Source organism: Helianthus annuus, chromosome 4 (genome assembly GCF_002127325.2).
Source record: "Helianthus annuus cultivar XRQ/B chromosome 4, HanXRQr2.0-SUNRISE, whole genome shotgun sequence".
Taxonomy (NCBI): Eukaryota; Viridiplantae; Streptophyta; class Magnoliopsida; order Asterales; family Asteraceae; genus Helianthus; species Helianthus annuus.
The window spans coordinates 117,583,511-117,655,599 of NC_035436.2; positions in this window are offsets into that span (position 1 = coordinate 117,583,511).

Genomic DNA, 72,089 nt, shown 5'->3' on the forward strand with positions numbered 1-72,089 from the left:
TGGTTGCACTTTTCTTAAACAACTGGGGATACTTGAGTTTCATTTGGTCTTCTCGTTCCCAGGTATACTCTGGGCCATGACGGGAATTCCAACGAACTCGAACAAGAGGTATTCTAGTACGCATGAGAATCTTAACATCTCGATCAGTGATCTCTACTGGTTCCTCGACGAATCACAGCTGGTCGTCGATAGTGAGCTCCTTGAGAGTAACTATGAGGGTCTCATCTGACAGACACTTCTTCAGATTCGACACATGGAAAACATTGTGAACTCCGCTGAGTTCTGCCGGTAGATTCAGCTTGTAGGCCACCTTGCCAATCTTCTCAATGATTTCGAAGGGTCCAACATATCGTGGGTTGAGTTTGCCTCGTTTGCCAAAACGAACTACACCTTTCCAAGGTGAGACTTTAGGTAGCACTCGATCCCCAACCTGGAACTCGAGTGGTTCCCTTCGCTTATCAGCATATCTTTTCTGACGGTCACGAGCTGCCGCCATTCGTTGTCGTATCTGAGCAATCCTTTCAGTTGTATCTACTACGAGTTCTGGGCCTGTGATTTGACTGTCGCCAACCTCTGCCCAACAAAGAGGTGATCGGCACTTCCGTCCGTACAATGCCTTGAACGGAGCGGCCTGGATACTGGTGTGGTAACTGTTGTTATACGAAAACTCCACTAACAGGAGGTGTTTTTCCCAGCCATTACCAAAGTCGATTACACATGCCCTAAGCATGTTTTCAAGGGTTTGGATGGTGCGTTCAGATTGCCCATCCGTCTGTGGATGATATGCCGTGCTCATGTGTAATCGAGAACCAAAGGACTTGTGCATAGCTCGCCACAACTAAGATGTAAAACGTGAGTCACGATCAGAAATGATGGAGGTTGGCACTCCGTGCCTTGATACTACTTCCTTTAGGTAGATGTCTGCTAGAGTGGAAAACTTATCTGTTTCCTTGATGGCCAAAAAATGTGCAGACTTGGTCAGTCGATCCACTATCACCCAAATGGTATCATTTCCGCATTGAGATCTAGGCTGACCAGTAACGAAATCCATGGAAATTTGCTCCCATTTCCATTTAGGTATCTCTTGTTGTTGAAGTGGGCCAGATGGTTTCTGGTATTCGACCTTAACCCTAGCACAAGTCAAGCATTTACTGACGTAGGTTGCTATGTTGGCTTTCATACCAGGCCACCAGTATGTAGTCTTTAGGTCGTGGTACATCTTATCCGAACCAGGATGTATTAAGTAACGAGACTTGTGCGCTTCATCCATCACAAGTTCACGTAAGTTTCCGTAAAGTGGGACCCAGATGCGCCCTGTTACATAGTAGGCGCCGTCTTCCTTTTGTTCTAGCCGCTGTCTCGATCCTCGTAAGGACTCAACCCTGATGTTCTCTGCTTTCAACGCTTCAACCTGAGCATCTCGTATTTGAGCGGGAAGGCTAGAGTGAATGGTAAGCTGTAACGCACGTACACGCTTAGGTGTAGAATCCTTTCGACTGAGGGCGTCAGCCACAACATTGGCCTTGCCCGGATGATATTTGATAGCGCATTCATAATCGTTCAAGAGCTCGACCCATCGGTGTTGTCGCATGTTTAACTCCTTTTGCTTGAAGATATGCTCGAGATTCCTGTGACCGGTGTAAATAGTGCACTTGGTACCGTACAGGTAATGTCTCCATGTCTTAAGTGCGAAAACAACTGCTCCCAATTCCAAGTCGTGTGTAGTGTAGTTCCTTTCGTGAACCTTAAGTTGGCGTGATGCGTAGGCAATGACCTTGTCACGTTGCATCAACACGCTACCAAGTCCTTGGATAGAAGCGTCGCAATAAACCACAAAATCATCTGTGCCTTCAGGCAATGAGAGGATAGGCGCGCTACAAAGTCTATCTTTGAAGTGCTGAAATGCGGACTCCTGTACATCACCCCAACGATAGGTGACACCCTTCTGAGTCAGTGAAGTGAGAGGTTGCGCAATCTTTGAGAAATCCTTGATAAACCTTCTGTAATATCCTGCCAACCCAAGAATTGGCGGATTTCTGTTGGTGTACGGGGTGCAGGCCAGTTCTTGATCGAGTCGACCTTGGATGGATCCACATGAATCCCATCCTTGTTTACCACATGGCCTAGAAAGTGGACTTCACGAAGCCAGAAGTCACATTTTAAAAATTTAGCATATAACTGCCCTGTTCGAAGGAGTTCCAAAATAAGTTTCAGGTGTCGCTCGTGCTCCTCCTGACTCTTAGAATAGATCAGGATGTCGTCCATGAATACAATAACAAACTTATCCAGGTAAGGCTTGCACACTCTGTTCATGAGATCCATGAAGACCGCAGGTGCATTCGTTAATCCAAAAGGCATAACCAGAAACTCGTAATGCCCATAACAAGTCTTGAATGTTGTTTTAGAAATATCCTCGTCTCGGACTCTCAGTTGATGGTAACCTGACCTTAGGTCAATCTTGGAATAGAAACTCGACCCTTGCAACTGGTCGAATAGGTCATCAATGCGTGGAAGAGGATAACGATTCTTCACGGTCACCTTGTTGAGTTCGCGGTAGTCGATACACATTCTGAAGGTACCGTCTTTCTTCTTCATGAATAACACTGGAGCTCCCCAAGGCGAAGAGCTAGGACGTATGAAACCCTTTTCCAAGAGTTCTTGTAGTTGCGTGGACAGTTCTTCAAGTTCTGATGGAGCTAGATGATAAGGTGCTCGAGCTATGGGCGCTGCTCCAGGAGCTAGCTCGATTTGAAACTCAACTTGACGATGAGGCGGAAGACCAGGTAATTCCTCAGGAAATACCTCAGGAAAATCACGTACAATAGGAATGTCTTCTATCTTCCTTTCTTCCGAGGATGTATCAGAAACGAGGGCTAGAATAGCAGTGTGGCCCTTTCGCAACCACTTCTGGGCCTTTAGGAAAGAGATGATGCCCACAACAGCACCACTCTTGTCGCCATGAATTACGAGGGGTTCTTTACCAGAACAAGGGATGCGGACAATCTTCTTGTTGCAAAGAATTTCTGCTTGCTGATGAGATAACCAATCCATCCCAATAACAACGTCGAAACTACCCAGAACGATAGGAATAAGATCGATAGAGAAGGTCTGGCCAGCTAGGACGAGGTTATAGCCCTTAACTATGTGTGTGGCTTCAAGACTTTTACCGTTTGCTAGTTCTACCGTGTGTTTGGTGTTCAGAAGTGTTGGAGTGCGCTTAAGCATTTGGCTAACTTTTAAGGACATATAACTAGTATCAGCACCCGAATCAAATAAAACAGTAACAAAGAAGTTGTCCAGAAGAAACTTACCCATCACAACGTTGGGATCATTCCTTGCATCACCCTCAAGGTTTCAAGGAGTGATCACCAAGGATCAAGAGTCGAGCCTTCCAAACTCTCTATGCTAGAGGGTGTTCGTTTCAGTGTCCTTGCATGGAGAAGCGAGAACGAAATGTCACTGTGGTAAGAGAATGACGGTTTGGTCTAAGCAAATGGTAGAAATTAGACATAACATAAATTAACAATCATGGGTCGGTACAAAAGCTAGTGTAAAGATTCCTCGTATTTAAGAAGACTATCATGGAATAATACAATTTCTTGTAGTGTAAGGTGGGTCAGGTAAGCGTATAGATTATCGTGTTCGCCTATAGGTTGAGTGATCCATATCTCCGTCCTTGAACGTCCTGAAGGCTATCCCATCAATAAGGGCATCCATTCGCTAGGTTGGGTTTACGAAGGAGTAAATCAAGTGGAAGAAGCATTAACCACCTAATAAGGTAATGGGGTAATCTTGTGATTGGTGGAAATCGTGGTATGCTTATTAGCGTTTCGTTATATCGGTTGCGGATCGAAGAAACAGAAGGTTGGTGATGTTCATACGAAGAATTGAGTGAAAACAAAATCCAACAAATAAACGAAGAATCCCGTAAACTATTATGTTCTCCAGGGGCAGTTTCAATGTTGGTAGATGGCAGCTGTGACAACTCGAGTTTCTGACTTTCGCTTTCGCATTAAATGCGCGTTGACTTTGACTGCTTAGTTGTTTGGATTATGGACTTGTAATTGTACACGTTGTGTTTTGATGAAATGAATTGTCGTGTTGCACATATGTGATTACTTGCTGTGGTATTAAAGTTATTATTGGAATATTATTAAAACACTTAGTTTAGATCGAAACATGTTATGCCAATCGAAGGACCCCGAAAGATATCCTTCGATTCGAAGGATCAACTGCCGGTTCGAAGGATCTCGAAACATATCCTTCGAACCAAGACCATATCCTTCGACTGGAACCCAGATCCTTCGGCCCAGTCTTTCAGATGGGCTTGGCCCATTTCTGTAATACGTATAAATACGTATCAACATGTACCGGCTGTCATTTTCTATCATATTCCCAACCCTAGAGCTCTCCAAACTGTGACGGCAAGCTAGTAACCACAGGAGACCCTTTCGACCAAACCCTCATTTCGGTTAGTAAAATCTATTTGATTCGATCGTTCGTTTATATGCGTATGTGTTCACGTGTAGTGTGTTCTTGATTGTTGATGTAACCTGAACTGATACATGCCTGAATATCATGATTTTGGATACGATTGAATATCGATATAGATTTCACATAGGGTTTGATGATGTGTTAATGTGCGTTAACCGGTTTCGTGATACGTTTAAACTAGGTTCATGCTAGACAATGATTTCTGGATGATTGCGTTATGATTAGATGTGCTAAATGATTCTGATGATTTGGTAATGATGATGACGGCTGTACAGATGATTAGGGTTGCTGTTCCTGTGAAAACGTAACTGATTGTGAAAACGTAACTGTTGATTGATCGAAAGATACTGTTTGTCGAAACATAGGTAGTGTCGAAAGATGCTGGTAGTCGAAACATAGCATTGACCGAAGGATAGATATGACCGAAACATAATTAAGTTGACCGAAAGATACCTTAGGTCGAAAGATGACTGATGGTACGAAACATACCAACTAGTCCGAAAGATAACTGTGAAAACTTGTAAGTGTCGAAAGATCACTAATGTGTCGAAAGATAAGGTTGGATTCGAAGGATGGTAGGTTATAAACATCTTTCGAAAGATAGTGGAATGTATGTTTGATTTACTTGACATGCCATGCTTGATGATGAATGTTTACATTTGCAATTGTGTGACACTCGATTTGCATACGTATCATTGCGAACATGAACTGATTTGTTATACATGCATACAATAGGACGTGATTAATTACTTGTGAGTACATAACCTAGCATACCGAGCAAACCAAGGTGAGTTCACACTCTTACTAAGGCATGGGATTCCCGGGTTGTGGGAATGGGTTAAAGGCTTGATGATAAACTAATAACGTACATACACTACGCTTTTCCTAGACTATCACCTATCATAGTCCTCGGATGTCAGGACGGTTCCGTAGGTTGGAAAACACCTACGTGGTTCCGTAGGTTGGGATAACACCTACGTGGTCAGATGCCAATTACTATCCTTGATACAAAGGATACGCACGTAAGACATACGTGTACGCATTACTTACTTCTTCCGTAGGTTGGGATAACACCTACGTGGTCATATGCAAATTACTATCCTCGATACAAAGGATACGCACGTAAGACATACGTGTACGCATTACTTACTTCTTCCGTAGGTTGGGATAACACCTACGTGGTCATAATACGAATAGTCTAGTGGTCACTTAACATGGGAAGCCCCCACCTGTATAACTTACTATTGGCCCGGTAGAGCCACCCGTTACTTACTATTACGCATTTACGTACTGTGAACTCGCTCAACTATTTTGTTGATCCTTTCCTTTACATGCCTCGCAGATCGTTAGGTACTGGGAGCTTGCACTGGAGGCGCGGTCGTTGTGGACTTGGATCGTGAACATCATATGGAACCCATATGATACTTGATACACTTTTACATTGGATATTTTTATATATACGCTTCCGCTAAACATTGATAACTGGCTTATGTTTTGGAAACACCTTTCATATGGATTTGTTCTGAATTATACTGCAATTACTTTTACTTTATACAATGTTCTATATGATTGGTGGCTTGGTCCTGGTCAGTCACGCTCCCAAGCGGTGATACTCCGCGTGTGGATTTTGGGGGTGTGACAGATTGGTATCAGAGCCATTGGTTATAGAGAACTTGGTTTTAATATGGAAAAACGTTTTTATTAAAACCAGACTATAACCAGAACAGTGCTCTCAACGATCCACAACGACGCTTCGCTCCACGTGCAAGACTCAACTTCCTAGGTAATAAGGTTTATGTTTATTGCCTACATGCTAGAATTTGCATAGAACTTTGCTCGTAGTATGCTTACATTACCTTGCTCACAACTTGTTATTGCTTGAGAACACTTACGTGCCTACACTCTTCTGTCATCGCACTACTCGCGAACCCTTTTTCTTACTTACGTTGCCTTTGATTTGAAGATCAATGGCCGCACGAATTACCATGACTCAAGCCCAGCTAGAGGCTCTCGTTGCTGCGGCAGTTGCAGCCGCCCAAGCAGGTAGTATACCCTGCAGTATAGGCACTAGGATCTTTAGATCCTACATTAATTCTCGTATTTAACTTTGCCCTATTCGTACACAATAGGTCAACCCGCTCAGCAACAACCTGCCTGCACATTCAAGAACTTTATGGAATGCCGTCCCAGCACGTTTAGCGGCACAGAAGGAGCAGTTGGACTCCTTCACTGGTTCGAGAAGCTAGAATCAGTATTCGAAATGTGTGAATGCCCTGAGGAACGCAGGGTGAAATACGCTACCGGTACCCTAGAGGGAATCGCGTTAACTTGGTGGAACGCGCAAGTGCAGATATTCGGGTTGGCAGCTGCTAACGCCACACCCTGGAACGAATTCAAAGAACTTATCAAGAGAGAGTATTGTACACGTGAAGATATTCACAAGTTGGAAGACGAGCTGTATAATCTGAAAATGGTTGGATCAGAGATTGAAGCGTATACTAAACGGTCAAATGAGCTGGCCGTGCTGTGTCCAACTATGGTGGACCCTCCATACAAGCGTATCGAGTTGTATCTCAAAGGTTTGGCTCCAGAAATTCAGAGCCATGTTACCTCAGCTAACCTCGACAACATCCAGGAGATCCAGCGTCTCGCTCATCGCATCACAGATCAGGCCGTGGATCAGAATCGCCTGCCTAAGCGCATCAGCGCTACTGCTACTGCTACTACGTCTGCTACTACTGCTACTCCCAGTGACAATAAGCGAAAATGGGAGGGGGATTCAAGTAAAGCATCAGCGTCAGTCCAGTCCCAGGCTCAGCAACGAAAGACTGAAGGTTATCAAAGCCCCAGTCAGCACTCTTCGGGTAGTCACAAACAGGGAGGATATCGGGGAAATCTTCCGAAATGTAACAACTGCAACAGGCACCACAGCGGCCAGTGTAACAGAGGTCGTTGTCAAAGATGCCTCAAGATGGGTCATGAGGCCAAAGACTGCAGGAGCCCTCGTCCTGCGAACCAGAACCAGGGTCAGCAGCAGCCACACGCTCAGCAGAATCAGCAACAGGGCAACAAGGGGTGCTATAATTGTGGTGCTGAAGGTCACATCAAGAGACACTGCCCGCAGCTAAACAGGAACCAGAACAACAACAACAACAATCAGGGCAACGGGAACAATAACAACAACAACGGGGGAAACAACAATAACAATGGCAACGAGGCAAGAGGTCGAGTTTTCATGTTAGGAGGAGGAGACGCAATGAACGCTAATTGAACTCATAACTTGTCTTGGATTTTTATTATTATGTTTACGCTACTCAAACAAAGTTTGGTTTGAACATTAATCATGTTGGGTTTTATGAATTATTTTAACTGCTATACTTCATGTTTGATATGATGAATGGTTTGATATTATTGAGCGCACCTGCCGTATTTATGGACCTTATGAACAGGGTGTGCAAACCCTACCTGGACAAATTGTCCTTGTCTCCATCAACGACATTCTGATCTACTCCAAGAGTCAGGAAGAACATGAGCAACACTTACGTCTTATCTTGGAACTTTTCGGAAGGAGCAAACGTACGCCAAGTTTTCTAAATGCGACTTCTGGATACGTGAAGTCCACTCCTTAGGCCATGTAGTGAACAGGGATGCGATCCATGTCGATCCATCCAAGATAGATTCGATCAGGAACAGACCAGCACCGCGTACACCAACAGAGATACGCCAATTCTTGGGTTTGGCGGGTTACTACAGGTGATTTATCAAAGACTTCTTCAAGATCGCGCAGCCGCTTACAATGCTGACACAGGAAGGTGTCACCTACCGTTGGGGAGATTCTCAGGAAACCGCTTTTCAGTACTTAAAGGATAGGCTCTGCAGCGCACCTATTCTCTCATTGCCAGAGGGCACAGATGACTTCGTGGTATACTGTGATGCATCCATCCAGGGTCTTGGATGTGTGTTGATGCAACGTGATAAAGTGATAGCCTACGCTTCTCGGCAACTCAAGGTTCATGAACGGAACTATACGACGCACGGTTTAGAGCTGGGAGCTGTTGTTTTCGCGTTTAAGATATGGCGACACTACCTGTACGGTACCAAGTGCACGATTTACACCGATCACAGGAGTCTCGAGCATATCCTTAAGCAGAAGGATTTGAACATGCGTCAACGAAGATGGGTTGAACTACTTAGCGACTACGAATACGCCATCATGTACCATCCAGACAAAGTCAATGTTGTGGCAGACGCCCTCAGTCGGAAGGACACTCTACCTAAGCGCGTGCGAGCGCTACAGCTTACGATTCAGTCTAGTCCTCCAGCACAGATACGAGCTGCTCAGATAGAAGCACTGAAGCCTGAAAACGTCAAGGCTGAAGCCTTACGCGACTCACGACAACAGATGGAACAGAAGGCAGACGGCGCCTACCATCTAACGGGGCGTATTTGGGTCCCACTTTACGACGGTCTACGCGAACTTGTAACGGATGAAGCTCACAAGTCTCGCTACTCGGTACATCTAGGGTCGGACAAGATGTATCACTACATCAGAACTACTTATTGCTGGCCTAGCATGAAGGCCCACATCGCTACGTACGTGGAAAATGCTTGACCGGTGCGAGAGTCAAGGTTGAATATCAGAAACCAGCTGGCTTACTTCAGCAGCCTAAGATACCTCAATGGAAATGGGAAGAAATTTCCATGGATTTCGTCACGGGTTTACCCAGATCTCAGCATGGAAACGATACAATATGGGTCATAGTTGATCGACTCACAAAGTCTGCTCACTTCTTGGCAATCAAAGAAACGGATAAGTTTTCTACCCTAGCAGACATCTACATGAAAGAAGTTGTTTCAAGGCACGGAGTGTCAAATTCTATCATTTCGGATCGCGATGCACGATTCACGTCGGAACTATGGCAAGCAATGCATAAATCTTTTGGCTCACGGCTAGACATGAGCACAACCTATCACCCTCAGACGGATGGACAGTCTGAGCGTACGATCCAAACACTTGAAGACATGCTTAGGGCGTGTGTTATCGATTTCGGCAACGGCTGGGAAAAGCATCTCCCTTTGGTGGAGTTCTCGTACAATAACAGTTACCATACCAGCATTCAAGCCGCTCCATTTGAGGCATTGTACGGACGTAAATGCCGGTCACCTCTCTGTTGGGCAGAGGTGGGGGATAGTCAAATTACGGGTCCAGAGATTGTAGTGGACGCCACAGAAAAGATTGCACAGATACGACAACGCATGGCGGCAGCACGCGACCGTCAGAAAGCCTACGCGGACAAGCGTAGAAAGCCATTGGAATTTGAGGTCGGGGACCGGGTTTTATTGAAAGTTTCACCCTGGAAGGGTGTGGTACGTTTTGGCAAACGGGGCAAACTAAATCCGCGGTACGTCGGACCATTCGAAATTACAGAAAAGATTGGCAAGGTAGCCTACAAGTTGAACCTACCAGCTGAACTCGGTGCAGTTCACAACGTATTCCACGTGTCGAATCTGAAGAAGTGTCTGTCAGATGAGACCCTCATAGTTCCTTTTAAGGAACTCACTATCGACGAGCGGTTGCAGTTCGTCGAGGAACCAGTTGAAATCACGGACCGGGATGTGAAGGTCCTCAAACACAAGAGAATCCCTCTTGTTCGAGTTCGTTGGAACTCCCGACGTGGCCCAGAGTACACCTGGGAACGCGAGGATTAGATGACAGAAAAGTACCCCAGTTATTCGAAACCAATACAACCACTACTGAGGCTGAAGCTACTACTACTGAATTTCGGGACGAGATTCCAAATCAACGGGGGGATGATGTGACACCCCAGGAAAACCAGTAAACGATACAGCTTACCTAGCTTCCTCAGTGAGTGCATACCAAATTTCGGGACGAAATTTTCAATTAGTTGGGGATAATGTGACAACTCGAGTTTCTGACTTTCGCTTTCGCATTAAATGCGCGTTGACTTTGACTGCTTAGTTGTTTGGATTATGGACTTGTAATTGTACACGTTGTGTTTTGATGAAATGAATTGTCGTGTTGCACATATGTGATTACTTGCTGTGGTATTAAAGTTATTATTGGAATATTATTAAAACACTTAGTTTAGATCGAAACATGTTATGCCAATCGAAGGACCCCGAAAGATATCCTTCGATTCGAAGGATCAACTGCCGGTTCGAAGGATCTCGAAACATATCCTTCGAACCAAGACCATATCCTTCGACTGGAACCCAGATCCTTCGGCCCAGTCTTTCAGATGGGCTTGGCCCATTTCTGTAATACGTATAAATACGTATCAACATGTACCGGCTGTCATTTTCTATCATATTCCCAACCCTAGAGCTCTCCAAACTGTGACGGCAAGCTAGTAACCACAGGAGACCCTTTCGACCAAACCCTCATTTCGGTTAGTAAAATCTATTTGATTCGATCGTTCGTTTATATGCGTATGTGTTCACGTGTAGTGTGTTCTTGATTGTTGATGTAACCTGAACTGATACATGCCTGAATATCATGATTTTGGATACGATTGAATATCGATATAGATTTCACATAGGGTTTGATGATGTGTTAATGTGCGTTAACCGGTTTCGTGATACGTTTAAACTAGGTTCATGCTAGACAATGATTTCTGGATGATTGCGTTATGATTAGATGTGCTAAATGATTCTGATGATTTGGTAATGATGATGACGGCTGTACAGATGATTAGGGTTGCTGTTCCTGTGAAAACGTAACTGATTGTGAAAACGTAACTGTTGATTGATCGAAAGATACTGTTTGTCGAAACATAGGTAGTGTCGAAAGATGCTGGTAGTCGAAACATAGCATTGACCGAAGGATAGATATGACCGAAACATAATTAAGTTGACCGAAAGATACCTTAGGTCGAAAGATGACTGATGGTACGAAACATACCAACTAGTCCGAAAGATAACTGTGAAAACTTGTAAGTGTCGAAAGATCACTAATGTGTCGAAAGATAAGGTTGGATTCGAAGGATGGTAGGTTATAAACATCTTTCGAAAGATAGTGGAATGTATGTTTGATTTACTTGACATGCCATGCTTGATGATGAATGTTTACATTTGCAATTGTGTGACACTCGATTTGCATACGTATCATTGCGAACATGAACTGATTTGTTATACATGCATACAATAGGACGTGATTAATTACTTGTGAGTACATAACCTAGCATACCGAGCAAACCAAGGTGAGTTCACACTCTTACTAAGGCATGGGATTCCCGGGTTGTGGGAATGGGTTAAAGGCTTGATGATAAACTAATAACGTACATACACTACGCTTTTCCTAGACTATCACCTATCATAGTCCTCGGATGTCAGGACGGTTCCGTAGGTTGGAAAACACCTACGTGGTTCCGTAGGTTGGGATAACACCTACGTGGTCAGATGCCAATTACTATCCTTGATACAAAGGATACGCACGTAAGACATACGTGTACGCATTACTTACTTCTTCCGTAGGTTGGGATAACACCTACGTGGTCATATGCAAATTACTATCCTCGATACAAAGGATACGCACGTAAGACATACGTGTACGCATTACTTACTTCTTCCGTAGGTTGGGATAACACCTACGTGGTCATAATACGAATAGTCTAGTGGTCACTTAACATGGGAAGCCCCCACCTGTATAACTTACTATTGGCCCGGTAGAGCCACCCGTTACTTACTATTACGCATTTACGTACTGTGAACTCGCTCAACTATTTTGTTGATCCTTTCCTTTACATGCCTCGCAGATCGTTAGGTACTGGGAGCTTGCACTGGAGGCGCGGTCGTTGTGGACTTGGATCGTGAACATCATATGGAACCCATATGATACTTGATACACTTTTACATTGGATATTTTTATATATACGCTTCCGCTAAACATTGATAACTGGCTTATGTTTTGGAAACACCTTTCATATGGATTTGTTCTGAATTATACTGCAATTACTTTTACTTTATACAATGTTCTATATGATTGGTGGCTTGGTCCTGGTCAGTCACGCTCCCAAGCGGTGATACTCCGCGTGTGGATTTTGGGGGTGTGACAGCAGCAATGACACGAAAGAAAAGTTCGTTGTATCATGGTTACGTGAGTGTATCAATGGTCCGAAACCGAGTTTGGCTGATAGGGTTTCGTGTGGTACAATGCCAAATGCATGTAACTGCGACTACTTCGCTTCTGGTGACGACGACTAGTGGAGATGATGGGGTTCGTCAACATGGACGCGTGGGTATATTGTTCTCCTAAATCTGAGTTTGTTTGGGCCGGTTCTCGTATGCGTGAATGCTGACGCGCAAAACCGAGTGTATGGAGAGTCAGATCTGAATTCTGGCTGAAATGGCGATGTCATGTCGAGACAATCGCATGAATAGGTAGAACACATAAAATAGTTGTCGTAGTGGGGTGTGGAGAAAACAGGAAAGAATTTGATCATCACACGTCAAGTTTCAGGTAAACCGTTGGGTGTCATAAAGAGCACATTCGGGCTAGTAGATAACATGCTACTACTCTAACTAGGCATAACATGTGCAACACACAATGTAAATGTAAACTAGCAAGCAGGCAATACATACATAAATCATACCACCTAGAGTGTTGAGTCTTGCACGTGGAGCGAAGCGTCATTGTGGATCGTTGAGCACTGAACAGGTTATAGTCTAGTTTTTACCAATCTGTCACACCCCCAAAATCCACATGCAGAGTATCACCGCTTGGAGGCGTGACATGACCAGGATCGAGCCACCATTCATATTGAACAACGTAATTAAGTAAATAAAACCAACCACAATACAATTGGTGACCAAAAGAAAATAACCAACTTTAAGTTAACAGCGGAAGCATAAAACATAAAACCAGAACATAAGTTCAATAAGTTCATAAAGTTCAAATGTTAAGCACAGAACATAACAGTCCATATCCCACAACGACCTCCTCCTCGTGCAAGCTCCATAAGCATCTAACGACCTGTAAGACATGTAACAATGAGTCAACAACAGAGTTGAGTGAGTTCACAGTTGGTTGTTTAGTTTTAAGTTGTTTCCGAAAACATGGTTTGTCTTTTACTGGCTTACTTGCCGTGGGGGTTACCCCATAGTTGAAAATATGATTAACCAGTTCCTTCTTTATTACCCAGACCATATCCATAATCAGTGGGGGCTTCCCTATGTAAACCACTAGACCGTTACCATATCGACTACTAACGAAAGTAAGTTGTGCCCTACGTCAATGTCTATCATCATTGACAGTTTGCCATAGTCCATTAGTACACGCCCGTCCGACTGGCACGGTGTGAGGTTTGTTAAACCTAATAGCGCTATTAACTAATGACCCGCTCGTCATTGGCCTCCGCGATTAAGTCGATATAAAATGAGGGACTTTCTAGTAAGTTTTAAGGTTGTTGTCCTACCCAAGGAGGAGGGACGTACGTATTCTACCCAAGGAGAATTCGCATGACTAATATTGGCATCCTACCCATGGAGGATGGCGGTACATATCCTACCCAAGGAGGATATGTAGGTTCCATTTTATTTCTTTAACCCATTCCCAACCAACGGGAATCCCATGCCTTAGAAAGTGTGTGAACTCACCTTGGTTTGCTCGGTTAGATTAGTTACTCTAATAATCAGAAATCAAGCACGCCCTAATAAGGTACAGATAACAATCAGTTTCTCATGCATAACACGTATCCTATGTACGATTTATCTATTCATTACTTCTATCACGTACCACACAATTCTAATGTCAAGGTACTTTGTTAAGTTATATTATTTTACCCTAAAATAATATAACTATCTCACAAAATAAACAACTATCCACACATGTGTTCTAGTATAAAATATATATTCTAAATATATATTTAACCATTTTACTTGTAAAAATCAACCTCCGATACTTTGTATTTTTGTAACAAAACTCATGGCGAAGTTTATTTTGAAAAAAAAAAAAACAAAGTTAAAACGTATTTGTGAACACTTGTTAGAAAAATAATTTCTAAGTGTTGGAATTTTTAGAAAATTTTGCCAGAGTTTCCTTTGTAAATGGAGGCATCCATGCTAATAAGCATATCATTTTCTTTTCCGAAAATCATTCAACAATCAACAACAATTTACCAAGAGCAAACTATTCCGTCTACAAACCAACATGAACTTGATGTTTCATAAAAGCGCGTAGTAACTTGGTAAGGCGTTTAGTGGGTTTAGTTACGCTCCAAAGTGTGTTTACTTTTGTTAAAATCTCGTTCTCGGGATTTTTAGATGTTCACAACTTGTGAGCACATTTTATAAAAATGTTTACTTATAACATCTTCTTTTGTTAAAAGTATTTCTACACTTATGTTGTTATTTAAAATAGTGTTGGTTTAATAAAAACCATGTTCTTCTAAAAATCATCTTTTTAAACTTGGTTCTCTTGAAAATCGTTCACAAGTTTTAGATCTACAAGATTACTAGATCACTTGGTTTATTATTTTTCAAAAAAAAATCGTTTTTCTTTCAAGTTCATGTGTAGACTAGAAGATGATTATTTCATACAAGCACATAATCACCTCTAACTTTTTAAACCATGTTTTTAATCATGCTTTAACAAGTTCCATATGATGATCAATCATCATATTACTAGTAATCACCAAGTAACATCATACATACTCAAAATAACATCATTCTAGCATTATTTCATCTTATGTAAAGCTTACGTTCAAGTTTTATATTTATGATTTTTAGTGTTCATTTGCTTTCATCAAGATATAACTATTAACCACTAAAAACATGGAGTAAACAAGGATCAAAGAAGCCTTACAACTAGATTAAAGCTAGGGAAGATCAAGCTTGGAAATGTAGAGGATAAAAGCAAACTAGAGAGGTCCTTGATGATTCGTGAGTTCCACACTTCGTTACTCACCTCCTTGCACCTTGAGAAGCACTTGAAATGCTTGATTGAAATTTGGAAATAATGATGTGGGGAGGGGGGTTCACGGCTGAGGGTTCAAGGGAGAGAGGAGAGTGATGTATTGGTGATGAAGATGATTAATGCAAGTATTTTATAATCCTCAAATCCTATTGTCCATTGGTTGGTGTGTTTGTGGAAGTACAAGCAATATCTCAACAATTCCAATGTAAATCATATGGGGATTATGGAAGGATTTGTTATATCTTTGATGTGGGGTCCCATGGGGACGGTTACACAAGGGGGGGTGTAAGTTGTATTTTGTTGTGGTAGAAGTAATTAGTTAGGGGTTAAGTGGTAAAAGTCTAGTGTTTAGTGTGTACCATGTATTATGTAGCGTGTTAGTGTGCTCGGGAATTATAACTAGCTCAGAAAAAATAAAAACAATGTTTCTTGCAATATTTTAGTGTTCCGGGTAATGTCCGGTTGTTCGGTTAGATACTGTTCTGTTAAAGTGCTAAGTTATTCCACATAGTGTCCTATATATATCTTTTTGTAACACTTTTAATTCCCAACACTTAGGAAAGCATACAGGATCATTTAGTCAAATTTTTTTTCTGCACAAGACTAGTATGTAAAAAAAAGCACATGTAAGTATGACGCAGTAATCAGAAAGCAGTTAAGTAATTCAGCACAGACATCAAGCACTTTAATTAACATTAATGAATCGTACGGATACATGTAATTTTGAGGGTTGTCACAAATAAGAACCCAACGGTTTGACTAAATTTATTTCAGAAATCGATGCCAAGTGAACGAAATGTAGTGATACAATCACCAATGTGACCAAGTTTACAGGGGTCCGACAAAAGAGGAATTGTGACCAATAGGTGTCCAAATGAGTTTTCACAATCTACAAATGAATTTTTGAAATAATAGAGTTTACTACCAACGAAAACTTGCATTGTTTGTTGAACAGGTGAAACTTAGAGATCAACAAGCCCAAATGAAATAGATGCACGAAAATGATTTGTCAACTATCGAACCATAACATGATGAAAAATCAGTGTGTTGACATTATTGAATTTCAAGGATACACCAAAATATAACAGAATTTAGTGTATCATTGTCTCAATACATAGTTGCATTAAGACTACTTCCAATGATGAGCCAAGCGAAAAGCATACATAGTTTTGCATGAAACGTATGATCATGATTAGCCCAAGCTACAAGTTTATACCGACGCCACAAGGTGTCGTGATGATTGAATTAGTTCAACAATAGCGGTGACCGAACAAGTTCACAGTGGTTGCAATCAGATGAAAGGCTTAATGAAGTAAAGCTGAATATTTGTTCCAAATAAACCTCGTAAGATTTTCAATTGATAATGAAACAACAAATAAATAATATTTTCGATCAATGATGAAAGAGCAATGAATATTGCAAAATGTTCGATCGATGATGAAAGAACCGTTAAGAGGTACACCGAAATACAACATGAATTTGGGAACATTATCTTAACACACAATTGTATTAAAATTAACATGTGTTAGGTAACTAGTGGGCAACATTTGGAAAACAAGTTTTATGCTGTTAAGAAGTCAAGCATAATGTGAGTGCATATGTCTATCGCTTACGTCAATCACGTATCGTAGCTTGAACAGTTGAAACAAGACCGGTGCTGAACAGAGCAAAGTATGAAGATCATATATGATAAAGCAACTTCGTACGAAGGAAGATAGGGCTTCGTACGAAGGAAGTGCTGACTTCATTAAAACAAAAGAAATGGCTTCGTACGAAGACACTCATGGCTTTGTACGAAGGCACCAGGTCTATATATAGAGGCATAGGTCTTGTTCTTTTGTAACTTTTGGGCATTCTTGAGGCGAAGCTCTGCCCGTTTGTTTTCGTGGATTTTCTACTGTCAAATATCAATAGAAAACAAGTTATAATTACATCTTTGTGTTCTCATCCACACACGTGATTGGATTCCGCACATATCATGAGTTCGTACGCATTCAACGGTTGAATATTCGATCCTCGGAGCGAATTCACAAGTGGTATCAGAGCGGGTGATTGTTTGCACGGATTGAAGACACGAAGATTCAAGTTTCTACATCAGATTCAGAGCCAAAATCATCATCTTCTACTCATATCTTCAACTATACTTCTTCTATATTTCTTTTGAAACTTAAAACTCAGATCTACGAAGTTTGAACGATTAAAATCGGCTGATTTTTGAATATGTTGTGTGAAAAACGTTTTTGAACAACCCTTCAAAGTTTCAGATCAAAATTCAAACAAAATCATACACAAATCAGTGAAAAACCATGAAAAACGTGACTTTGTTCTTTGCAGCTTAGCTTCGTATAAAGCCACAAGTTCTGGCTTCGTACGAACCCAAGTAATCAGTTGTGATTTTTGTTGAAAATTTGGCTTCGTACGAACACACTTCAACATTTGTTATTCTGCAAAATTTTGGCTTCGTATAAACCCCAGGTTTATAGCTTCGTATGAACCCAATACTATAGCTTTGTACGAACGCTCTACAGTGTCTGATCATCTTCGTAGCTTCGTACGATCTCATCTTCATACGAATCCAGAAAACAAGGTTTCTTAGAGTTTAAGTATCTACGTACGAAGCCATCATCTAGCTTCGTACGAACGCATAGTGTTGATTTGTTCAGGTTGATTTGTAGCTTTATACGAAGGCATCATTCCAGCTTCGTACGAGTAAAGAGTGTTTGTTTGTTTAATTTTTCAAGTTTGATCAAGCGTTTGATTGTGTGGTTGCAGGTAATCATGGTTGAGGTGAAAGAGAGAACGAAAGAATAAATTCTGCAAGAGAAAACGTACAGAGAAAGATGTTTTGTAGATTACAGAATAGAAGAAATGCAGAAAGAGTATAAGGAAGCTAGGAGTTATGGAAGATGGGACAAGAAACGAGAATGTTATGTCAATCACAAAGGAGATCAAGTTGTCCATTCAAGCCAAGTGGTGTACAACGACGTACTTACAGTAATTCCTCTGTCTGGCGAATACTATTCAAAGATTGAACAAGATAAAGATTATCTTAAAAAGCTGGATAAAATAATCAGAGGTGTGATGACCGTAAGTTTAAAAAAAGAGATGAAGAGAGGTTACAGAAAAGTGTTGACAAGATGGTGGATGAGTTAAAAGAAATAGCAAGTAAAGAAGATGGTAAAAAGAATAATGAAGAGGTGAAGAAAGAAGAAGCGGCTGGTGAAGAAAGTCAGAAAACAACTGATGAGAAATCGAATAAGACGGCAGAAGAAGGTGGGATAACAGAAAAAACTCAAACTGAATCTTCCTAGTCGTTCAACAAAAATGAATCGATGGATAATATGCTAAAATCGATGAAAAATTTGATAACAAAAATTATGAGCTGTGCAGGAAATGTATGGAAACATGCAGTGCATGTACTGAAAAAGATGAGAACTTAAAATCAAGAAACGCTGACTTTACTAAAATTGAAAGAATTTTCAAAGATAGATGTAAAGAAATGTTTGAAAATGAAAAGATTTTGATAGATAACGATGAAAAGCTAACACAAAAAATGTAAAATTTTAGAAAAAGAGAATGAGATTTTGAAAGAAAAGTGTCCAGTAATGACTGAAGAGTGTTTGCAAAAAGAAAATGCGGTTCAAGAAGTGAAAAAAAGAGTATGATTCAATAAAACTTGTGTATCATATTACAAAAGAATCATATGAAGATGTGAAAAGCCAAATGAAACTTATTCAATCTAGATTGTCACATTGTTCCAAAACATCAGAAACACTTAAACAATAGTATGAAATAAAGCAACAAGTCATAAATTCATATATTGAAGAGGTTGCTGAGCTTAAACGTAAAATGGCTTATTTAGAACAAGATAATAATAAGTTGCATAGTTATCACGCTTTGTCATATGTTCTTGAATGTATTTTCAACATAAAACCGGATGATAAAGATTCTGAGAAAAACAAGAAATGAATTGGCTCAGAATATCATCAGGTTCCACCACCGTTTGAGGATAAATTCACATTCTATGATGACGAAGAGGTGGAAAAAGCTTTCAACGTGGTTGATTAATTGCCAGATAATATAGATGTAACCTATTCCAAATATGATGATACTGGTGATTCAGAGGTGGTAGGTAAGGTCGTTGAAAGTGTTTTGAAATAAGATTCTACTAAAACAGATAAGTCCGAGTCACAGGATGAAAATGAGGGAAGTTTTCATGAGAATTATCTTAAAAATTCAAAATCTGAGAAAAATGCAAATGATGATCTGATAGGATTGGCTTATACCATGTAACACCTCGTAAAATCATGTCCAATAATGTATTGACACGTGTAATAAACCGTAATAAAGTCAAACATTGAATTTAAGGGACTATTTTTTTCAAAAAATTGAAAACTTTGATTGTGAAAGGACTGGAAGTGTTAGCATACCTAAAATAAGTTTCTAAACAACCTCTTACGATATTTATATTCACAAATGAGCCACTTGAGGATCGAGTGTAGCCGTTTGCGTAATTAATTGAAAGTTTGCGCAATGAAGGGTTAAAAGCGTCAACATGTTAATTCTTACCTCTGAGTGACCTTTTAACAAATCGGGAGCTTCATGATATTTGATTATACTCTAGGAAATGCCAATTATTGGCCATCTAAGGTTGTATGCCTATAAGTAAGGTTACGCGCAACTTTGCAAGTTAGAGGGACTAAAATGTCAATATGTTTAATAATACATCTGAATGACCTTTTAGCGAACCCGAAGCATCGTGATGTTTAATAATACTCTCAAGAATGCCTAATATGGATTAGATGAGGCTTCGATGCTATTAAATGATGAGATGCGCAAGTTTGCACAATAGAGGGACCTAAAGCGTCAACTTTTGAATCTACGCCTTTTGGTGACCAATTAAGCGGTCGAGAACGTAGTGATGATTAAACTCATGCTTAGGAATGCCCATTGTGGGCCATGGAAGGATTGGATATCATTAAACGACATTTCGCGCTACTTTGTGCGATTAAAGGACTATTTGCGTCAAACTGCAAAAGTATGTCGATTCGTAGGGTAACGGACTTTCCGGAATATGACCATGAGTTAAACTTGCCCTAATTATCCTTTATATAGCTTAGTTATAGGCTTAGAGGTGTTTGGTGCGCAAAAATAAACTTTTAAGTCATGAAGGGACTAAAAGTGTCAAAAAGTGCACAAGTTTGCATTTTCGCGCATATCTTACATTATGGATACATCCGGACATCCAAAAACTTATGTAAGCACTAAAATATTTTATTTTAGTGTTTGGCTTGATAAAATTCCATTCGTCGCGTAATTTGGTTCGTTTTTCGCGTCCGTCCGTGTTTCGTCACAATTAGCCGAACAACGTCACCGTACGACCAAACGACCCAATATCCGGCATGTTTCGGAGCATGTTTTATGTTCCCTATGCTTAGGCATCATTGTAGAGCCTTCAAAATGGTTTAACGGGCCTTAGATGTGTCGGAAATGGCAATTAACAAGTGTAGGGGCCTAATACGTATACATGCTCCCTAACGGACCGTATACGATGCCTAGTTCCAGAAAAAACAGAAACCAGCTTTGGTTTTGCTCTTTGTCTCACATATTTGATTCTAGGGGCTGGTATTAGTGTACCCATAGTTTTCTAAAACAGGGGCACACTTGTAAGGCTGAGATCGAATCCCATTTATCGAGGAACGATCCTAATGGTTCTCAAAAACCTATATATACCCCCTTGATCATGGCCCTCATTGCTCATAACTTCATTTCTTGCTCAAATCTGAGGATCCTAACCTTGGGGAACCTCCTTTTGAGTTATCTTCTGCCTCTTGGACCTTTTGTAAGTGTCCTTCCTTGCTTTGTTCATTTTATTTGGCTCTTAAAGCCGAAAAGTCAAACGTTTCGATAAACGCTTTGACTATTAGTTAGACCTTGTATGGTTAAGCCATGATTCGCAACGAACATGGCTACGTGATCGTAATTAGGTAGGTGTTAAACCCTCATAAGGGCACCTCCTAATTACCACGTTTACTTAGTTAATTGTCGGGTCAAAGTAATTAAAATAAAAAGTCAATGAGTCGGTTTTTAAATAAAATTCATAACTAATGATATAGAAGCCATAAAATCAGTTTTCTCTCTTTAATAACTTGGTAAATATTAGTTGAACATGTCTAAGCATGTTCAACCCGACAATTCTAAGTATAGGCTCGGTTCGGAACCGAAAGTCGCAAAAGTTGACTTTTGCTTTGACTTTCAGTTCTTACCCAATATGCTTAGCTTAGATATGCCTTAGGATTCTATTAGGACCAGGTTATAGGTTAGTATAACCCCCTGAGGTTATACAACTTGGATCCTTAGTTATCCTATTCATTGCATGTTTCCGTTATATGCCTAATTGTTGACCATTATGCCCTTTTGACCTTAAAATGAGAATTTTGAAAATGTGAGAGGACAACAATCTTTATTACTGATTTATAAACTTGTCCTTAAAATTTGACATCAGTTTGAGGTCTAGATTAGGAGTTATGCTCAATAGCGTAATTAGAAAGCTTTTTATTAATTAAACGGCGTAATTAGAATAAAGCCTATCTAAACCTAATTTTTGAAACCAAACTTTTTACCTACTGATGTAAAATAATATTTTGGGATTTTTAAAGATTTTTATTTATTTTTAGGCTGAGCATAACATAGGGTTCTAGCCTTGATTCGGTAATTGCCGGTTTTGCCCTTTTGGCCATAAAATGAGTTTTACATAACATTTTGATACCCAACTTTTTTCTACTGATTTTATATGATAAATAAAACATTTTAAGCTTTCTGGAATGATAAAAATATCAGCTTTTCTTATAAAACCCGGAAATCACTTAAAATCGTCTTTTTACGCGTTTTTAACGCATAGTATAAGTTAAAACTATTTTTAACATATAAGGTTTAATACCTACTGATGTTTTAAGTATATTTTCATAATTAAACAGTAGGCAAAAGTTTTAAACTCAGAATTCTAATTTTGACCTTTAAAGCTTATGTGAAATTACCAAAATGCCCCTTCGGTGCATAGTTTGGTTATAATTAATAAATTTCACATATATGTAATACCATACTGATATTACTTATTAAAGTAAGTATTTTTACTGATTATATCGGACCTGAAACTCAGATTAATATATAAACTCTTTTATAACCTTTAAAATGACCAAAATACCCCTTCGGGGTTAAATTTGAGTTTAAATTCGTTTTGGGCATAATGGAAAGTATCCTACTGATATCACAACATATTTAAGGCATATTAACTTAGGAAACCTGTTCATGACTCTTGTGATTACCCGTTACGCACTTTTCGCGTTCAGATCGACTTATGTAACTAGTTTGCATAAATTAGCCGAAACGGGTCAAACCTTATCATTTTTATCTCAAAGTCCAGAATGTGTTTAGTTTACCCTTATTACACAAGTGTACAAGATTGTCGGGTCTAAACCACATTCTAATCCGATCTTCGCTTAATCATGCGTTTTGAACCGTATCCTCCTTTAAAACTAACCGGTCTAAGCATACGCTTAATTAAGACCCGTTAGGAATCTAATAGGTTATTAAAAACCTTCATTCCAGATTAAGAGCCCCAGTAAAAGTACTTGTGCTTGCTGATTAGGATATACGGCTGAGTATAAATTGCATTTAAGCTCAGGTAAATACTTTTAACTTATTTTGCCTTATACGGGCTTGGGGTACGGTATATAAAATACCGCTTGGTCGGGCATTGAATTGTTGATCGTATGAAGGTTAATTTATTGATATGACCCGTTTAAATTGTTTTGTTTGCTTAAGGCCTTTGGGGGGGGGTTAATGACCATGTCCCGGATATCCTTGGCATCATTCATGAAATGGCCACGACCTAAGCACGGGGTGTAGGCATACACCTGACAGTTGCATATGTAAAAACTGGTAATCCACTTAAAGGAATCAACCTTGTGGGCATTATACCTGTGGTGCGTCTAGTAATCTTTAACCCGGTATACAGACCGGGCTACTGAACGTATAACAAACATGTAATTCTTTTACAAGTTTATATATAAATAATTATCCCAAGTTATAAAAAATTTTGTGCCTTGAGCATTCAAATCAATTTTCTAAAACATTTTCAAAATGAGTCAGTTAATTGTATTTACCAGTGTAAACTGACGTATTTTCCAAAAAGATTAAGTGACAGGTACTGTACGTAATTGGCTGGGAGCTCAGGGCGTTAATAGGGAATCTTGCAAGTTCTAGATGCCTAAAGTCTGTTGAACAATGTTTCATTTTATTTTCGATCCGCCTGTGGATCTTTTATGTCACACCCGGTTATTAGCGGAAGCGTGCGGTGTGAACTTGGTTTGTTATCATTGCATACGATGTAAGTAAACAGCTACATGATTAAAAACATACGATGTTCATCCATTGACATAATAAAATATTACACATCATAAGTTGTTTAGGATACAAACCAACATAAGTTTTAAGTTTACAAAAGGACTAGTTTGACATAAGATTTAAAACATAAGGCTTTGCATCCTATATCTCATTGAAGATGAGATATATGGACCAAACCCTCCAAAAGGGATGACATCGATAACTTGTAGTCCAAAAGCTTCGTAGTAAATACCAGCACCAAAGTTCCATTAGTTCCCTGAAATACATGTGAGTTTGAAAACATCAACAAAAGTTGAGCGAGTTCGTGTGTTTTAAGTGTGCGCATCAAATACATCTCAAAATGTTTGAAAACTCAAGTGTTATAAGTAGGTATGTAAAGCGGCTATGAATTTAATGATCATTAATGTTTTGCAAGGACATTAATATGTGTGCCGACATAGGAAGCACTCAACCTGGTAGATGATTTAAGTGTCGATTCACTTCGACAGGGACACAAAAGCACTCTAAGTGGCCGCACATGGACCGTGAGTGGGGCTCGCCCATACCCGATAGATCTACCCCCTGTTCCGTGGTCCTTAAAAGGATTAATGGTGCCTAAGTTAGCACCTATTCGCACGTGATCCAAGAATTCATTTCCATAGCTTAATCATACCCTTGTTAACATGTATTTCCCCCCGAGAGTTGTAAACTGAAAACGTTAAAAGAAAAGGGGGACATGAACTCACAGCTTTGCGTTCCTGAGAGAGATATTCAATCAACGTGTTCCGTAAACGCGAGTCAACCTACAAGGGTTCTAACTCATTAGCCACATCAGTCTTTCCTAGACCCTGTACTTCTTTGTTCATCTTGAACATTTATTGTTTTCATTTTGTTTTTGGAACGCTTGTGTATTTTTAGTAATATGTTGGCATTTGTTTTAGGTGTATGCTTTGGTTCAAGACTTTATATTTGTTACACAGATATAAGTGTATATCTTTATTCGACAAAAGTGTTGAAAATATTTATCTTTAACGTCGAAATACGTTGTCGTATGTGTACAACATTAGTGAGAGAGTACACTTCAATAAGTGTATGTGAGTATATCATCATATACTAGAGTCTTTTATACATATACATATATCGTATGTATACTTGTATTTATGTGCTTTAAACGTGTACGTATACCGTATTTATACGGGTAGGTATACCGTATTTATACGCGTAGGGATATCGTATAATACGTGTCGGTATACTGTATTATACGCGTGGGTATACTGTATTTATACGTGTAGGTATACCGTATTATACATGTAGGTATACCGTATTTATAATGTATTTTTATAATATATTTATAAAAATTATACATGTATTTTACTTTGGGCTTAGCCCACCATTTAGTGTTTTGGGCTTGGTTCATACCTTTTGCCATTGGGCCTTAGTCCATGACTTTAAGTTAGTGGGCTTAGTCCATTTTAATATTGTATTTGGGCTTAGCCCATTTTATTTATTAGAGTGTGCTTATTTAGTGTTTATGGAATGGGCCTTTGCCCATGTATTCAAGATGTTGGGCCTAGCCCAATATGTATGTTATTTTAAGCCCGTATTAGTTGTTTAGCCCAATATTTATGTTTATGCATTTTTGGTAAACTTTTACTAATTATACTAGGAACTTTTATAACTATACTTAGTGTTATTTGCATTAAACTTTCTGATTTTTCATTGTCTGTAAAATATATGTTAAGTGTCTAACATACTTTATTTTTAGACTTGTCATAATGTTCGGTTTATATAACTTTTGTTGTCGAGGTTGTTCTTTTCGCCGACGTGGCATAAAGGGTCGCCCGATGTCTGTCATTCGAGCTTTGTCGTCCAATGTTCGCGCCTGAAGTTATGATATTACACAAGTGTGTTTCGAGTGTTTGCGAAGGTTCGCGACTATTGTCATGCTTGCGAATGTTTGGGAAGTTTCGGTTATTTGTAAGTGTATATTTATTGTAAAAAAAATTGTATGTGTTATTTTAGTACATTTTCCTAGTACTAATACATACACACACTTATATATGTATCATACACCAAATAGGGTATTTGTAATATATATAATTTTTCTCCAAAAATTATATTGATTTTTATACTTTTAGTTTTTCCATTTTATTTAATAAAAACAACTCTTAGTGTTTTAAATAACTCATGGATGGTTAAGACTTAACCCTTGTCGTTAGGGTTTGTCAAATCACGCTTAAGGTTGTTAATCACAATTAAGATCACTAATCACGATTAACCATGCTAATCACCCCGTTAATCTCTTTTTAATCACGATTAGATTTTTAGAAAATTTCGCCATAGTTTCCCCTAAACTATGGCGTTTTCCCACGTTTTTAAAACGCGTTTAAAACCATTTTCAATTTCCAATCATCATTATTCTACTAATCTCAACAATTTACAACTTTCAAGTAACTAAATACTACCATTTATATCCTTGATTCATGAGCTCTTATATATTACATTTCTAAAAAAAAAATTCAAGACTTTTATGTCTTGAAATTTAAGACTTTTTAAGTGTAGTTTTTGAAATCATTTATTTACTAACTTGCTTTTAATAAAAATTCACACTTATTAGTCTTTAATCATCAAGTTTAGTCCTTTAAATCTTTAATCTTTTAAGTATGAAAACATATATATATAAAGCTCATGAATACAAGGGTGATGATCTTCCTTGATTTAAACATCTAGGTGTTTAAATCACATTTTTAAGACTAACCCATTAAGATCATCACTAATCTAGTTTACTACACTAATCATACAACATGAACATCTTAAATCATGAGTTAAACAACTTATTTTAACCAAGATAAGCAAGATCATACCACTCATACAACTCTAAAACACATAATAATCATATAATATATCATGATTTGTGAGTTGTTTAGGTTTGGTTTAGGGTCTTAAGTGTGATTTTTCTTTGATTTTTGTTTTGTTCAAGATGATCAACATAAATAATACTAAACTATAATATATAAACGACTTGAAATGAGTGGAATAAGGTGTTACAATTTTGCAAGTGTTTTAAGATAGTGTTTTCAAGTGTTCTTGATGCTTAGAAGGTCTTGAAAGGACTTGATTTATATGAAATTAGGGTGTTTTTGAGTTGAAAATGGTGGGTTAGTGTGGGGTGTAGTGAGCCGAGATCTAGGGGAGATGGAGGAAGGTTTTTTGTTGCAATTTTGAGTGAAAATGATAAGTGGTATGGTTGATAAAGATGTAGTATGGTGATGTTAATTATGAGATCGTTCAATGTCCTAAACAATTCTTCCAATGCCATACTTCTTTTGCCAAGATTTCAAGTTAGTAGATTATGGGGTGGGGCCCCATGTTGACCGTAAATGACTAGGGGTATTAGGTTTTTTTTTAAGTTTACACACACATATATATATATATATATATAGATATATTAATATGTTATATTAGATATTTAGGTAATCAATTTAGGTAGGGTAATTAGGGTGTTAAAATTAGTTTAGAGTTTTAAATGAACTATAATTAGTTTACTAGTTTAGTGGGTATAAGTTTTGAATGGTAAAACTACCACTAGTTCGCTCCTCGGTTCGATCTCGGGTGAAATATAAAAGACGTTATATAATACCGGGAGCGATGGTTCTAAATTTACCATCGATGCTATGGCGTTTATTTAAGGCATTTATGATGCCAAAATACCGCTAACTAGTTCGCTATCCTTTTAGTTTAGGAGATTGGATGGTAGAAATATAATTTATTCGCCTATCGGCTCGAGTTTGGACAGTGTGTGAAAGTCGCGGCGTGACACCGGGAGTAAATGTTTCGGGTATCCCATTGATATCCCAAGCTTATTTATGATGTAAAGTATTATTTACAGGTCTTACGAATCCTAAAATAATAGGTTCTGGCATCGCGGAAAATTTGTTTTGGTTATATTTTGGCGCAGAGCGGACAAAGTGCAATTGTAAGCGTTCACCGGAAAGTTAAGATGTTTTAAATGTTTCGCGTCCCTAATTAGGGATTTTTATTCGTATTCCATCTACCAAGAGCGTTCGTGCCCTTCGTTGCTCGTTCCGACAATTTTCGGAACTTGCAGGCATGAATAGTGTGCTCAGGTGAATAGTATTTTCAGCATTTTGCCAACATATTAGGACATAGTTTGCGGTTTTCTCGCTACCTGGCGATTGTGTTAATATTGTTTAGCATTTTTAACCATGTCCTATGATTGCTAGATCTTATACGACCTAATCATGCAGTAATTAAATCGTAATGAGAGATATTAAACATTAAATCAAGTGTTTAAGTTGTACGGAATTACCATTATTTTTGCCAGTTGTCACATTTTACAACCGTATTTGTAATACTTGATATTACTCTTTATCGGATTGTAATATATTTATCTTTTGCTTCCGCTGTGCATTTAAATTGTGTTGTTTGACTATAATGATTTCAACTACGTCACGATACTCCCCACCGGGCCCACCGGTAATACGTGGAAATATCGGGGTGTGACAGGTTGGTATCAGAGCCAACATTGAGTGAATTAAACACTAGCCTGTTGTGTTTAATCTTAATGACACAATGGCACATTCCTTGACCTTCTGAGTCTAGACTTAACATAGGAATACTCTCATCTCTATTCGGAGAATTATTGCTTTCAATTCTATATATTTTTAATACGTCGCCAAGCAAAGAAGCCGTAGTGGAAATTCTCCCCATCCGAAGCTTAGGAATGCGGAGCTTTGTGCTGCGACTAGGATAAACAGGCAACCGAGGAGAAAACATTCAGAAATAAAATGAAGAAGAAACTCCTTTTGCCGAAGTTCGTTTCCTTAGTAAGTCCTTATAAGGGCATACGTATCTTTCAATCCCTTCATGGACAACATTATTTCTTTCAAGCCCCGTTTAGGACAATTCTATACCTCTTTTGAAATCATTTGGATGTTTTATCTAAATTTCATTTATATCATTATATATGAATATAATATATGAAATAAATTGGAATATCATTCCTTTTTGTAAATGATCTGCCAGTATATATATATATATATATATATATATATATATATATATATATATATATATATTAAAAAGAATCTTAAAGGGTATAATCTAGCTTGAATGTCATTAAAGACCTGGCTATGATGGTAAAACCTGTTTAAAAGAGATTCAGGTCCTTATTAACATCTCAATTTAGGATTGCTCTGCGTTAAATATTAAAAAGAATCTTAAAAGTAAAACCTAGCCTAGATGTCATTGCAGACATGGCCAAGATGGTAAAAACTATTCAAAAGATTCCAATCCTTGTTAACATCTGAAAACATGTTAACACTCCTGATAACAGGTGATGCGATAAAATCACACTTGTCATCTTTATATTAGGAATTTCCAAACCCCTTATTTAGCCTAAATGATCAATAGTAATCATGGCTAATAAACGTCGAACATGATGTACACATCAAAACATCCATTTGGGATGTATACCTACGGGTAAAGATGTATACATGAAAAAGATAGTTTTATTTCATAACTTCATGTCAAGACAATGAACTGTGAAATTTTCCGATCTAAAGGATCATTGATTATGTTTTAAAATTTCCCTAGTGACAAGGCCTCTGTGCCATCAAAAATTCCCTTGGAGCAAGCCCTAGTGCTATATAAAATGTCGGTAAGACATTGACATTCGTGACTTATGCCCCCTGTCTAATAAATATGAAGGGTTATATTCCGTTTAAACGCCAAAGATGGATTATTTAAAAACCTAGGCAAAACATAATCAAATAAATTTAATACTACCTATTGGCCTATATGGTTTACTTACACCATGGCAATTTAATTATCAAATTCGACGATTCACTATATAATTAAATAAATTATTACTACTTGGGTTGTAGCCTTCAAAGCTTCACCATGGCTGACTCATTTGAAGCTCACAATCATCCAGTTGATCAGAACAACAATGCAAGACTGAGCTTAACGGGCACCGAGTTACAGGATATGTTAGATACAGCCGTAAACAAAGCTGTGGACCGAGTATTAAAGGATCATAAGCGAAAGTGCGATAATACCCCAAATAAGGGTTACAAAAGGGGTAAGACCGGTTCAAACTATAACCAATCCAAGCCAAATGAGGCAAAACCCAAATGTAAAACCTGCGGGAAGAAGCACTTCGGGAAATATTTCTATGAACAGACCAGGGGATGTGGCATCTGTAAAGAGATGGATCACAAGACCCATGAATGCAAGGACTTGAAGGACGCCACATGCTATGGTTGTGGCGAGAAGGGGCACATAAAGACCCGCTGCCCAAAGAAGGCGACTAAAGGAAAATGCACTTTAGAGTCACAAGCTAAGCCTTGTGGAATTTGTAATAAGGAAGGGCACAAGACTTTGGAGTGCCAAGACATAAAGGACGCAACCTGCTATGGTTGCAATGAAATAGGGCACATCAAAACAAATTGCCCAAATAAAACCAAGAAGCATGGGGAGGCTAAGAAGACCAAAGCTAGGGGCTCTCGAATGAATGCTCAAGAGGCCGTTCAGAATGACAATGTCACAACAGGTACTTTCCTTATCAATGACGTTTATGCTAGAGTATTATTTGATTCAGGTGCAGATAAGTCTTTCGTAGACAATAGATTTTGTAAATTATTAAATCTACCTGTTAAATCTCTAAGCGTTAAGTATGAAGTATAATTGGCCGATGGTACCTCAGAGACTGCTTCAGCAATATTAGATGGATGTTTTATATCCATTAGGAATCATTCTTTTCCGCTGTCCTTGTTTCCGTTAAAATAGAGGGACTTGATATAGTGATAGGAATGGATTGGTCGTCTTGTAACCAAGCCCATATTATGTGTGATAAGAAGCAAGTAGTTATCAAGACTCTTTATGGTGAGCCTTTGACAATTCAAGGAGACACATGGTACGGATTGCCTAGGCACTTGCTGAATTTGGTATTTAATAACAAAGCTTTGCGTATGGAAAACTCATAAGAGACAAACAAAAGTCGCGATTGCTAGAAATATGACAAATGTTAATGGTGCATCAAATGTGAACCTCAAACTGTAATTAACACAGCTGTTAGAAAGGCTATGAGAAAAGTCATGAAAAGGTTCAAGAAGCCGAATGCTGCTCGCTCTAAAAACATATGTCGCTGCTCATGAGAAGAGCTTTATTCATACTTCATATGCGAAGAATAAACTAAACAAAATCATATATGGCAAGGTGCCCCATTCCTTTTAGGATGTACTTAAAAGTACTTCGTCTCTTGGAAGTCAAGAGACTTCAATAGTAATTCAATAGTAAAAAGGGGCCATCGATTGCAGGAAATTGTTGGATGAAGTAGAAACCATTAGATGAATCAGCGGTTATGCTGGAAAGGACACGGTGAGGTATGCATCACAGTCATTCGATGGCAATACCCATAATTAGTGAGGATATAAATGAAGTCCACAAGAAAGATCCTATTATACATTATGGGATGGACCAAGTTTTAAGGACCTTATTAGAAAAACCTATTATCCGCATCACGAAATGGAAAAAGATGGGATAAGAATTTTCTGACTTTTACCATAAAAGTTCTAGACTGTCGACAGTATGTTACAAACTTTAATTCATTGGCTGAGATAGTACCCTATTCCATTTACCCAAAATCTAAGCTTAATGCAAATAATTATTGGTGGTTAGCAACGACAATAAGAGGGCACATTAAGGTTTCAAAGCCTGCTTATTATAAATCCATTATGGATCTACCTCAGCTACTCACGTTTTATAGATTAAGAAATAACCAGTCAAAGCCGAGTCTGCCCTAAAATTTGTCAAAGATTTTACAGCTAAGTTTAAAAGGATTAAGAATGGAGGCGTTTAACCCTCCTGATGAATGATTTGAGGCAGTTCACATTAATAATGACACTAGATAAATCCCTTATTGTGATTTTATTGCTAAGAGTTACGTTCGGTTTCGGGTGTTGCTAAGTCTCTCATAAGACCATAAGCCTAGCAAACTTTTAGAAATTTTCCCCTAAGAACCCCAGATATTAAGTGTAAGGTAAAACTTACAGGCGAAATCATAAGAACCATTCCCTTTGTTCCTGTCAGAAACCTCCAAATCGTAGAATTCTAGAAGCATCCTCTCTCTAGAAGAAGTGCGTCAGCATATATAGTTGATATATCTTTGATCTCTATCGATTGTGAATACCAGACGGTATGATAAAAGCGCCATATGAGGATTGGTGTATCTTAATATGTTCCATAGATTGCTTCCATACCTGATCAGTATGGAGGTTTAATGCATGGAACCACAAAGATATTCCGATGGTCAAATGGTATTAAAGTCAGCTAATGGTATTCAAAGAAGATATCCCGAATGGAAGTTTCCAAGTAAATGTCTCTGATTAAGGAATTCGTGGACTTGTAACATAAATGTGTCACTTATTTGACACAAGCAATGATGAATGAACTGGAGCCTGAGATTTGGAAAATCTCTGTAACCTCCTTGTATCTTGATTATCTTCTCCTAAGATTACCCTATTTACCTCCTGAGAGGGAAGTAGAGTTAAGATTTATAATCCATTTAGGGTTGTATTATTATGAAATCTCCAAGACGGCTAGTACCATCATTGGAAGAATCGAAACCCTGATTAAGTAAGTTTTAAAATAGAGGATTCATATAGCCTAACTCAATATTCTGAGAATTCGGTATAGTTAATTAGGAAAGACGGTTCATTTTGCTTATGCATTGATTACCGCAACCCTAATTAGGCAACAATTAAGAATTGCCATCAGCTGCCCAGGATAGTCGATTTGTTCGACTAACGGAAAGGATTAGCTATTCCTTAAAATAAGTTTTAAGCAGTGGTTAGAATAACCATCTCACCTTAAAATAAGCTTTTCTATAATAGTTTTCATATAAGTATCAAGGCTGCTCCTTTGGAGACCTTGTATAGATGGAATGTTAAACAATTATTGTTAGACAAAAGATTGGTAAGTCCAATTATCAGGATCTGAAAGTTGCCTTGGAAACAACGAATAAGATCAAACAAATCCATAATCATCTGTAAGTTGCCAGTATTCGGCAGAAAATCAAGGATTAATGAAAGTAGCAACCCTCCTAAGTTCTTGTTAAGGAATAAGGTTCAACAAAAGATATCACCCTGGAAGGGTGTGCCAATTTGTTAATTATCAGGCTAGCTAAGCTCTGAATATATAAAATCATTCGAAAGAATCGAATGTATCAAGATCAAATAGCTTATAAGCTAAAACCTATTTAAGGAGCTTGGCGGAGCTCGTAATGTATTACACACTAATGATTTAAGGATGTGTTTCACCAATAAGTCGAGAAGCATTATCACATAATGATATGCAGATTTATGATATGATGAGAAACCTATATCGATTGAGGATCGACAGGTTAAGAAGCTCCAAAAAGGATACATGTACCTATTATAGAGGTCAACTTGGGAGCTCGGAGAGGCTCCAGATATGCTACAGAAGTTAAGTCCATTATGCGACAAAAAGCGCTTCCATCATTTTAGCAAATCTCGAGGTCGAGATTTCTTTTAAGGGGGTAAGGATGTAACACCTCGTAAAATCACGTCCAATAATGTATTGACACGTGTAATAAACCGTAATAAAGTCAAACATTGAATTCAAGGGACTAATTTTTCAAAAAATCGAAAACTTTGATTGTGAAAGGACTGGAAGTGTTAGCATACCTAAAATAAGTTTCTGAATAACCTCTTACGATATTTATATTCACAAATGAGCCACTTGACGATCGAGTGTAGCCGTTTGCGTAATTAATTGAAAGTTTGCGCAATGAAGGGTTAAAAGCGTCAACATGTTAATTCTTACCTCTGAGTGACCTTTTAACAAATCGGGAGCTTCATGATATTTGATTATACTCTCGGAAATGCCAATTATTGGCCGTCTAAGGTTTTATGCCTATAAGTAAGGTTACGCACAACTTTGCAAGTTAGAGGGACTAAAAGTGTCAATATGTTTAATTATACCTCTGAATGACCATTTAGCGAACCCGAAGCATCATGATGTTTAATAATACTCTCAAGAATGCCTAATATGGATTAGATGAGGCTTCGATGCTATTAAATGATGAGATGCGCAAGTTTGCGTAATAGAGGGACCTAAAGCGTCAACTTTTGAATCTACGCCTTTTGATGACCAATTAAGCAATCGAGAACGTAGTAATGATTAAACTTATGCTTATGAATGCCCATTATGGGCCATGGAAGGATTGGATATCATTAAACGACATTTCGCGCTACTTTGTGCGATTAAAGGACTATTTGCGTCAAACTGCAAAAGTATGTCGATTCGTAGGGTAACGGACTTTCCGGAATATGACCATGAGTTAAACATGCCCTAGTTATCCTTTATATAGCTTAGTTATAGGCTTAGAGGTGTTTGGTGCGCAAAAATAAACTTTTAAGTCATGCGGGGACTAAAAGTGTCAAAAAGTGCACAAGTTTGCATTTTCGCGCATATCTTACATTCTGGATACATCCGGACATCCAAAAATTTATGTAAACACTAAAATATTTTATTTTAGTGTTTGGCTTGATAAAATTCCATTCGTCGCGTAATTTGGCTCATTTTTCGCGTCCGTCCGTGTTTCGTCGCAATTAGCCGAACAACGTGACCGTACGACCAAACGAACTGACATCCGGCATGTTTCGGAGTTAAATTTTAAACTCAGAATTCTAATTTTGACCTTTAAAGCTTATGTGAAATTACAAAATGCCCCTTCGGTGCATAGTTTGGTTATAATTAATAAATTTCACATATATGTAATACCATACTGATATAACTTATTAAAGTAAGTATTTTTACTGATTATATCGGACCTGAAACTCAGATTAATATATAAACTCTTTTATAACCTTTAAAATGACCAAAATACCCCTTCGGGGTTAAATTTGAGTTTAAATTCGTTTTGGGCATAATGGAAGGTATCCTACTGATATCACAACATATTTAAGACATATTAACTTAGGAAACCTGTTCATGACTCTTGTGGTTACCCGTTACGCACTTTTCGCGTTCGGATCGGCTTATGTAACTAGTTTGCATAAATTAGCCGAAACGGGTCAAACCTTATCATTTTTATCTCAAAGTCCAGAATGTGTTTAGTTTACCCTTATTACACAAGTGTATAAGCTTGTCGGGTCTAAACCACATTCTAATCCGGTCTTCGCTTAATCATGCGTTTTGAACCGTATCCTACTTTAAAACTAACCGGTTTAAGCATTGGCTTAATTAAGACCCGTTAGGAATCTAATAGGTTATTATAAACCTTCGTTCTAGATTAAGAGCCCCAGTAAAAGTACTTGTGCTTGTTGATTAGGATATACGGCTGAGTATAAATTGCATTTAAGCTCAGGTAAATACTTTCAACTTATTTTGCCTTATACGGGCTTGGGGTACGGTATATAAAATACCGCTTGGTCGGGCATTGAATTGTTGATCGTATGAAGGTTAATTTATTGATATGACCCGTTTAAATTGTTTTGTTTGCTTAAAGCCTTTGGGGGGTTAATGACCATGTGCCAGATATCCTTGGCATCATTCATGAAATGGCCACGACCTAAGCACGGGGTGTAGGCATACACCTGACAGTTGCATATGTAAAAACTGGTAATCCACTTAAAGGAATCAACCTTGCGGGCATTATACCTGTGGTGTGTCTATTAATCTTTAACCCGGTATACAGACCGGGCTACTGAATGTATAACAAACATGTAATTCTTTTACAAGTTTATATATAAATAATTATCCCAAGTTATAAAAGAATTTTGTGCCTTGAGCATTCAAATCAATTTTCTAAAACATTTTCAAAATGAGTCAGTTAATTGTATTTACCAGTGTAAACTGACGTATTTTCCAAAAAGATTAAGTGACAGGTACTGTATGTAATTGGCTGGGAGCTCAGGGCGTTAATAGGGAATCTTGCAAGTTCTAGATGCCTAAAGTGTGTTGAACAATGTTTCATTTTATTTTCGATCCGCATGTGGATCTTTCACAACCGTATTTGTAATACTTGATATTACTCTTTATCGGATTGTAATATATTTATCTTTTGCTTCCGCTGTGCATTTAAATTGTGTTGTTTGACTTTGATGATATCAACTACGTCACGATACTCCCCACCGGGCCCACCGGTAATACGTGGAAATATCGAGGTGTGACATACCATGATTGGATCAGACAAATTATTCTCAGATATTGAAGTCCCGATTCAGATTGTGATTTCGGAAAAGATTGATAAAGTGTTCAAGTTGGTAGAGATCGAGAAGTCTGAAATTGAAAAATTTGCTGGAAAGAGCAAGAAAACTTTTTATAACAAACCTGGTTACAAAAAGAAGAACATAAAGGCTAGGTTGGGTTATAAAAAATCAACAAAACAAAAAGAAACGGTTTGAAAAGACAAACTTTCAGAAAAAGATGAACTTTGTTCATGTAACAAGTTCTGAGGAAGAGAAAGAACTCCAATTTAGACGATAGTCTAATGAGAGTTCTATGTCCAAAGAAACAACAACAATAGGTCAAAGATGTTTCAAAGAAAACATGTTTCAAATGTAATTAAATTGGACATGCTGGTCGCAAATGTCCAAATCTGAAACCTGTTGGTGTTGAACAAAAGAAACAGCAAAATGAAGCTGTCAAACAGAAGTCAACCAAGTTTGAATCACAACAAACATGGAAACCAAAATCAAAGACATCTAGATTTGAGACTAAACAGATTTGGAAACAAAAGGTTGATTTTCAAAAGTCAAAACAAACTTGGTGTGACAACCCTCATAATTACAGGTATCCGTACAATTAATTAATATTGATTAATGCTTAATGACTGTGCTTAATTACAACTGATGACGTAAACTGCTTTCTGATTTCTATATCATACATACATGTGCATCACATTTCATATTGTCACATCATTTATCACATACAAACTTTAGTGACATACATGATGCACAAAGCATGGTTAGCACAGTTAGCGGATAACTCAGAAACATGCTGACAATGTCAGTACATAGACAGACAGTGTTTTGAGACCCCGTAAGGGCCAGAGATAAGGTACTACACTAGTATGGAGTGTAGGGAAGTAAGGACCTTAAAACTGCGTCACTAGGTGATAGTTTAAGTGCCGGAAAGTGCCTAAAACCCACTCGAAGTGCAGAATTCTGCATGAATCAGCAAAAATCAACATTTTAACATGCTAGTAACATGCAAAAATATGGCAAAATGGTCCTGTATGCTTTCCTAAGTGTCGGGAATTAAAAGTGTCACAAAAGGTACTTAATGAACACTAAACGGAATAACTTGACACTTTAACGAACTGGTATCTAACCTAACAACCGGACATTACCCGGAACACCAAAATGTTGATAGAAGCATTGTTTTACTTTTTCTGAGCTAGTTATGGTTCCCGAACACCATAACATACTACATAATGCAAGATACACATAAAACACTAGACTTTTACACTTAACCTCCACTAATTACCTACTTACCATCAAAACTTACATATAACCCCCCCTTCATATTTACAGCCCAAGATGTGGCCCCACCTCAAGATTTCTTCAATCTCTCTAAATCCTTCCATAATCTTCTCTTGGATATGATGAGATTGTGTATTGTACTTCTTGGACATAAGACCCTTTGGACATTAGAGTTAGAGGATTATAAGAACAAGCACTCCTTCCATCTTCACCACAACACTTCACATCTCTCCTCCCTTGCTCTCCCCACTCTCGGCCGACCCCCTACACCCACACCACCATTGTTTCATTTCAAGTTCAAGCATTCCAAGCTCATCTTAAGGTGTAAGAAGGTCACTAACGAAGCTTGGAGCTTGTGGATCATCAAGGACCTCTTCTGTTTGCTTTTATCCACTCCATTTTCATCATTGTTCTTCCCTAGCTTGAAGCTAGTAGTAAGATCCTTTTTAACTGTTGTTATTTCTATTTTTGATTGGCTAAAAGATATATTATGATGCAAACCACAAGAACGCTAAAAGACTTGAACTTGAATCTTGAACATAAAGCTTACATATGATGAAAAATGGATGATATGATGTTGTTTAGTGCATGAATGATATTTGCTTGTTGATTCCTTGAGATGATGATGTTAATCATCACATGGAGCTTGCTAGATGGTGATTAAACACATAATCTAGCAAGTGGGAGGATGATCATGTAACAACATATGATGATCACCTTCTTGTGAAAACATAAACTTGATAAATAAAATGATTTCTTGAAAAATGATAATCAAGTGAGTTGTTAAACTTATAAATCTAAGACTTATGAAAGATTTTCCAAGAAAACCAAGTTTAAAATATGATTTTTGGAAGATCATAGTTTTTACTTAAACCTACACTATATTTGGTGGAAAAACAAGTGTAGAGATACTAGTATAACAAGAAGGTTTAATAAATAAACATTTTTGTAAAATATGTTTACAAGTTGTAAACATTTAAAACCTTCAAAAATGAAGTTTATCAAGAAGTAAATACATTTTGGAGGGTAACTAACTCCACTAAAAACATTACCTAGTTACTACAAGTTTTTACGAAAACTCAAGTTCATGATCTTGGTATAGATAGCTTGTTGTTGCACTTGGTAACTATAATATTGTTTAGAGTTGATTGTTGATTATTGTGTGTTGATTTTTGAAAAGAAAATGATATGCTTAATAGCATGGACACCTCCATTTTCAAAGGAAACTATGGCAAAATTTTCTAAAAATACAAACACTTAGAAATATTTTCTAACAAATATTTACTAGTGTATTTTAACTATGGTTTAACTTTGCCATAAATTTTATTACAAAAATACAAGTATTGGAGGTTGGTTTTTGTAAATAAAAATGGTTAAATATATATTTAGAATATATATTTTATATTAAAGACAATTGTGTGAATATTTGTATACTTTGTGGAATAGTTATATTATTTTAGGATAAAATAATATAACTTAACAAATACCATGGAATTTACAATCCAAAATATTACCAGAAATCACAAGGAATAAAAATATAAGTTACACACTTGATGTTGTGAAACCGAACGATAAAACGTAAATTATAAAATATTCCGGAAAATACTCTTACAAATATATTTTTTGGTAAATATTATTTTGGATACAAGAAGTGAAAATATGATTTTTGTAAATATTGCAAAGTTACAACATATTTTTAACAAGGAGGAAATATATTATTTTTGGGAGATAAGAATATATTTTCCTAGTATATTTAGAAGATATATGATTTTTGGGGAAAAATATATATTTTCTTGGGAATACATTACTTTTGACAAATAAGTTATATATATATTTTAAGTGAGACTTAAAAATATGTTATCCAAGACTACAAATATACATGTATGAAATACCCTCATCCTTGGGAAGGAAATGCGGAAATAAATACTTGAGAAGTATTGTTACAAAATATTGTTAAACAATTATTCCAAAACGAAATATAATTTAAAGTTAAAATAAATATTATTTTAACAAGTAATTATAACTTGGAATAAAATTGAGAACATGAGAAATGCAACTCAAAAACGTTAAACTCTAAGCCAAGGCACGACCCGTTCGTCAAATAGACGTTAGTACACTGTAGGTAGTCGTGTTTGCTGCGGAGGTTTAAGTTGCCAGTTCTGAAGACGCAATACTGTGAGTTCATGTCCCCCTTTACTTTAAACTGTTCTGTTTATTAACTTCGGGGGTGAAATACATGTTAGAAAAGGGATTACATACAAATACTATTGATATGATTAGCCTAGGAAAGAACCATAGATCATGTGATTGGGTAGGCGGATACTTGGGACCATTAATCCTCGTATAAGGACCGAGGGGCATGAGTGATAGATCTATTTGGGTGTAGCGAGCCCACACCCATGAGGACCAGGGTGGCCCATAGGGTGACTATGTCTTCCAGCCAGAAGCCCGGTACAACTTTGCTAGGTTTGAGTCTTCCTACACCGTCACACATATCAGTGGCCTTGCAACCATTGGTGATCTTTTCCTTGTTTGCTTTCATACCAGGACATACATACATACATACTCTGTTTGCAAAGGTTTATACATACTTATACAAACTCATGAACTCGCTCAACTTTTGTTGATGTTTTCAAACTACATGTATTTCAGGGAACTAAACGGATCTGGCAGGTGTCACATGTTTGTCAAGCTGCGTACTAAATAAAGGATGTCATCCATGGTCGTAGAGTTTAGGAGATGTATCCTATTCCTGGACGGGATACATGTTTCTAAACTTGGTTTTAGTTAACGTCTTTTGTTGAGTCTTTGTGAACTCATTTAAACACGTCATGGTTTGTAACTTAATTTGGTGTTGATGTTTTCAGACAATGGTATTGTGGTATTTTCTAAACTTAATTAATGGATGAACATCTCATGTTTTTATCATATAGCGTTGTTATGATTGAATGCTATGGTATTAAGAAGTCACACCAAATAACCACGCTTCCGCAAAAGTCAGGGTGTGACACTTGGAAACCAAAAACATCCAAGTTTGAATTAAAACAAATCTGAAACCAAAAATTGATTCAAGATTTTATCAAAGGAAGGTTTCAAAAGGTCAACTTTGGGTGGAAAAGAAATAGACTTCTGTGAGTGATAATCGGAATAATAATGTTTTTGAGAAAAATGAAAGAAATTATTGAGTGTTGCCTGGAAAAATACATGTTCAACTACCTGAGTCGAAACAGACCTGGGTTGATCTGTTCAAGTAATTGAGATTAGTTGTATGTGCAGGTGCTCCTAGAGACATCATAATGTCAAATTGAGGGGAGGAGCAGCCTGGCACGAGAGGGCTAAACCATGCATCTGAAAACAGGGAGTTGGTTTATTTCTGTACATAAATAAACCATATTAAAAACACTAAAAATCGAAAAAGTTAAAAACAAATTTTTTTTAATTTTGTCAAAAATTGAAAAATGAAAAGAAAATATGTTTGTTTTAAAGATTGTTAAAAAATTCAAAAATTTTCAAAAATATGTTGATTGAATATGCCGAAACCCTCACGACTCAACAAACATGATTATTTCACGATTGAAAATGGTTTAACATTGTTAAAAATCAGTGTTGTAAATCATGGGGGTATTTTCTACAAAAAAGAGCATGTAAAGTAGAAAATGGATCGCGAGACAAAGCTATCTGCATCGGGTTGTCAAATTTTCTTTAAATGTTTTGGATTTTAGGGGGAGTAAAAATTTCAGAAAATACAAATGTCACACCTGCTCATAGCGGAAGCGCGAGGTGTGATCTGATCGGTTCTCATTGCATAACAATATAAGTGAACATACTAAATGAATAAAAAAACAAGCTCCAATGCCACTGTCATAATCGTTTCCAAAGAGCGCAACATAAGTTAAATGTATTGGTTACAAACCATCAAATGAAAATAAGTTGTCATTGTTTTATACATCAAAATGTAAGTCTTAAAATGTCAAGGCTTTGACCACTATATCACCACAAAGAGGCGGTATATAACGAGCAAACCCTTCAAATGGTGGCATGGAGTCTTGATACTTGCTTTCCTTGACTGAAATGTCTGCATGGTCCACAAATTCCCTGAAATACATGTGAGTTTGAAAACATCAAAAAAAGTTGGCGAGTTCATGCAGTTTAGTTGTATAAGATGTATCTGTAAAATGTGAGTTGTATAAAATGTATCTGTAAAATGTGAGTTGTATAAACTGTATCTGTAAAATGTGAGTTGTATAAACTATATCTGTAAAATGTGAGTTGTATAAACTGTAGCTGTAAAATGTGAGTTGTATAAAATGTATCTGTATGTAAAGATGTAGTATGTAAAGCGTCAATGAAATCGTTGATCCTTAATGTTTCGCGAGGACATTAATATGTGTGACGAATTAGGAAGCAATCCAAACCTAGACAATTTCGTGTCGACTACTATCGACTGGGACACAAACGCACTCTTCTGTATGGGTCCACGACCAAGAGTGGGGCTCGCCAAAACCCATTAGATCTAACCCTCTGTACCTAGGTCCAAACTGGATTAATGGTGCTTAGATGTATGACCCTAATCGCACATGATCTAAGGTGTTTCATTCCATGACTTAACATACAATAGAACATGTATTTTCCCCGATAGCTGTAAAGTTGTAAAGCATTTAAAATGAATAGGGGACATGAACTCACTGAATTGTGTCCGTGAATAGAAGTAACTATGATCTCACGTGCGGTCATCCTGAATAATGTCACGACCTACAAACGTTCTATATTTGTTAGACACTTCGGTCTTTGTAATGACTTGAGTACAAGTCTTTTATCTTGAATATGTGTGAAGACTTGTATGTCTTTGTTATTCGTTGAACTGTGTTTTAGATGTATTAAGTGATAACTGTTTAGTGTATATATTTCGCCAAATATATATTCTTGTATCTCGTGAGTTGTATCGTAGTTGTATAAATGTGTTTTCACCAAGTGTTAGGTGATGTGAAAGTGCATATCGTTGCACGTATAGGAATACGTATGTCCGTGTGTTTCTTATATGTGCTCTTGTATTCTTAGAATATATACACTTATATATTCTAAGATATATTTCATAAAAATATATATGTTATACTTGGTAAAAGGTATAGAAAATATCTTAAAAATAATCTATTTTTAAGATTAGTTCTAAAAATATAATTTTAGTCTTTTAGTAAAACAATATATTTTAGATGGTAAGAAATATATATGTATGTTTATATATTTCAAAAACAATACCCTTTTATTATAAACCATAAGTAATATATTTTGTATATTATAGAAAATATATGGTTACTTATTCGGTTTAGAAAACGTAGTTTACCAAGTCGTCGATAACTTGTGTAATATAGTCCGTAGTACATATATATTCCGTATATTTGTCCGTAAGTCCGATTTGTCCATAAGTTTTGTCTGAAGGCTCGGATCGTCCGTAAGTTGTTTTTATGGTGTCTTTATGTGTGTAGTCTTGTAAGACTTTAGTTGTAATGTGTCTTGTATTTATTTGTACCATTGTATTCAAGTTACTAGGTTTCATACATATAACTAATACAAACAAATAACACATAGCACATAAGTTGTTAAGATAACTAAATATATATATTCTCAAAAATATATATTTATAACTAGTTTTGCTTTTATAAAAACTACTCTTTAAAATCTTTTTAATCTAATAAAGATTTTGTCAAAAATGGTAGTTTTCACAACATATGATTTTTAAGAAAAATTGCCATATTTCCTTTGAAATATATACTTAGCCATGTTTAATAAAACATATCTTTTTCTTATATAAATCACCAACAATTTTCTCATATTTATTCTTAACAAAAACATATGAGATTTATATCAAAATCTTAACAAGATGAAATCAATAACATGTAGGGTTTTGGTATGATCATAACATATGTTAACTAGTTCAAAATCCATGCTTTACTTCTAGTTTTATCAAACTTTTTATGACAACCCATCTTGTATGTTTCTTTTTATAACTTTGTAAAAGTATTATTTTTAGTGAAAAACCTTATATACTTTAACAAAATCAAAGATTATGATCATCCATCTAAACATTTGTGTTTAACAAAACCCTTAAACATTTTCATGTATATTTGTTAGATTATGTTTTTAAACATCATCTAACAAGTTATTCATATGCTAATTATCAAAACTAGATCAAATATGCAAGTAATCATCCTTAAATCACAATATAAACACACTTTTATATCATGATTATTATTTTGCTTCTTTGTATTTTCATATTATTTTGTATGATTATTTAGTTTATTACATGTTCTTAAAACAAATAATACATAAATAAGTATGAAAAGGAGATTTTAGAAGCTTACTTCTAGCACTAATGGCTAGGGATGATCTTGAGGATGATTAAAGAAAAGAAAAAGTGTTGATCTTGGTGTTTGGAAGCTATAGAATGGATGGAAAGACTTGCTTCTTCTTGTTGTTGCTTTAGATCACCTTAAGTGTCTTCAAGCTCCATCTTGATCATCAAAAGGTGTTAAAAGGGTGAAAGATTTTGGTGGGTGTTCTTGGCTAATGTATGAAGGTTGAGAGAGTTTCTTAACTATGTGAAAGTAAAGGTGAAAAGTAAGATGAAATGCTTTAGTGATTATGGTAACTAATGTTATAAGTCTTCCACCAAGTTCACCAACTTGTGCAAGTTGCAACACCTTAGTAATATCTAAGATATTTATGGGAACAATGGTAAAAAAAAAAAAAGTGGGTACCACATGGGTAAGTTGAAACTTGTTTCCTTAGGTAAAAAATGTTAGTTTTTGAGATGTTATGTTAGGAATACTTGTATGTTCAAGTGTTTAAGTGATTAGAGAGTGTTAAGTGGCCATTACTAGACCATAATAATCCAATTAACACTAGATGGTCATTAAAAAAAAGATACGATATTGTTTCGATATTCGTTTCGATATTCGTTTCGAATTGTTTCCGTTAGACGTTATTTGAACGCTAAGTTGTGTAACTTGTATGAATTGATGTAGTTATTGGTTCGGATGATACACGAAGGCATCCTCATATGAATTCTATGTTAAAAAGCATTTTTACATGTTGCAAAAATATTAAAAAGCTGAATTCTGCAGAATTTCTGCGGAAAAGTGTTGAAATCGTCGCTTTTAGTGCTTTTCGGGCAATTTTTAGTGTTGTCGGACTTCGGAAAGATTTTAAATGAAACCCTTGCATTACTAGTTAGGGTTTAATATATATTAGATGTTGGACTTTCGTCTGAGTCCTAAAGATGTCGTTTAGATGGTTTCTGCGGATCCTGCGTTTTCGTCAGAATACTAGTTTACTAGGTGCTTTTCTAGTAGTTTCGATGCATTGTTTAAACTGTTTCAAATGTATTCAATAAAAATGAATCATGTGCATCCTAAGTAAGTATTCCATGAGTATTCTAAGTGTATGTTACGAAATACGCAGTTCGGGTGTTCAAAATGCATAAAAATGTAGCTAAAAAGGAGTACTTTAAGTGTATGAATGTTGCCGGAAAGTGGCAGTTGTCACATTCTCCCCTTGTTATTGAGAATTTCATCCCGAAATTCAAGCTGAGTCATCCTTTGCATGAGTATTCTCGAACAGGTGGGGGAATTTTGGTTTTGATTTGCTTTTCACGTTCCCAAGTATATTCGGGTCCGTGTCGAGAGTTCCAACGAATTTTTGCTAATATGTTGCGACTCCTTCATGTTTTCTGGACCTTCCGGTCCTTGACCTCAACAGGTGCTTTGGTGAATTGGAGTTTGTTTTTAATGTGACCCTCCTCCTCCGGGATGAAAACTGTTTCTTGCGTTGGACTCTTCTTGAGATTCGACACATGAAACATGTCGTGCACACTACTAAGTTCTTCTGGTAACTTCAGCTTGTAGGCATCGGTGCCAATCTTTTCCAAGATTTCAAATGGACCTACGTATCGAAGGTTAAGCTTCCCACGCTTACCGAACCTTACTACGCCCTTCCAAGGCGAGACTTTCAACAAGACTTTGTCTCTGACCTCGAAAGATAATGGTTTCCGTCTCTTGTCTGCGTAGCTCTTTTGTCGATCACGAGCCGCCTTGATACAGTCTCTGATCTGAAAGGTTTTATCCGTAGTCTCTTGGACTAATTCCGGACCAATTAGTTGTTTATCGCCCACTTCCGCCCAACATAGCGGTGAGCGACACTTTCGACCGTAAAGAGCTTCAAACGGTGTAGTTTGTATACTTGTATGGTAGCTGTTGTTGTAGGAAAACTCAACCAAAGGTAAATGAGTATCCCAGTTGCCGCCCAAATCCATAACACACGCACGAAGCATATCTTAAAGTGTTTGGATTGTCCGTTCGCTCTGGCCGTTAGTTTGTGGATGATAAGCCATGCTTAGATTTAAATGAGATCCAAAGGCCTCTTGAAATGACTTCCAAATTCTTGAAATAAAGCGACTGTCTCGGTCTGAGATGATTGAAATAGGCACTCCATGACGAGCCACTATTTCTTTGAGATAGAGCTCTGCTAGTTTCTCTGTACTATCCTTCTCCCGAATCAGCAAGAAGTATGCGGACTTTGTCGAACTATCGACGATTACCCATATCATGTCATGGCCTCTTGAGGTCCTGGGTAACTTCGTATTGAAGTCCATCGATATTTGTTCCCATTTCCAGACGGGAATCTCGGGTTTCTGATATTCGGCCTTGACTTTCGCACAAGTCAGCTTTTTCCGACATAAGTCGTGATCTCACTTTTGAGGTTAGGCCACCAATAGTATTCTTTCAATACTTAGGCCTATGTGCTTCCTCAAAAATAACATCTTGAAGGCCTCCAAAGAGTGGAACCCAGATTCTACCCACAAAGTAGAAAGTTCCATCCTCTTTCGGCACTAATTGTTTTTCCATGCCTCGAAGTGATTCTGCTTTAAGATGTTCTTCCTTAAGTGCTTCTTGTTGTGCATCATGGATTCGTGTGGTAAGATCTGTGTGAATCGTCATCTCTAATGCTCGAACTCTCAAAGTTCTAACTCATTCCTTGCGGCTCAAGGCATCTGCTACAACGTTCGCCTTTCCCGGATGGTACTTTATTTCACAATCATAGTCGTTTAGCAATTCAATCCAACGTCGCTGACGCATATTTAGTTCTTTTTGATTGAATATGTGCTGAAGACTTTTATGATCCATGAAAATTGTGCATTGAGTACCATATAAGTAATGTCGCCATATTTGCAAAGCGAATACCACCGCGCCTAACTCGAGGTTGTGAGTGGTATAGTTCTTTTCATGAACATTCAGTTGACGCGATGCATACGCGATAACTTTCTCCCGTTGCATAAGTACGCAACCCAATCTTTGATGCAAAGCATCACCGTAAACTACGAAGTCATCGGTACCATCGGGTAGCGATAAGATTGGTGCATCGCATAACTTATCCTTGAGAAGTTGAAATGATTCTTCTTGTTTCTCGATTTAGGTGAGGGAGGTTAGCGGTTGAGAAATTTTAGAAAAATTCTCTATAAATCTCCGGTAGTACCCCGCTAATCCCAAGAATTGTCGGACTTCAGTTTGCGTCTTGGGTGCTTCCCAGTTCTTAATTGCTTCGATCTTCGAGGTGTCTACTTGAATGCCTTTCTCGTTCACTATATGCCCGAGGAGTTGTACTTCACGAATCCAAAACTCTTATTCGGAAAATTTTGCGTATAATGTCTCCTTCTTGAGTAGTTCTAAAATGGTTCTCAAATGTTGTCCGTGCTCGTCGGCCGATCGTGAGTATATTAAAATGTCGTCAATGAACACTATGACGAATTTGTCAAGATACGGCTGGCACACGCGATTCATTAAATCCATGAAGATCGCTGGTGCATTCGTTAAACCAAAGGGCATAATGAGAAACTCGTAATAACCATAACGAGTTTGAAAAGCCGACCTTGGTATGATTTCCTCTTGTATTCGTAACTTGTGATACCCCGATCGTAAGTCTATCTTGGAGTAGAAGCTTGAACTTTGCAATTGATCGAATAAATCATCAATCCTCGGTAGTGGATACCGATACTTGATGTTCTGAACGTTCTGTCCTTCTTCTTCACAAATAGGACTAGAGCTCCCCAAGGTGAGTAGCTTGGCCTAGTGAATACTTTATCCAACAACTCTTGCAGTTGTGCAGATAACTCTTGCATTTCAGAAGGTGCTAATCGATATGGAGATTTGGCTACGGGTGCGGTTCTCGGTACCAAGTCGATATGAAACTCGACTTGTCGATATGGTTATAGTCCTGGCAAGTCTTCAGGAAAGACTTCAAGAAACTCTTTTACTACTGGAATATCTGTCAGCTGTGGCTCAACGGCCTTCTTGTCGACAATATATGCTAGAAAGGCAATACAACCTTGCCGTAAGCACTTCTGTGCCTTCTTGTAATTGATGATCCGCAATGGGTGTCGCGCTTTTCTCGACGTATAACAAGTTTCTCTTTGTTCGGTAGTGGTAGGCGAATGATCTTCTCGTGACAAACGACTTCGGCTCGGTTATCAGATAGCCAATCCATGCCAACCACTATGTCGAAACTACCCAACTGAACGGGTAAGAGATCGATATTGAATTTCCGCTCACCAAGTTCCGAGTGACATTCTCTAACAACTTCCCCTGACTCGACCAGATTGCCGTACGTCAATTCTATAGAATGAGGGGACGTCTAGCTTACTTGACTCTAGACCAAGTACATTTTGAATTCTATGTAGCGAGGACTTCGCTGTATAGTTTTAGGAACCCTATGTTTAAATGTAGGACAACCCAGTCCCTATGTGTCACGACCCCTGACCCCATCCTGGACGGAATCGGGTGCCGTGAGCAGCCCAGTGGTACCGGTGGTTAAATTTAAAAACATTGCAGCGGAAAGTTCGTCAGGACCGTGAGTTAGGAAAAATATCAGAGTTTAGAAACACCGGATTTTATTTATTAAATAGATGGAATAACTCCTTGTTTTACAAAGGTAGCTTTAATAAAGATAAATTTGATTACATAAAATAATATTTCTTAATTTGATTTAATTAATAAAATAAACCACTTCTTGAAGTCCTTCAGTGCCGGATCCAATTCCTACTCCAATCTACTGTAATTACCTGAAACGCATTTTAAAAAGGTTTTGTCAGCGGGAAATACTGAGTGAATCATTCATTTTAAATAAAATGACACGTTGTTATAATTTATAGTATTAAGGGAGATTACAATGTTTTTATCAACCAATTTTCAAGAATAGGTATTTGTCACTCGACCGTATCTGTGACTGTGGTCAGACCACTATTGGGTCCCGTCGCCCCAATAGTGACGAATATCACAAATTTTAGGCTCGCCCACCTAAAGTGATAAAAATAGTAATGTGCACAAAACCCCACATACCGGCTGTAATTTAGTGATTACATAAACTTAATCCCTGTAATTATAACTTTGAAAATAGACAAGCTTTTGTAAATAATTTAAATAAAAAGAGAATGACTCACAGTATAAACATGCAGTATTGATTTAATAAGCTTCTTGATTCTACTCCTTCCGTTAATTAAGCATATACTTTATTGTTCTGAATCTTCTGATGATTTAATAGTTTGCTTGATTGTAATTGTGTAGTTGGGAGTATTCTGGTAGTTAAACATATAGTTTAACAGAGTGGAATACGTATTTGTGTAAAATCCAAATCAAACCTTAACGGTAGTCACGAGATTCGAACCATAATGAATTTCACAAAGTAATGTCTTATTCAGACAGTACTTTGGTATCCATTTAATGAACTCACAAAGTATAGTACTTTGGATTCCGTTTAACGAAATTCACAAAGTACAGCACTTTGGATTCCGTTTACCGAAATTCAGAAAGCACAATACTTTGGCAGTCGTTAGATGGTTCCTGAATCGATCGGACAGAACATCGCTTTGGTGATTACTGGTTAGGACACCAACGTATAGAGAAGAATAGAAGAAATGAACAAAGGAAATGAATTCCTAAGCTTCCTATTTATAGGTAAGAAGTATGAAAGTTCTAGGAAGTTTCCTTTGTGTTTCTAGGAAATTACCTATAACTTTCCTAGGAAGTTACCTATACATCTTCTAGGAAGCTTCATATTCACTTATATCTATCCTCTTACACCTTCCTAGCACCTTCCTTTGATATTATCTATTTTATATATATATATATATATATATATATATATATATATATATATATATATATATATATATATTTATTTATTTATTTGGGTGTTTTATAAATTTTACTTAGCTGATTAATTAATCTTACTTGGCTTAATTAATCTTGCTTAATCTTAATCGCACTTAGCTTAATTAATCTTGATTAACTTAATTAATCTTGATTAACTAATTAATTAATCATACTTAACTTAATTAACAGATTACTTAATCTACTCAGTTAACTTAACTGCTAAGTTTATTTAACGATTATGTTTACTTGGTTATTAAATATTCTAGCAATTCCTTGCTTACGAGTTCTAATTTCTAGATACAATGGAACTCGTATTAGTGTATTAACTCAATTCAACTTTAACGATAATCACGAGATAAAAACCCTCACAATGAATGACAAAGTGCAATACTTAAACATCCATCGAATTCACGACGAATGACAAAGTATAACCCGAGTTTGAGCAGCACTTAAACATCCATCGGATAGTTTCAATCGATCGGATAAAGTATCGTACCAGTGATTAGAGTTAGTTTCTAATAACGGACAGAGTTTCGGGATTTAGAAGGTATAATCCCGAGCTACTATTTTACTATAATAGAAGCTAATAGAAAGAAAAGAATTGAGCGAAATGAAATGAAACTATCGGCTGCTATATATAGGCTGTAAACAGGGCGGCTCGCGGCCCGCGTGAACTTTCGGCCAAACCTTACGCGGCCCGCGTGGATGTGTGGATCAGATCGGAGGTTGATGAGTCACCGGTGGTTGCGACACGTGTGACGACACGTGGCCTTCATGCATATTCGGATACCCACAAGCTGTCGCGGCCCGCGTGACCTTCCGTCTATTCTTTACGCGGCCCGCATGAAGCCTTTATGCTTATCCGGAGTAATTTAAGTAGACGCGGCCCGCGTAAGGTTATGCTTAACCTTTACGCGGCCCGCCTGAAATTCTAAATTCTTGATTTCTTGATTTCTCATGTACGTTAGGGTTTCAGGGGTTCGGGTTTCCACTTACGGAGCGTTTTAGGACATTTTTGTGCGAGTCGTTACACTATGTTTAGATGTAGCATAACCCAATCCATATGTTGAGATGTAGGATAACCCAGTCCATATATTTAGATGTAGGATAGCCCAATCCCTATGTTTATATGTAGGATAGCCCAATCCCTATGTTTAGATGTAGGAGAATCCAGTCCCTAATTGTAGCTAGGACAATCCCGTCACTAGCCATGAAACTCATTTCACATGCATGAGTTTGATTGGTAAGAAACGTGTCGGGTAACTACTGTTTGAGTGATCGAGGTAGGGTGGGATGATACGGTCATGCCTCGGATCTCCGGGGCTAAATCCCAAATGTAACGCGCAATGCGTTTGAATTCGGGTGTTACGTAGTATGGAAATAACCCTTGAGAGATCATGAAAGCCTCGAGTATAATCAACAACAATGGCGCTAATCATGATCGAGTTCTAGATTTTTGTTTCCAACCTTTGAATTTAAATCAGCGAGCAATACTCTTCTCGTATAAGATCCTTGAGTTCTTCCCCCGAAAACCTCTTCACTGTATCCCTTCCTAACATTTGTACCTGGAGGTTCCTCCAAGTTAAGGCTGCATTCAGCAGGAGACTCTCTCTGTTTATCTAATTGTCTACTCAGGAATACGTTTCCTAGTATGACTAACCGACTTCATTGTCTTTATTTGGGGGACAGAAACTACCGCACCTCTCATATTAACGAGGTCTTGTGGCTTACAGCCCGGAGAAAGTCTTAAAATTAAGGCCTTGTGTGATCGCATCTTCTGGTGTGGCATTGCTACTTGTTCCCGATCCATCGGGATTTGAACCACTTGAACTACCAGTACCACAAGTACTGTCACTAGTGTCGTCTCGATTGACCTCATGTTGTGCAAGTTCTACACCCTCGTGTTGTTACATAAGAACTTTAGTTTATTTTTATCAGTAACTTTTCGGCCGTAGATTTATTTTAGCGCCATGTTACTTTTGATATTAGTATCAAGGAATTTAGACTTATATTTGGGTAAATATAGTCTATCATGTGCCCACGAATGAAGAATGAAGTCAGTCATGGAAACCTCAAGATCGTATTGTTCATACATGTTCGAATAGATGATAATGTGGATAACCGAAACTAAATGCGTAGTGCCCCGTGCGTGTATTCGTCATATGTCTAAATGGAAAACGAAATAATTTGTTGAGGAGGGGAAACCAACCAGTGGCCTCCGTCCCTATAGTATGCATTCCATACTACATAGGCTTTGATCATCCGAAGTAGAGAAATTCCTTTGTCGTACTTGTCCATGTGACGAATATGGTAATAGTGCTTGAGCTTCACGAGCTCCAACAAAATCATTAAGATCCTCATAGATGTCTAATAGAATGCAATGAGGGAGTTGTAGCATGGCTCATGCCATACTATCCCTTTTGGATAAGACAAATGTCAAAATGACAGAATTTATTGTATTCATTTCCAATAAATAAGATAAGGTGTCATAGACACCAAAGAACCAACTCATGTACAAGAATTCTAGAATGTTGGGGAAAGATCCTCCATGAGTGGTTAACAAGTTTTGTTTGTTTAGATAACTAGTCTCGAACAACTCGTGTTGTAGATCGAATGTTAGGTGCGAACAATACGTATCGTCTTCCTGTATTGTAATGTAGGGTGTTATAGTAACCATCTCGGTTAGTGTTCTACTGGATAGAAACTTGAACAACTTAAGAATTTTGAATGGATAGTGATCACTAGCTTTGCCTGCAGAGTCCACCAGGATTCCCATGCACTACAAGTTGTTATTACATGGGCCCCCGTAATAATAAATTGTCTTGCATGGTCACCTTAGCATTCTCTCGTTCAAAGCTGACGATCAGTCAGAGAGAGGACACTATTATCTATGTTTAACACAGGAGGGAACTTCATGATAGTTCATGTGTCAACGTCCGTTGCATTGCTCGTGGAATGGCACGACGTTAGATGAAATAACAATTGAGAGAATTTGTAAAAATAACAACTGGAAGGGCACCTTTAAGAAGAGTACTTCATCTTCCTTGTTTGGACAAGAGTGTCATCAATCATGATTTGCATGAGCCACAGGGACCTCGTCCTACTAATGGAGTTGTTGTCCAAGGCTGCCACCTCCGCCTCATCGTCACTACCGAAGTTAGGCATCTCATCATCCGTGATAAAGCAACCATCTTTCACGGGATCAATGCTTTATGGTCTAACTTAGGAACCACGTTCTCCATAAAAAAAAGCTCCAATGCCATTGTCATAATCGTTTCAAAAGAGCGCAACATAAGTTAAATGTATTGGTTACAAACCATCAAATGAAAATAAGTTGTCATTGTTTTATACATCAAAATGTAAGTCTTAAAATGTCAAGGCTTTGACCACTATATCACCGCAAAGAGGCAGTATATAACGAGCAAACCCTTCAAATGGTGGCATGGAGTCTTGATACTTGCTTTCCTTGACTGAAATGTCTGCATGGTCCACTAATGCTCTGAAATGTGAGTTCTATAAACTGTATCTGTAAAATGTGAGTTCTATAAACTGTATCTGTAAAATGTGAGTTGTATAAAATGTAGCTGTAAAATGTGAGTTGTATAAAATGTATCTGTATGTAAAGATGTAATATGTAAAGCGTCAATGAAATCGTTGATCATTAATCTTTCACGAGGACATTAATATGTGTGACGAATTAGGAAGCAATCCAAACCAAGACGATTTTGTCTCGACTACTATCGACTAGGACACAATCGCACTCTTCTGTATGGGTCCACGACCAAGAGTGGGGCTCGCCAAAACCCATTATATCTAACCCTCTGTACCTAGGTCCAAACTGGATTAATGGTGCTTAGATGTATGACCCTAATCGCACACGATCTAAGGTGTTTCATTCCATGACTTAACATACAATTGAACATGTATTTTCCCCGATAGTTGTAAAGTTGTAAAGCATTTAAAATGAATAGGGGACATGAACTCACTGAATTGCGTCCGTAAATAGAAGTAACTATGATCTCACGTGCGGTCGTCCTGAATAGTGTCACGACCTACAAACGTTCTATATTTGTTGTTGGTGCGCGATGTCTATAGCCTGTGTCTTAAGTCTAGGTCATGATGTATAGGGGTCAAAAGTGTGAAATATGTAAAGTTTAGGGGTTTTTATGTAATTCCGCTTGTAATGGTCTTAGGTAATTCCGCTAATGTAATTCCGTTTGAGATGTCATGTTGAGTTTCAAGCGGAATTATGAGGCCTATATATATGTGTGTGTAGCTTCTCATTTGGCACGGAATTAAGTGGTGTGTCACGAAGTGCTGCTGAATTTCTCGTGTAATCAAGTATATTTTGAATGAGAAGCTTGTTTTAAAGTGAAATACTCTGTTTCTACTCCATTCTTCACTGATTCTAAGCTGTTTGTTTGATTCCGCCTCTTAAATAGTTGTGTTGCCTCTGATTAACTCATTTGGTCGGTAAAACGATCCTACAATTGGTATCAGAGCCAGTTATGAATCAATACACTTGAATCAGTGCCTTTTTCAACACTTTCTTGGACTTTTGGACAATTTAACGGAGAAAATGGACTGAATTTCTGATATTGTGTGTAAAACACCGTTTTAACAAACCCATGAGAGAATCAGATCAAAATTCAAAGTAAAAGTGACAAAAAATGGGCCAAACAGTAATTCCGTTTGAACGAACATGTAATTTCATTTGAAAAGTCTGAGGTATTTTCATGCGGAATCACTTATTCCGTTTAAAAAGTTGAAGTAATTTCAAACGAAATTACTAATTCCGTTCGAGCTGTAATCCCGCTTGGCTAATTTCGCTTCAAATCATTAATTCCGTTCGAAATCACACCTTATTTCGCTTGAAAGTGTAATCCCGTTTGAAACGGCTAATTTCGTTTGAAAGATAATTCCGCTTGAAGCCTAATTTCGTGTGAGTATGTCTGATTCCGTTTGAAAGTCTAATCTCGTGTGGAAACTAATTTCGCTTGAAAAGACTGTTTTCAAAACTTAAAAATTTTTTCGTAATCTAATTTCGTAAAATGGACAATCAAGAATTTTATAACTTCTTTGCCGGTGGGGGGATGACAGCAGCACAAAACCCGGCCAGTATTGTGCAAAACGTGAATATGGATAATGAACTTGGGACGATGCAGAAACCTCCTAAGTTAATGAATATTGACGAGTATGCGGGTTGGTCTGGAAGGTTTAAGACATGGGTTCAAGCAAACCACTTCAAGTGTTGGATGAAGATTGAATCGAAATATGTTCCTCCTAAAGATGGTTTGGGTCTTGTGAAGTCGATTGGCATTTTGACACAAACTGAACAAGAAGATTTTAAGGCAGAAAAGAAGATGATGAGTATTCTTCAACAGGCGATTAAAGAGGATATCTTGATGTTGTTGCAGCATGATGATAATTCACAATCCATTTGGCATTCGCTGAAAGTAAAGTTTCTCAGGAATGTGTCCATGATCAAAAGCAAAAAGGCTTTGATAAAGAAAGTGTTTGACATCTTCACTGGTATAAAAGGTGAAACTACAAAACAATTGATTGAAAGATACTGCCATCTAGTTGTGGAGATGAAGAGATTGGAGATAACCAAGACGGATGAGGAATGGGTCGATAAATTGGCAGATGCATTGTTGTACGATGAATGGGGTACTTATTTCCTGGTGTTGAAGAACAATTTAGAGTATGTTGGTATCAACCTTAGTTCGTTCATTGAGAAGATCGAAGCACATGAGTTAGAGTTAACAAAGATTAGAAAGATGAATTCTTCCAATGTTCAACAAGATGTCTCTTTGTATTACAAAGGTAGTATTCCAGCAACATCAAACTTAAGTCCAAAAGTGCAGACAGCTTTTAGTGCAGATTCAACTTCTGGTACATCATCATCTGTTACATCAAGCCATAACAATCATTCACCATTTGCTAGTTATGAGCCAAATCCCAAAGCTCCCGAACAAGTGACTCCACAAAGCTCTTTGTCACACCCCTAATTTCCACGTGTCACCGGTGGGCCCGGTGGGGAGTATCGTGACGTAATTGATATCATCATAGTCAAACAACACAACATATAAATGCACAGCGGAAGCAAAAGATAGATTTATTTCAACTGAATAAATTGTAATGTTTAAGTATCACAAAACAGTCGAAATAGATCCACAGGCGGATCAATTATAAAGGAAAACTGTTCAACAGACTTTGACATCTAAAGCTTGCGAGACTTGAGTAATGATGCCTGGAGTAGCCAGCCTATTTCGTCTAGTACCTGCACTTAGCCTTTTTGGAAAATACGTCAGTTTACACTGGTAAATACAACTTAACTGACTCATTTTGAAAAAAGTTTGAAAATTGATTTGAATGCACTTTGGCAAAAATATTTTATAACTTGGGACAATTATTCAAAATAATCTTGTATATAGTTTTACTCATTTGTCGTCCATTAGGGCCGGTTGTAAGGCCGGACTTAGGTTAACTGACACGCCACAGGTATAATGCCCACAAGGTTGATTCCTTTAAGTGGGATACCAATTTTTACATAATGCATCTGTCAGGTGTATGCCTACACCCCGTGCTTAGGTCGTGGCCATTTCTATGAATGATGCCAAGGATATCCGGGACATGGTCATTCAACCCCCAAGGGCCATACACCAAATAATACATATCAAACGGGTCATGCAAATACATTAATCACAATTCGATTTAAATGACTACACACTCGACCAAGCGGTACTTTTATAGTACCGTATCCCAAGCCCGTATAGGGAAAATAAGTTAAGGGTATTTACCTGAGCAAAGTATAAATCAAATACAGCAAGTGCACGTAGCTTTTACTGGGCTCTTAATCTGGAACGAAGGTTTTTTTTAATCACCTATTAGAATCCTAACGGGTCTTTAATTAAGCTTAGACTTAGACCGGTTAGTTTTCAAAAGGAAGACATGGTTCAAACGCATGATGAAGCGAAGACCGGTTTAGAATGTGGTTTTGACCCGACAAGCTTGAATGCTTGTTTAATATGGGTAACTTAAACACATTCTGGGTTTTGAGACAAAAATGATATGGTTTGACCCGTTTCGGCTAATATATGCAAGCAAGTTACATATACCGATCCGAACGCGAAACATGCGTAACGGGTAACCATAAGAGTCATATGCAAGTTTCCTAAGTTAATATACCTTAAATATGTTGTGACATCAGAAAGATATCTTCTATTATGCCCAAAATGAATTTAAACTCAAATTACGCCTCGTAAGGGCATTTTGGTCATTTAAAAAGGTTATAGAAGGGTTTAAATATGATTCTGAGTTTTGGGTCTGATGTAATCAGTAGAAATACTCAATTTACTAAGTTATATCAGTAGGGTATAACTTATATGTGAAATCTATCCTTTATAACCAAACTATGCATCTTAAGGGCATTTTGGTAATTTCACATAAGCCTAAAAGGTCAAAATCGGAAATCTGAGCTTAAGACCTTTGTTTACTGTTAGAAGGTAAATATTTACTAAAAATATCAGTAGGCATCAAACCTTATATTTGAAAATGGTTTTAATACATTTTATGCGTTAAAAACGCTTAAAAAGGCGATTTGGAGCCATTTCCGGGTTTTCAAAGGAAAGCTGGTAATTTTATTATTCCAGAAGGCTCAAAATACTTTATTTATCATATTAGATTAGTAGAAAAAGGTTTGGGGTCAAAAGGATCTGTAAAACTCATTTTATAGCCCAAAAGGGCAAAACCGGCAATTACCAAATCAAGCTTAGAACTCTAATTTATGCTCAGCCTAAAAATAAATAAAAATCTTCAAAAATCCCAAAATATTATATAACATCAGTGGGTAAAAAGTTTGGTATCAAAAATTAGGTTTAGATAGGCTATATGCTAATTATTCGGTTTAATTACTAAAAAGCTCTATAATTACGCTAATGAGCATAACTCCTAATCTAGACCTCAAACTGATGTCAAATTTTAGGGACAAGTTTATAAATCAGTATTGAAGGTTTCTATTCTTTCACTTTTTCAAAAATCACATTTTAAGGTGATAAGGGCATAATAGTCAACATTTAAGCATTTAACGGAATCATGCATATGAATCGGATAACTAATGAACCAAGTTGTATAATCTCAGAGGGTTATACTTATAGGTAACTTGGTCCTAATAAAGCTCTAAGGCATTCCTAAATCATGCTCAAACGGGTCCGAACTGAAAGTCAAAGCATAAGTCAAACTTTGCGACTTTCGGTCCCGAACCGAGCCTAAACTGAAAATTATCGAGTTGAACATGTTTAGACATGTTCTTACATTAATTACCAAGTTATATTAATGTCAAAACAGGTTGCATAGCTTCTACATTGCTAATTATACATTTATTTGAAAATTAGCTTTCTGTTGACTTTTTATAATCAAGTTTGACTCGACAATTGACCTAATTAGAGTGGGAATCAGAGGGTGGCCTTTTAAGGGTTTAATGCCCACATAATTACCAACTCATAGGTACTTTCAAAATGAAATTTGACTGGAGCAATTAAGATTAATGACGAAGTCAAACCTTAATTACGACGGTTTGACTAAATGCTAATAAACTAAGCAAAACTGAATTAAAGGAGGTTAAGCATACTTACAATAGTCCTAAGCATGACTAATGATCACTATGGATGAGTCTTGAGCTCCAGGAACCTCCAAGAAGTGAGTTGTGAAGTTTCAAGTGAATGAGCAATTTGAAGAACACAACTTAAGGCCTTTATATAGGTTTCTAGATTCAATTTGATCATGCCAAACAAGTCTATGAATGAATCCAGATGATTACAAGTGTCCCTAGACCCTTTAAAACCATCAAACAAGCCCATAGAATCAAAAACAAGTGTTTAAAGTCGGTAACAAAGCTTTAACAGGCAGCTGTCCACATTTCCTGCATCTGGGGAACTCAGGCGGCCCGCGTAAGGATCTTAAGGGTCTTACGCGGCCCGTGTAAAGGTCCTGGTCAGGTTACACAAGTTTCAGCTATTTGCACTTTAGGCCCCTGGTCCTTCCAAACTTGATTTTAAGCTCATTTCTTGCACTTAAACCCCTAAACTTGACTTTTAAGTACTCCAAGTTATAAACCAACTTTGTTTAGTCCCCGGTTATTCATACGTTCACCGAGAAGTCTTAAATTTCAATATTGACGCTTTTAACCCCCCGTATTCGAATATTGTCATAACTTTCTCATACTTAATCGAAACCTTGTGAAATTTTTATCATACATCCTCGTGAGTATAATTAACCATTACAAAGCTCCGGGTTTGCTAAAAGGTCACTCAGAGGTATACTTTAAACATGTTGACACTTTCAACCCCTGTAGTTTGTAATTCCTCACTTTCTTTCACAATTAGCTTTGTATGATCCATGATTTATTCGTTTAAGGGTATAAACATCATGTAGGGTTATTGAAAGATATATTTATTCATTGTTGACCTTTTGAATCCTTTTACACACATAGATTTCCTTATTTGTCAACTTTAGTCCCTCTAATTCAATCCTTTACACGTTTTAAGTCCATGACACGTGTCGATATAATATTGGACATGAATTTTCGAGGTGTTACATCCTCACCCCTTTAAAAGAAATCTCACCCTCGAGATTTACTGAAATAAGTGAGGGTACTTCTCTTTCATTGTGGATTCTAACTCCCACGTGTATTCGGGACCTCTACGGGCATCCCATTTGACCTTTACAATAGGCACATACTTCCTCCGAAGCTTCTTAACCTGTCGATCCTCAATCGACAAAGGTTTTTCCACAAATTTCAAGCTCTCATCTATATTCACATATGTGTGTGGTATGACTAGCGATTCATCAGCTAGACATTTCTTCAGACTGCAGACGTGGAACACATTGTGGATACCACTGAGCTCTTCAGGTAAGTTTAACTTATAAGCCACTGATCCTACACATTCGATGATCTCGAATGGTCCTATATACCTTGGGCTTAACTTACCTTTCTTACCAAATCGCATCACCCCTTTCCAGGGTGATACTTTAAGCAGGACTTTATCACCAACCTCGAACTTCAGAGGTTTTCGCCTTTTATCAGCATAACTTTTCTGCCTATCCCTGGCAGCTTTCAGGCGATCACGAATCTGGAAAATCTTGTATGTTGTCTCAAAGACTATATCAGGTCCTGATAATTGAGTTTCTCCTACTTCTGCCAACAAATAGGCGTTCTGCATTTCCTGCCATATAATGCCTCAAAAGGCGCAGCCTGAATGCTTGTATGGTAGCTATTGTTATAGGAGAACTCGACCAATGGTAGATGCTTATCCCAACTACCACCTAAATCAATTACACATGCACGTAGCATGTCTTCCAGGGTTTGGATGGTACGCTCACTCTGCCCATCTGTCTGAGGATGGTAAGTCGTACTAAAATTTAAATGCGTGCCCAAAGACTGTTGGAAACTTTTCCAAAAGTGTGACGTATATCTGGTATCTCTGTCAGAGATAATAGCCACTGGTACTCCATGCAGAGATACAATCTTATCAACATACAACTGGGCTAACATGTCAGAACTATAAGTTTCCTTAATAGGTAGGAAATGCGCTGACTTAGTTAGTCTATCTACTATTACCCAAATAGTATCATTTCCTTTCTTAGTCTTTGGCAACTTGGTGATGAAATCCATCGTCACCATTTCCCACTTCCGGGTGGGAATTTCAGGCTGTTGCAGTAAACCTGATGGCTTTTGATGTTCAGCTTTAACTTGAGCGCACGTCAAGCATTTAGCCACATAGGCAGCTATAGACTTCTTCAAGCCTATCCACCAATAGTTTGCCTTTAAATCCTGGTACATCTTATCAGCTCCAGGATGAACGGAATATTTGGAACTGTGGGCTTTCTAGAGGATAACATCCCGAAGTCCTCCATAAACAGGAACCCATATTCGTCCATTTAACCTTAGAATTCCGTCCTTACCATAGGATAACTGCTCCTCAGTTATTCCTAGCTTCTCATCGGGATAGTTAGCTTCTAACACAGCTACCTTCTGCGCAGCTAACAACCTTTCATTCAAGCTATTCTTGATTTCAATGCTCTTGGCATTAATTCTTATCGGCTTTACTCTTTCCTTTCTGCTTAAGGCATCAGCAACCACATTTGCCTTGCCTGGATGGTATCGTATTTCGCAATCATAATCATTCAAAGTTTCCATCCAGCGTCGCTGCCTCATGTTCAAGTCCTTCTGACTAAACAAATGTTGAAGGCTCTTGTGATCAGAATAGATCACACACTTAGTTCCATACAAATAGTGCCTCCATAACTTAAGTGCGAATACAACGGCACCCAGCTCCAAGTCATGGGTGGTGTAGTTCTTTTCGTGCACTTTCAACTGACGTGAAGCGTAGGCAATGACCTTGCCTTTTTGCATTAACACACAACCCATCCCGGTGTGTGATGCATCACAATATACTACAAACTCCTCTATTCCATCAGGCAATGTCAACACAGGTGCATTGCTCAACTTTTGCTTAAGAATGTCAAAGGATTCCTGCTGCTTAGGGCCCCAATCAAAGTTAATATTCTTACGTGTTAACGAAGTCAAAGGCGCAGCAATCCTTGAAAAAATTTCGATAAATCGCCTATAGTATCCAGCTAAACCTAGGAAGCTACGAATCTCTGTAGGCGTCTTTGGCTCTTGCCAATTCATGACAGCTTCAACTTTAGCGGGATCCACTTGGATACCACGCTCACTGACCACGTGTCCAAGGAATTGGACTTCACGAAGCCAGAATTCACACTTAGAAAATTTGGCATAGAGCTTTTCTTGTTGAAGCAGTTTCAGAATGCAACGGAGATGCTTCTCATGGTCCGCTTGACTCTTCGAGTAAATGAGAATGTCATCGATGAAAACGATGATAAATTTATCCAGATAGGGCTTGCAGACGCGATTCGTGAGATCCATGAATGCGGCAGGTGCGTTAGTGAGCCCAAAAGGCATCACTAAGAACTCATAATGACCATAGCGAGTTCTAAACGCAGTCTTGAGTACGTCTTCATCTTTAACCTTCAATTGATGATAGCCTGACCTTAAATCAATCTTAGAGAAGTAGCTTGCCCCTTGTAGCTGATCGAATAGATCATCGATCCTGGGCAAAGGGTACCTATTCTTGATAGTGACCTTATTAAGCTCACCATAATCGATGCACAGACGCATCGACCCATCTTTCTTCTTGACAAATAGGATTGGCGCTCCCCATGGAGACGAACTAGGTCTAATGAAACCCTTAGCTAGCAAATCATCTAGCTGCGTCCTTAATTCCTTCATCTCTGTTGGCGCTAATCTATAAGGCGCTCTTGCAACGGGAGCTGCTCCGGGGATGATGTCAATTCTGAATTCTACTTGCCTATCTGGTGGTAAACCAGGTAGTTCTTCAGGAAAAACTTCAGGGTATTCAGAAATGACTGGAATATCTTCAATCTTGGGCTTCTGCTCATCAATAGTCACTTGTGCCATATAAATGGCACAACCCTTCTTCAAGCACCTAGATGCCTTGAGCATAGACACTTGCCCAGACAATCCATGTTGGGTATCTCCTTGAATGGTAACTGACTCACCAGACGAAGTCTTAATCACCACTTGCTTCTTGTTGCAGATGATCTGGGCTTGGTTATGCGATAACCAATCCATGCCCAATACTATATCAAATCCGGCTAACTTCAAAGGAAGTAAGGACAAAGGAAAAGAGTGGTTCCTAAAAGATATAACACATCCATCTAACATGGTCGAGGCGGTTTCTAAGGTTCCATCGGCTAACTCCACCTCATATTTCACTCTTAAGGTTTTAACAGGTAAATTCAGCAACTTACAAAACTTGTTATCTATTAACGACTTATCCGCACCAGAATCAAACAGTACTCTAGCATATACATCATTTATGAGGAAAGTACCTATGATCACGTTGTCGTCCTGAATTGCCTCCTGTACGTTCATTTAGAAGACCCTAGTATTGGTCTTCTTGGCTTCCTCAGGTTTCTTAGCGTATTTAGGGCAGTTAGTCTTAATGTGCCCTTTCTCGTTGCAGCCGTAGCAGGTAGCATCTTTAATCCTCTTGCAGTCAATAGTCTTGTGCTCTTTAGACTTGCACAACCCACATGCAGGTGGTCCTGATTGAGACTTGGTCTCAAGCCTGCATTTTCTAAAGTGGCGTTTTTGGCAAGTTGTGCACTTTGGCTTCTCCTCCGTTCGTTGACTGCCTTTTCCAGACGCAAACTTCTTGGAATCAATGTTTCCCTTGTGCTTCTTCTCCGACCCTCGTGAGTTATCCTCCTCACGCTTCCTCTTACTCTCTTCAGAGTTCTTGAGCGATCTTAGCCTGACCGCATCTAAAGTGAGGGATAGAGATAGATCAGTTGTTGATCTAAAAGTAGCAGGTCTTGAAGCCTTAACACTTGCTTTGATTTCTAGGGCTAGACCCCCAATGAAGCGAGCAATCCTCTTGGGTTCTGGTGTCACAAGGTAAGGAACCAGTTTGGACATGGTGTTGAAGCTTGTAAGATAAGCTTGGCAATCTAGGTTCCTCATTACTAGTGATAAGAAATCTGACTCAATCCTTTCCACTTCATGCTGTGGACAGTAATTTTCTTTAATAAGAACAACAAACTGCTCCCATGACATATTGTAGAGTGGGATCTTCCCAGCAACTTGAATGAGAGACTTTCACCATGCCAGTGCCTCTCCCTTGAACGATTGGGATACATACTTCACTATATCCCTTTCAGCACAACCGCTGATATCAACAACAATGTCCATTTCATCTAACCAGGTCATACAATCAATTGCTCCTTTCTCCCCAGTGAAATCCCGGGGTTTGCATGAAACAAAGTACTTATAAGTACAAGACTTGGTACGTGGCTCATCATCGAACACTATTCTCCTGCGTGGAACACTGTGTTGGTTTGAGGAATGTTCGACATCCTCTTTCTTAGGTCCATCTTTCTTAGAGGGTGGCTTGCTATGAGCTTCCAAATGGGTTTTAGGAACAGATTTAGAGTGGGGTACCGAAGAGGTTCTACTAAGAGTTCCACGAAACTCCTTGAATTGCTCCTCTACAGCTTTAGATACAGTTGTATCAATCAGGGTACGGATCTCTCCTCTGGTTATATTAACCCTATCATCATCATGGTTTTCCAGGGGATGACTATTCACTTCCTCCGACCTAGCCATGTAGCTTTAATTGCTACATAAAGAAAACAAGGGCAAAGTTCATATAGAAGCTTATACAGTTTCTATCGTTTTAGACGATTTATTATCCATGGTTTATAATACCCATTTTAGTTAATTATTCAGGATTTTTATTATAACCCTAAATTATAAACAATAGCACAAAAAGGCCTCGTCACATAGACAAGTTTAAGTTATAAGCCAGAATTCTTACAGAATCGAGGTATTAAGGTTTGAATCAAAGTTCATTACCTTTTCTAGACAGGGAGTTGTAGGCTACCACTGTCTTTAGTCTCAGAGGATGTTAATTATAGCCCGTGGGCACTTCATCCTTAAGGGATGATTATTTAAATAAGGGAATTTAGAATAACCCATTTAATAATGACTTATGTGATTTTTTATCGAATCACATTTGTCAAGCATATTAATTCATGCTTTCTGATGTTAACAAGGTTTTGAATCCTTTAAATAGGTTGTACTATCTTGGCCATGTCTGCAAATGACATTTAGGCTAGGTTTTACCATCTTGACCATGTCTGCAATGACATTTAGGCTAGGTTTTACCATCTTGGCCATGTCTGCAATGACATTTAGGCTAAGTTTTACCTTTAAGATTCTTTTAATATTAAACGCAGAGCAATCCTAATTTGAGATGTTAACAAGGATCTGAATCTAATTGAGGAACTACCATCTTGGCCCTGTCTTAGAACGACACTTGAGCTAGGTCTTATCCTTTTTAGATTTTTGCCATTTTATCACAATGGTAGATCTTATAATAGGAATGTTACTTTAAATCTAACCATTCCTTTAAAATTTTAAACAAGTACATGGTTGCCCTAAACGGGACTTCTAACCGAAATGATTTACCCATGTAAGGGTCAATCAGAAAATAACAAGGGAATAAATAAAGGACAAAATAAACAAATTAGAATTTGTCCTAAGTTCTTGTCTAGACTCGAGAATGTGCAATTGTGTAACTGAGATTAAACACAAAAGGCTAGTGTTTAATTCACTCAGTGTTGGCTCTGATACCAACCTGTCACACCCCTAATTTCCACGTGTCACCTGTGGGCCCGGTGTGGAGTATCGTGACGTAATTGATATCATCATAGTCAAACAACACAACATATAAATGCACAGCGGAAGCAAAAGATAGATTTATTTCAACTGAATAAATTGTAACGTTTAAGTATCACAAAACAGTCGAAATAGATCCACAGGCGGATCAATTATAAAGGAAAACTGTTCAACAGACTTTGACATCTAAAGCTTGCGAGACTTGAGTAATGATGCCTGGAGTAGCCAGCCTATTTCGTCTAGTACCTGCACTTAGCCTTTTTGGAAAATACGTCAGTTTACACTGGTAAATACAACTTAACTGACTCATTTTGAAAAGAGTTTGAAAATTGATTTGAATGCACTTCGGCAAAAATATTTTATAACTTGGGACAATTATTCAAAATAATCTTGTATACAGTTTTACTCATTTGTCGTCCATTAGGGCCGGTTGTAAGGCCGGACTTAAGTTAACTGACACGCCACAGGTATAATGCCCACAAGGTTGATTCCTTTAAGTGGGATAACAGTTTTTACATAATGCATCAGTCAGGTGTACGCCTACACCCCGTGCTTAGGTCGTGGCCATTTCTATGAATGATGCCAAGGATATCCGAGACATGGTCATTTAAACCCCAAGGGCCATACACCAAATAATACATATCAAACGGGTCATGCAAATACATTAATCACAATTTGATTTAAATGACTACACACCCGACCAAGCGGTACTTTTATAGTACCGTATCCCAAGCCCGTATAGGGAAAATAAGTTAAGGGTATTTACCTGAGCAAAGTATAAATCAAATACAGCAAGTGCACGTAGCTTTTATTGGGCTCTTAATCTGGAACGAAGGTTTTTTTTAATCACCTATTAGAATCCTAACGGGTCTTTAATTAAGCTTAGACTTAGACCGGATAGTTTTCAAAAGGAAGACACGGTTCAAATGCATGATGAAGCGAAGACCGGTTTAGAATGTGGTTTTGACCCGACAAGCTTGAATGCTTGTTTAATATGGGTAACTTAAACACATTCTGGGTTTTGAGACAAAAAATGATATGGTTTGACCCGTTTCGGCTAATATATGCAAGCTAGTTACATAGACCGATCCAAACGCGAAACAAGCGTAACGGGTAACCATAAGAGTCATATGCAAGTTTCCTAAGTTAATATGCCTTAAAAATGTTGTGACATCAGAAAGATATCTTCTATTATGCCCAAAATGAATTTAAACTCAAATTACGCCTCGTAAGGGCATTTTGGTCATTTAAAAAGGTTATAGAAGGGTTTAAATATGATTCTAAGTTTCGGGCCTGATGTAATCAGTAGAAATACTCAATTTACTAAGTTATATCAGTAGGGTATAACTTATATGTGAAATCTATCCTTTATAACCAAACTATGCATCTTAAGGGCATTTTGGTAATTTCACATAAGCCTAAAAGGTCAAAATCGGAAATCTGAGCTTAAGACCTTTGTTTACTTTTAGAAGGTAAATATTTACTAAAAATATCAGTAGGCATCAAACCTTATATTTGTAAAATGGTTTTAATACATTTTATGCGTTAAAAACGCTTAAAAAGGCGATTTGGAGCCAATTCCGGGTTTTCAAAGGAAAGCTGATAATTTTATTATTCCAGAAGGCTCAAAATACTTTATTTAACATATTAGATTAGTAGCAAAAGGTTTGGGGTCAAAAGGAGTTGTAAAACTCATTTTATAACCCAAAAGGGCAAAACCGGCAATTACCGAATCAAGCTTAGAACTCTAAGTTATGCTCAGCCTAAAAATAAATAAAAATCTTCAAAAATCCCAAAATATTATATAAAATCAGTGGGTAAAAATTTTGGTATCAAAAATTTGGTTTAGATAGGCTATATGCTAATTATTCGGTTTAATTACTAAAAAGCTCTCTAATTACGCTAATGAGCATAACTCCTTATCTAGACCTCAAACTGATGTCAAATTTTAGGGACAAGTTTATAAATCAGTAGTGAAGGTTTCTAATCTTTCACTTTTTCAAAAATCACATTTTAAGGTGATAAGGGCATAATAGTCAACATTTAAGCATTTAACGGAATCATGCATATGAATCGGATAACTAATGAACCAAGTTGCATAATCTCAGAGGGTTATACTTATAGGTAACTTGGTCCTAATAAAGCTCTAAGGCATTCCTAAATCATGCTCAACGGGTCAGAACTGAAAGTCAAAGCATAAGTCAAACTTTGCGACTTTCGGCCCCGAACCGAGCCTAAACTGAAAATTGTCGAGTTGAACATGTTCAGACATGTTCTTACATTAATTACCAAGTTATATTAATGTCAAAACAGGTTGCATAGCTTCTACTTTGCTAATTATGCATTCATTTGAAAATTAGCTTTCTGTTGACTTTTTATAATCAAGTTTGACTCGACAATTGACCTAATTAGAGTGGGAATCAGAGGGTGACCTTTTAAGGGTTTAATGCCCACATAATTACCAACTCATAGGTACTTTCAAAATGAAATTTGACTGGAGCAATTAAGATTAATGACGAAGTCAAACCTTAATTACGATGGTTTGACTAAATGCTAATAAACTAAGCAAAACTGAATTAAAGGAGGTTAAGCATACTTACAATAATCCTAAGCATGACTAATGATCACTATGGATGAGTCTTGAGCTCCAGGAACCTCTAAGAAGTGAGTTGTGAAGTTTCAAGTGAATGAGCAATTTGAAGAACACAACTTAAGGCCTTTATATAGGTTTCTAGATTCAATTTGATCATGCCAAACAAGCCTATGAATGAATCCAGATGATTACAAGTGTCCCTAGACCCTTTAAAACCATCAAACAAGCCCATAGAATCAAAAACAAGTGTTTAAAGTCGGTTACAAAGCTTTAACAGGCAGCTGTCCACATTTCCTGCATCTGGGGAACTCAGGCGGCCAGCGTAAGGATCTTAAGGGTCTTACGCGGCCCGTGTGAAGGTCCTGGTCAGGTTGCACAAGTTTCAGCTATTTGTACTTTAGGCCCCTGGTCCTTCCAAACTTGATTTTAAGTCCATTTCTTGCACTTTAAACCCCCCAAACTTGACTTTTAAGTACTCCAAGTTATAAACCAACTTTGTTTAGTCCCCGGTTATTCATACGTTCACCGAAAAGTCTTAAATTTCAATATTGACGCTTTTAACCCCCCGCATACGAATATTGTCATAACTTTCTCATACTTAATCGAAACCTTGTGAAATTTTTATCACACATCCTCGTGAGAATAATTAACCATTACAAAGCTCCGGGTTTGCTAAAAGGTCACTCAGAGGTATACTTTAAACATGTTGACACTTTCAACCCCTGTAGTTTGTAATTCCTCACTTTCTTTCACAATTAGCTTCGTATGATCCATGATTTATTCGTTTAAGGGTATAAACATCATGTAGGGTTATTGAAAGATATATTTATTCATTGTTGACCTTTTGAATCCTTTTACACACATAGATTTCCTTATTTGTCAACTTTAGTCCCTCTAATTCAATCCTTTACACGTTTTAAGTCCATGACACGTGTCGATATAATATTGGACATGAATTTTCGAGGTGTTACACTCTTCAAGCTCAAACAATCAGGGTTATGTTTCTGGGATACATTGTAACATTGTTGTAAACATCAAAAATGGACAAGAGTTTACAGAAGCAGCTGCAAAGCAACACATCGCACTGTTAGCTTCCGTTCTTGAGTCATATGAGAGTTTGGTAGCTGGGAGGATCGGTAATCCAGACATGACAAAGGAGGATTACGATTAAGTTGATCCAGAGGAGCTAGAGCTGATTGATATTAAATGGGGAATGGCTAGTTTGGTAAGAAGTGCCCAAAGGTTTATGGAAATTACGGGTCGGAACAGTTTGTCAGGACCGGATCAAATGCTTGGTTTTGATAAGACCAAAGTGACTTGTTTCAGATGTAAAGAGAAAGGACATTTTAAGCGTGAGTGTCCGAATAGAGAGGTCAATAACCATCAGAATCCTTTTACCAACGATTACTACAAACAGGCGATCTATCATAAGACAAATCAACAACCTGTCATTCAAAGACCTCAGATCAAAAACAAGCCGGAAAAAGCTCTCATAGTCAATCAAGATGATGAAAAGGTAGCTGAAGGTTTCAGTTGGGATAAGTATATCTCGGGCAGTGAGGGTAGAGCAATGATGGCTGAGATTGTGGAGGAGTCAGAGAGTGTTGTTGAAACAGAGGTTGTTAATGAAGATGTGTCAGAAGAAAGTTTGGCTGATCTCGAAGAAGTTGCTGCAGAAGTCTACTATTATCAATCCGAACAGGAGGTTATAGCTAGTTCTTTAAAATCAATTATGCCTCCTAATGTGTTTGATTCTTTTGCAGGTTTCTTCAGTGAGCCAACAACAGGATTTTGCCCACAGTATGATGTTAAAAAGGCTCCAGTTGAAGAAATAATTGATGTCTCCAAAGAAATGACTGAAGAGACACTGAAAGAGATTGCTGACAAAGCCTTAATGGGAAAACTGAAAGAGGTAGACACAGAATCTGTAGAACCAGAGTCTGTTGATACTGAGTCAGTTGAAAGTATGTCGGTCAAAACAGAGTCAGGTCAAAGGAGTCTGACGGGAAATCTGAAAGTGAGGAGGTCAAAACCGAAGGAGTGTCTGAGTCAGAGTCTGATGGTGAGGTAAACAGGATGTTAATATTGACCAAGAGGAAAAGATTATTGAAAAAATTGATTCAATTTCTGAAACTTCATGTAAAAACTGTTCAAAACCATGCATGGAATGTCTTGAAAAAGACAAAAAGTTTCAGGAATTGAAACAACACACTGATGAGGTTAAATTTGACCTAAGTGAATTAAAAGAAGCTTATGACAAGTTGGCTAGATCTATCAAAATGATTCAAAAAGAGAGTCTTGAAAACGGTAAAGCCACAAAATTGTTAAAATCAATAGTTTTTGATAAACAAGTAGAAATCAACTTTCATATGGACACGATTGCTTCATTACAAAAAGAATTAGAGTTAACAAAAATATAGAATGAAAGAATTGATAAGAAGTTGATGAGTTACGTTGCATCTTCATATGTGATTGATCAGATTGTCCCGAAACAACTAGATGCAACACCTGTCTTTAACAGTGTTCCACCCTCAATGTGGAATCATTACACTCAGAAATATCCAGATGGGGTGGAAGCTGCTTTGAACCTCAAACTAAGAACCATTGAGAATGAGTTGCCTGAGAGTATTGATGTTACATTCTCTCCGTCCGACACTGATAATGAGTCACACGTAATCAAAACCGTTTTTGACCAAGTTTTAGACGAAGAGAGTGATAACTCGGAGGTTGAGAATGTGAAAACTCATTTTGAGAACTCCATTTTGGATACTGAAAAAGATGGTAACTTCTTAGACAGATTTATACCAAAATCAGGCAAAGTCGCGAACGATGATTCGATCATTGTGGTTTACACAGTGATTGGAACTGACAAACTTTATTCTGATTTTGAGTATCCGCTCCAAAATGCAAGAATTGAGAATGTTGAAAAGGTGTTTAAATTGGTCGAGATTGACATTTCTGAGGTAAACAACAACAAGTTCCTTTGAAAACCTAAAAAGTCTTTCGTTAAAACACAACCAAACAACTCGGGAAAGAAAGAGTGGGAGGGAAATAGTGGTAATAACAAGAGAAATGGAAACAATTTCAAAAACAAAGGGGTTGGATTTGAAAAGAAAATGGCTAAGAAGAGTGTTAAGCCAAAGGAAAAGATGAGTGATGTTTTTGTTGTTGGTCCTAGTGTTAATGCTGAAAAGGAGTATATTTTCAGTCAAAAGGCAGTTGATGATTTCAATGCAACAAAGAATTTAAGAGAAGAGACCTACAAATCAACTTTTGTCAAATATGACAAAAGAATTTGTTACCGCTGCAATGAAATTGGTCACATGGCCAAGCAATGCATGAAAAGAATTGAGAAACCTGTTTTGCAAAAACCCAGACATAAAACTCAAACTGATGTTAAGGGTAAAAAACCCATGGTTTCCCCCGTTTGAATCTTGAAAAGAGGAGAATCGTTGAAGTCCAAAGAAAAGCCGAAATCAACCTTTGAGATTGGCGAATCTTCGAAGACTCAAAAGACTTCAAAGATTTATCCAAAGATGAAAGTTTTTGAAAATCAATCATGGGTGGCAAAACCAAAATCATCAGTAGAAGAGAAAAAGATGGAGAATGTTTTGAAAACTGAACCAAAAGTTTTTAAAGATGATGTTGATAAACTTGAATTTGAACTTGATAAGCTACTTGAAGAGTTTCCACCAATTAAGAAGGAAGATTTAAAATCTAAAGTCAAAACTGATCTTCCAAATGTCATTTTTAGCATTCCGAAAGTTGATGTGACATGTGATATTGTTTTTGGTAGTGTTTCAACTGTAAAGAAATCATGGGCCTCATTGTTTGGATAAATTTCTTCAATGTGTGCAGGGGCTGCCGAGGTCGATAATCTCGAAGTGGATAATGGACAGCGGAGCTTCAAGGCACATGACCGGAATGCTAGCATTGCTTTATGACGTCAAATCTATTAATGGTGGATATGTGGGATTTGCTGGGAATCAGGGTAGAAGGATAGTTGGTCAAGGAACTCTAACGAATGGAGTTGTGTCGTTTGAAAAAGTCAACTACATAATAGAAGTTGAAAACAATCTGCTGAGTATCTCACAGATTTGTGACAAGTCTTTTACTGTACATTTCACTAAAAATGAATGTCTTGTGATAAAACCTGGTTTTAAAATTCCTGAGGACATGGTGTTGTTGCGAGCTCCACGAGAAAATGATTTATATATTCTTGATATGAGTGTCGTAACAACAAAAGATCATCAGAAACAATGTTTTGTGTCAAAAACCAAGGCAACAGAAAAAGAGTCGATAATGCGGCATCGAAAGATGGGCCACATTCATGTTAGAAAAATGAACTTTCTTGAACACAATGATTTAGTTGAAGGTGTGAATCTTAAAAGTTTTCATTTAAATGATGATTGTGTAGAGTGCAAGAAAGGAAAGCAGACAAAGAAGTCACACCCGCAGAAGTTGCTGAATTCAATCAGAGTACCGCTCAAGAGACTCCACATGGATCTCTTTAGGCCGGTTAATGTGAAAAGTATCAGTGGAGATTTGTACTATCTTGTGGTTACTGATGACTTCACAAGGTTTTCGTGGGTGGTGTGCATGGTAAGAAAAGACGAAACATTTGAGTCACTGATGATCTTATTCAAGAAGATGAAAACGCTGTATA